The sequence below is a fragment of the Lissotriton vulgaris genome, unplaced genomic scaffold (genome assembly GCF_964263255.1).
Source record: "Lissotriton vulgaris unplaced genomic scaffold, aLisVul1.2 SCAFFOLD_3323, whole genome shotgun sequence".
NCBI classification, from domain to species: domain Eukaryota; kingdom Metazoa; phylum Chordata; class Amphibia; order Caudata; family Salamandridae; genus Lissotriton; species Lissotriton vulgaris.
The window spans coordinates 186,141-250,206 of record NW_028250568.1 but is presented as its reverse complement, the minus strand read 5'-3'; the positions used below and the strand labels follow the sequence as shown (position 1 = coordinate 250,206).

Genomic DNA, 64,066 nt, shown 5'->3' with positions numbered 1-64,066 from the left:
GAAGGTCACAAAAAACAAGGTAAACAGAGGGCAGAAGGGCACAAAAACAAGGGGAAAAGGAGTGAAACAGAGAATAGAAGGCCACAAAAAACAAGGAAAACAGAGGGCAGAAGGGCACGAAAAACGAGGGAAACAGAGGGCAGAAGGGCACGAAAAACAAGTGGAAGACAAGTGAAACAGGGCAGAAGGCCACATAAAAAGAGGGAAACAGAAGGCAGAAGGGCACGGAAAACAAGGGGAAAACGAGTGCAACAGAGGACAGAAGGCCACAAAAACGAGGGAAACAAGAGGGCAGAAGGGCACAAAAAACGGGGGAAACGGGGCAGAAGGGCACAAAAAACGAGGGAAACAGGGCAAAGGGCACAAAAAACAAGGGGAAAATGAGTGAAACAGAGGGCACAAGGCCACAAAAAACGAGGGAAACAGAGGCAGAAGGGCACGAAAAATGAGAGAAACAAGGCAGAAGGGCACAAAACAAGGGGAAAACGAGTGACACAGAGAGCAGAAGGCCACAGAAAACAAGGGAAACAGGGCAGAAGGGTACGAAAAACAAGGGGAAAACTAGTGAAACAGAGGGCAGAAGGGCAGAAGGGCACAAAAACAAGGGGAAAATGGGTGGAACAGAGGGCAGAAAGGCACAAAAAACGAGGGAACCAGAGGGCAGAAGGGCACAAAAAACAAGGGGACAACGAGTGAAACAGAGAGCAGAAGGCCAAAAAAACAAGTGAAACAGAGAGCAGAAGGCCACAAAAAACGAGGGAAACAGAGGGCAGAAGGTCACAAAAACAAGGGGAAAACAAGTGAAACAGAGGGCAGAAGGCCACAAAAAACGAGGCAAACAGAGGGCAGAAGGGCACAAAACAAGGGGGAAAACGAGTGAAACAGAGAGCAGGCCACAGAAAACAAGGGAAACAGGGCAGAAGGGCACAAAAAACAAGGGGAAAACGAGTGAAACAGAGGGCAGAAGGCCACAAAAAATGAGGGAAACAGAGGCAGAAGGGCAAGAAAAATTGGGGAAACAGGGCAGAAGGGCTCAAAACAAGGGGGAAAAGAGTGAAACAGAGAGCACAAGGTCACAAAATACAAGGGAAAAAGAGGGCAGAAAGGCACGAAAAACAAGGGGAAAACAAGTGAAACAGGGCAGATGGCCAAAAAAACAAGGAAAACAGGGCAGAAGGTCACATAAAAAGAGGGAAACAGAAGGCAGAAGGGCACAGAAAACAAGGGGAAAATGTGTGCAACAGAAGATAGAAGGCCACAAAAACGAGGGAAACAGAGGCAGAAGGGCACGAAAAACGAGGGAAACAGGGCAGAAGGGCACAAAAAACGAGGGAAACAGAGGGCAAAAGGGCACAAAAAACAAGGGGAAACCGAGTGAAACAGAGGGCAGAAGGCCACAAAAAATTAGGGAAACAGAGGCAGAAGGGCAAGAAAATTAGGGAAACAGGGCAGAAGGGCTCAAAACAAGGGGGAAAACAAGTGAAACAGAGGGCAGAAGGGCACAAAAACAAGGGGGAAACGGGTGGAACAGAGGGCAGAAAGGCACAAAAAATGAGGGAAACAGAGGGTAGAAGGGCACAAAAACAAGGGGAAAACGAGTGAAACAGAGGGCAGAAGGGCACAAAAAACAAGGGGAAAACGAGTGAAACAGAGAGCAGAAGCCAAAAAACCAAGTGAAACAGCGAGCAGAAGGCCACAAAAAACGAGGGAAACAGAGGGCAGAAGGACACGAAAAACAAGGGGAAAATGAGTGAAACAGAGGGCAGAAGGCCACAAAAAAAGAGGGAAACAGAGGGCAGAAGGGCACGAAAAACGAGGGAAACAGAAGGCAGAAGGGCACAAAACAAGGGGAAAACGAGTGAAACAGAGAGCAGAAGGCCACAGAAAACAAGGGAAACAGGACAGAAGGGCACACAAAACAAGGGGAAAACGAGTGAAACTGAGGGCAGAAGGCCACAAGAACAAGGGGAAAACGGGTGGAACATAGGGCAGAAAGGCACAAAAAACGAGGGAAACAGAGGCAGAAGGGCACAAAAAACAAGGGGAAAACAAGTGAAACAGAGGGCAGAAGGGCACAAAAAACAAGGGGAAAACGAGTGAAACAGAGGGCAGAAGGCCACAAAAACAAGGGGAAAACAGGTGGAACAGAGGGCAGAAAGGCACAAAAAACGACGGAAACAGGGCAGAAGGGCATGAAACACGAGGGAAACAGAGGGCAGAAGGGCACGAAAAATGATGGAAACAGAGTGCAGAAGGGCACAAACAAGGGGAAAACGAGTGAAACAGAGAGCACAAGGCCACAAAATACAAGGGAAACAGAGGGCAGAAAGGCACGAAAAACAAGGGGAAAACAAGTGAAACAGGGCAGATGGCCACAAAAAACGAGGGAAACAGAGGGCAGAAGGGCACCAAAAACAAGTGGAAAACGAGTGAAACCGAGTGCAGAAGGCCAAAAAAACAAGGAAAACAGGGCAGAAGGGCACAAAAAACAAGTGGAAAACGAGTAAAACAGGGCAGAAGGTCCATAAAAAGAGGGAAACAGAAGGCAGAAGGGCACAGAAAACAAGGGGGAAATGTGTGCAACAGAAGACAGAAGGCCACAAAAACGAGGGAAACAGAGGGCAGAAGGGCACGAAAAATGAGGGAAACGGGGCAGAAGGGCACAAAAAACGAGGGAAACAGAGGGCAGAAGGGCACAAAAAACAAGGGGAAAACGAGTGAAACAGAGGGCAGAGGGCCACAAAAAATGAGGGAAACAGGCAGGAGGGCAAGAAAAATGAGGGAAACAGAGCAGCAGGGCTCAAAACAAGGGGGAAAAGAGTGAAACAGAGAGCAGAAGGCCACAAAAAGCGAGGAAAACAGAGGGCAGAAGGGCACAAAAAACAAGGGGAAAACAAGTGAAACAGAGGGCAGAAGGGCACAAAAACAAGGGGAAAACAAGTGAAACAGAGGGCAGAAGGGCACAAAAACAAGGGGAAAACGGCTGGAACAGAGGGCAGAAAGGCACAAAAAACTAGGGAAACAGGGCAGAAGGGCACAAAAAACAAGGGGAAAACAAGTGAAACAGAGGGCAGAAGGGCACAAAAACAAAGGGAAAACGGGTGGAACAGAGGGCAGAAAGGCACAAAAAATGAGGGAAACAGAGGGTAGAAGGGCACAAAAAACAAGGGGAAAACGAGTGAAACAGAGGGCAGAAGGGCCAAAAAAACAAGGGAAAACGAGTTAAACAGAGCAGAAGCCAAAAACAACAAGTGAACAGCGAGCAGAAGGCCACAAAAACGTGGGAAACAGAGGGCAGGAGGACACGAAAAAGAAGGGGAAAATGAGTGAAACAGGGCAGAAGGCCACAAAAAACGAGGGGAACAGAGGGCAGAAGGGCACGAAAAACGAGGGAAACAGAGGGCAGAAGGGCACAAAACAAGGGGAAAACGAGTGAAACAGAGAGCGGAAGGCCACAGAAAACAAGGGAAACAGGGCAGAAGGGCATGAAAAACAAGGGGAAAATGAGTGAAACAGAGGGCAGAAGTGCACAAAAACAAGGGGAAAACGGGTGGAACAGAGTGCAGAAAGGCACAAAAAACGAGGGAAACAGAGGGCAGAAGGGCACAAAAACAAGGGGAAAACGAGTGAAATAGGGCAGAAGGGCGCAAAAACAAGGGGAAAACGGGTGGAACAGAAGGCAGAAAGGCACAAAAAAACAAGGGAAACAGAGGGCAGAAGGGCACAAAAAACAGGGGGAAAACGAGTGAAACAGAGGGCAGAAGGGCACAAAAAACAAGTGGGAAAACGAGTGAAACAGAGAGCAGAAGGCCAAAAAAACCAAGTGAAACAGAGAGCAGAAGGCCACAAAAAACAAGGGAAACAGAGGGCAGAAGGGCACCAAAAACAAGGGGAAAACGAGTGAAACCGAGAGCAGAAGGCCAAAAAAACAAGTGAAACAGAGAGCAGAAGGCCAAAAAAAACAAGGGCAACAGAGGGCAGAAGGGCACCAAAAACAAGGGGAAAACGAGTGAAACCGAGGGCAGAAGTTCACAAAAAACAAGGGGAAAACGAGTGAAACAGAAGGCAGAAGGGCACAAAAAACAAAGGGAAAACGAGTGACACAGAGAGCAGAAGGCCAAAAAAAACAAGTGAAACAGAGAGCAGAAGGCCTCAAAAAACAAGGGAAACAGAGGGCAGAAGGTCACAAAAAACAAGGGGAAAACAAGTGAAACAGAGAGCAGAAGGCCAAAAAAAACAAGTGAAACAGAGCAGAAGGCCACAAAAAACAAGGGAAACAGAGGGCAGAAGGACACCAAAAACAAGGGGAAAACAAGTGAAACAGAGGGCAGAAGGCCACAAAAAACGAGGGAAACAGAGGGCAGAAGGGCACGAAAAACGAGGGAAACAGAGGGCAGAAGGGCACAAAACAAGGGGAAAACGAGTGAAACAGAGAGAGCAGATGGCCACAGAAAACAAGGGAAACAGGGCAGAAGGGCACAATAAACAAGGGGGAAACGAGTGAAACAGAGGGAAGAAGGCCACAAAAAGAAGAGGAAAACGGATGGAAAAGAGGGCAGAAAGGCACAAAAAACGAGGGAAACAGAGGGCAGAAGGGCATGAAACACGAGGGAAATAGAGGGCAGAAGGGGACGAAAAACGAGGGAAACAGAGTGCAGAAGGGCACAAACAAAAAACGAGGGAAACAGAGGGCAGAAGGGCACAAAACAAGTGGAAAACGAGTGAAACAGAGAGCAGAAGGTCACAAAAAACAAGGGAAACAGAGGGCAGAAGGGCACAAAAACAAGGGGAAAAGGAGTGAAACAGAGAGTAGAAGGCCACAAAAAACAAGGAAAACAGAGGGCAGAAGGGCACGAAAAACGAGGGAAACAGAGGGCAGAAGGGCACGAAAAACAAGTGGAAGACAAGTGAAACAGGGCAGAAGGCCACATAAAAAGAGGGAAACAGAAGGCAGAAGGGCACGGAAAACAAGGGGAAAACGAGTGCAACAGAGGACAGAAGGCCACAAAAACGAGGGAAACAAGAGGGCAGAAGGGCACAAAAAACGGGGGAAACGGGGCAGAAGGGCACAAAAAACGAGGGAAACAGGGCAAAGGGCACAAAAAACAAGGGGAAAATGAGTGAAACAGAGGGCACAAGGCCACAAAAAACGAGGGAAACAGAGGCAGAAGGGCACGAAAAATGAGAGAAACAGGGCAGAAGGGCACAAAACAAGGGGAAAACGAGTGACACAGAGAGCAGAAGGCCACAGAAAACAAGGGAAACAGGGCAGAAGGGTACGAAAAACAAGGGGAAAACTAGTGAAACAGAGGGCAGAAGGGCAGAAGGGCACAAAAACAAGGGGAAAATGGGTGGAACAGAGGGCAGAAAGGCACAAAAAACGAGGGAACCAGAGGGCAGAAGGGCACAAAAAACAAGGGGACAACGAGTGAAACAGAGAGCAGAAGGCCAAAAAAACAAGTGAAACAGAGAGCAGAAGGCCACAAAAAACGAGGGAAACAGAGGGCAGAAGGTCACAAAAACAAGGGGAAAACAAGTGAAACAGAGGGCAGAAGGCCACAAAAAACGAGGCAAACAGAGGGCAGAAGGGCACAAAACAAGGGGAAAACGAGTGAAACAGAGAGCAGGCCACAGAAAACAAGGGAAACAGGGCAGAAGGGCACAAAAAACAAGGGGAAAACGAGTGAAACAGAGAGCACAAGGTCACAAAATACAAGGGAAACAGAGGGCAGAAGGCCACAAAAAATGAGGGAAACAGAGGCAGAAGGGCAAGAAAAATTGGGGAAACAGGGCAGAAGGGCTCAAAACAAGGGGGAAAAGAGTGAAACAGAGAGCACAAGGTCACAAAATACAAGGGAAACAGAGGGCAGAAAGGCACGAAAAACAAGGGGAAAACAAGTGAAACAGGGCAGATGGCCAAAAAAACAAGGAAAACAGGGCAGAAGGTCACATAAAAAGTGGGAAACAGGAGGCAGAAGGGCACAGAAAACAAGGGGAAAATGTGTGCAACAGAAGATAGAAGGCCACAAAAACGAGGGAAACAGAGGGCAGAAGGGCACGAAAAACGAGGGAAACAGGGCAGAAGGGCACAAAAAACAAGGGAAACAGAGGGCAAAAGGGCACAAAAAACAAGGGGAAACCGAGTGAAACAGAGGGCAGAAGGCCACAAAAAATGAGGGAAACAGAGGCAGAAGGGCAAGAAAAATTAGGGAAACAGGGCAGAAGGGCTCAAAACAAGGGGAAAACAAGTGAAACAGAGGGCAGAAGGGCACAAAAACAAGGGGGAAACGGGTGGAACAGAGGGCAGAAAGGCACAAAAAATGAGGGAAACAGAGGGTAGAAGGGCACAAAAAACAAGGGGAAAACGAGTGAAACAGAGGGCAGAAGGGCACAAAAAACAAGGGGAAAACGAGTGAAACAGAGAGCAGAAGCCAAAAAAACCAAGTGAAACAGCGAGCAGAAGGCCACAAAAAACGAGGGAAACAGAGGGCAGAAGGACACGAAAAACAAGGGGAAAATGAGTGAAACAGAGGGCAGAAGGCCACAAAAAACGAGGGAAACAGAGGGCAGAAGGGCACGAAAAACGAGGGAAACAGAGGGCAGAAGGGCACAAAACAAGGGGAAAACGAGTGAAACAGAGAGCAGAAGGCCACAGAAAACAAGGGAAACAGGACAGAAGGGCACAAAAAACAAGGGGAAAACGAGTGAAACTGAGGGCAGAAGGCCACAAGAACAAGGGGAAAACGGGTGGAACATAGGGCAGAAAGGCACAAAAAACGAGGGAAACAGAGGGCAGAAGGGCACAAAAAACAAGGGGAAAACAAGTGAAACAGAGGGCAGAAGGGCACAAAAAACAAGGGGAAAAAAGTGAAACAGAGAGCAGAAGGCCAAAAAAACCAAGTGAAACAGAGAGCAGAAAGCCACAAAAAACGAGGGAACAGAGGGCAGAAGGGCACAAAAAACGAGTGAAACAGGGCAGAAGGGTACAAAAAACGAGTGAAACAGAGGCCAGAAGGGCACAAAAAAACAAGGGGAAAACGAGTGAAACAGAGAGCAGAAACCACAAAAAATAAGGGGCAAACGAGTGAAACAGAGGGCAGAAAGGCACAAAAAACGAGTGAAACGGAGGGCAGAAATGCACAGTATGGGGTCTGATGAAATTAGGCTTAAAGTCAATGAAACTGGGCGTGGGGGGGTCTCTCGGAAAAATGCGCGAGTTGCTTTGGGTTCAGTAGCTCACGACGATTTTCACTGGCCAGAAGTAGCTCTGACTACACAAAAGGTTGGAGACCCCTGGTCTAGGCATAGTCCTTGCAGCACACAATAGATTTGCTTGAGGCAGAGGCCAAAACTCAAAAGTCAGGAAACCAGTTACAAGTAGGTGGTAACTCAGGGCAGGGGAAAACGCCTGTTGTCCGTGGAGGAGTCATTCCCTTCCCAGAAATCTGCATTACACATTAATTAATAGTATATAGTTTTTTAATATCTGTTTGGTGCCAGTCCATAAGACTTTCAAATCTGCCTTTGGGATTCGATGTTGCAACTCCATAGGGTACATGTATCCTTTGTGAGCTTAATAAAATGTTGAAAATTCTACAAAACCTCACTCCTACATCCAAATACTCTCATGCTACCATTCTGCACTCTGCTCTGTCTGAAAATCAGCTCAGCATATTTAAAACTCTGCATTGATTTGGCTTGTAAATTATATTTTTGGAAATGTACATGTATTAACTATTTAATTTTAATACTATAGGTGATTGAAATTACGGACGAAGAAAGCAAGATTTAGCACTAAGCAACTGAATGTCAGTGCCATAAGAAGGATTATTTTGAAAAACTGAAGGACATCCAGCATTCTACGTTTAAACAATTTCCAAAAATCTAAGTGTGGCGAGGAAAGTACTATACCTGTAAGTGAAGTCTTTAATTTTGCATTTCATTAACCCAGAGCAAAGCCATATCTGTGCACACAGCATCAGAAATAATGTAGAAAGACCGCTTCAGCATCCTCATCTGAAATATTATCAGAAAGACAAATTGCCTCAGCATGACAGAATAATGTTCATCTAAAGCATCATGTAATTATAGAGAGGAAGCACAAACTACATAAAAGAAAGGTACAACTAAAGGTTTCTTCTGGATACCATCAAAGAAAAGACGCTGAAAGAAGACTCCGAAGTTGACACGTTAACAACCAAAAGATTGGAAAATCACCTTTGTTCAACAACCGTTTTTAACCAGTTACGCAAGTTTGAGACTATCTGCCTCGGGATATAAAACACCTTCACCCACTCTGCTCTTTCTTGCGAAAACCTTACAAATTCACCACTTTATTGTGTTAATGACCATCTCAGATTGTTTCCTTTCTTATTGTGTACTGTTCTGTAATTCTATGTAAATCGCCTCAACATTCTCTGTTGTGCAGGAGTGATATGTAAAACTGTTAAATATAAAAATTGATTAAAGGAGCACTGTTGCGCTATATCTAATGTAAATAAATCCTCATCCCCAGAACTACAAACCTTAAACTTACCCCAAACATAGAAAGGGTAAAAGGAACTGATGTTATGCGACTAATGATCCACAATAGTACTCTGCACGTTCAAACGCCCTCAGTTACTGCCATTACATCAGAGCAAAAAGGTACTTATCAGTTTAATCATTAAATATCAGACTAACACCTTATTACTGCATTGCTAAGAACCTATAGAAATAGATTTGAGAAAAACTTCAGTCACAAATTAAGTTGCTGCCGGAGAGGCTATTACCTAAAGACTATTATCTGTTAGAAAAATTTCAACAGGTGTTACAGGACTGCTTCCTGACGTTTTTTGCTCAATCCAAGTGTTGAGAAGATTACACACAATTTCTTTTAGAGAGAAGTGCTGAACATTATCTAAACAAGCCCGACTCTAAAATCGAGGCAAAATAACTGAAGTTAGGGAAAAAAGTTACCTGTGCCCAAAAAGATACAGCCATAAATCTTATCTCACAGAATTTGACAGAATGCATACAGGGGAAAACCACTCTCAGTGCAAAGTATGCCAAAAAAGTTTCAGGCGTAAATCTTATCTCACTGAGCATATGAATATCCACACTGGGGAAAAACCTTTTCAGTGCTCTGAATGCCAGAAAAGCTTTAGAGTCAAAGCGAGTCTATATCAACATGCATTAACCCACTCTGTGGAAAAACATTATCAGTGCTCTGAATGCCCAAAACATTTCAAACTTAAATCACTTCTAACTGCACATGTGAGATTCCACACTGGGGAAAAACCTTATCAGTGCTCTGAATGCCAGAAATGTTTCAGTGACAAAAAAATACTCACTAAACATTCAAGGACCCACACTTTGGTAAAACGTTATCAGTGCACTGAATGCGACAAATGTTTCAGTGAAAAAAGCAGTCTTACTCAGCATATAAGAACCCACACTGGTGAAAAACCTTTTCAGTGCTCTGAATGCCCAAAAGATTTCCAACTTAAATCACTTCTAACTGCACATGTGAGATTCCACACTGGGGAAAAACCTTATCAGTGCTCTGAATGCCAAAAATGTTTCAGTGACAAAAAAAGACTCACTAAACATTCAAGGACCCACACTTGGGTAAAACGTTATCAGTGCACTGAATGTGACAAATGTTTCAGTGAAAAAAGCACTCTCACTCAGCATATAAGAACCCACACTGGGGAAAAACCTTATCAGTGCTCTGAATGCCACAAATGTTTCCGTCAAAAAAGCAATCTCACTGAGCATATAAAAATCCACACTGGGGAAAAACCTTATCAGTGCTCTGAATGCCAGATATGTGTCAGGCAAAAAAGGGATCTCACTCAGCATATAAGAATCCACACTGGGGAAAAACCTTATCAGTGCTCTGAATGCCACAAATGTTTCAGTCAAAAAAGTAATCTCACTACGCATATAAAAATCCACACTGGGGAAAAACCTTATCAGTGCTCCGAATGCCAGATATGTTTCAGTGTAAAAGACAGTCTCATTCAGCATATAAGAATCCACACTGGGGAAAAACCTTATCAGTGCTCCGAATGCAAAAAATGTTTCATAAAAAAATATAATCTCACTGATCATGTGAAAATCCACACTCGAGAAAAAAAATTATCAGTGCTTTAAATGTCAGAAAAGATTCAGAGGTAGAGATGGTTACAAGCGCCATAAGAAAACACACCATCAAAATAATCAGTTCTCCGAATGCCAGAAAAGCATACATTTTAAACTCAATCTCACTCTACATGAGCAGACGCACACAGGGGAAAAACATTACGAATTTCTGTGAATGCCAGAAATTCCTATTTGATAGGCACAGCCTCACTAACCATAAGCGACTCCATACTGATGAAAAACCTTATGAGTGCTCTGAATGCCAGAAAAGCTGCAGAGAAAAATGCTATTTCACCATGAGAAACTCCACACTAGAAAAATCCTTATGCCATAAAAGGTTGAATCTGAAAGACAGTGTTATGCTTCATGAGCGATCTCACTCTGGGGAAAAACCTTATGAGTGCTTGAAATGCAAGCAATGTTTAAAGTACAAATACTTCCCACTAGACATGAGCGAACTCAAATGGGGGAAAAAAGCCTTATGTGTGTTCCGAATGTCAGATGAGGTTTAGTCTTGAATACAATGTAATTTCACATGAGAGAATTCACACTGAACTAAAGCCATATACAGGAGAGGAAAGCCAGAAACGTTATACTCAGAAAGGAGATATCACTAAACATGAGAAATGCATCCACACCAGGTGAAAAGTAAGGCGTATCTTGAGTTGCAGAAAAGCTTCTAACAACCTGACTTTACATGAGAGGGCACATATTGTAGTTGCAATAGAATTCATCAAGAAACTCTTGCAGGATAACTTAGGCTGCCCGCCTGCAACCTCCAAAAAAATTTCAGGCCTGGAAATATTTTTCATTGCAACAGAATCCACAATTTGAGTATCTGAAAGTTGCAAAACACTCAAGGTCTTTACTTTACACAGAGAAGTGTTAGTGCTTGCAAAAATCAACTAATTGCCCAAAAAATCACAATAATAATGTCTTAAATTTTACTCCACCCAAAAGGTTTCTACTCACCCTTGTTTCTTAACATATGACTGATATCTATTTTTTCATGATAGGATTAAGCCTATGCGGAGTTCCTCAGTGAGGAACTCCACAAATTGACAAAAAAACTCTGGCGGTCTACGCGGAGTTCCGCAAGCAGCGGAGTGCGTAAGGGTCATGCAGTTTGTGGTGATTTCATGCCATGTCGGAGGATCATTTGGCCCTTCTCTTCCAGGAAGTTATGTATCTCTTTGTCAAGGGAGCTAGTAAACGCATCCCTGTGCCAGAAGTAGGTCGGGGTTGCTACTCCCACTACTTCTTGGTATGCAAGAAGGACAAAGGCCTGCATCCTAGCTTAGTTCTCAGGGACATCAACCGCTTTCTCCGAAAGGAGAAGTTCAAGTTGTTAATCTTGGCTCAGGTCTTATCTGCCTTCGACCTGGAGATTTGATGGTAGCGCTGGACTTGCAGGACACTTACTTTCATATCCCCGTCTTGCCTACCCACTGGTATTACCTATGGTTCACGGTAGGCCACCCGCATTTTCAGTTTACCAAGCTTCCCTTTGACCTTACCAGCGGCCCCCTCCCCCGGGTGTTCACGAAAGTGATGGCGGTGGTCGCAGCTCATCTGCGCAGATCAGGGGTTCCAGTCTTCCCCTATCTCGACGACTGGCTGTTGAAGGCTCCCACCTCCAGACTACGACGGACTTCCTGCATTTGCTGGGGTTCTCAGTTAACGTGCTGAAGTCGCACCTGATTCCATCCAATAAGCTCCTTTTCATCAGAGCGGTTCTGGACACAACACAGTTTTGGGTCTATCCTTCCTAGCAGCAAGTCCAGTATATTGGGACTATGATACCGATGTTTCAGCCTCCATCCCGGTGTTCGGTGAGAATGACCCTGAGGCTGCTGGGCCTCATGGCCTCCTGCATCCTGCTGGTGCATCATGCCAGATGGCATATACGTGCTCTGTAGTGGGACCTGAAGTTTCAGTGGGCGCAGCACCAGGGGAATCTTTCCGATGACATTCAGATTTCGGAGGGGACTGCAAGTCAGTTGCAGTGGTGGTTCACGAACCAGGATTGGGTCAACAGCAGATCCTTCTACCTTCTCCAACCTGAGTTCACAGTAGTGACTGATGCGTCACTCCTGAGTTGTGGCAGCCATATGGGAATGGTGGAGATCAAAGACCTCTGGTCTCTGGCGGAGTCCAGGCACCACATCAACCCTCTGGAGCTCCGGGCGATTTATCTTGCACTGAAGGCATTCCTTCGTTCTGTCAAAGGAAGAGTGGTGCTGGTGTTCACGAACAACACCACCGCCATGTGGTACTGCAACAAACAGGGCAGGGTGGGGTCGTGGACCGTATGTCAAGAGGCTCTTCGCCTTTGGACATGGCTGGAACATCAGGGCATATCTCTGGTAGTTCAACACTTAACAGGTTCACTGAACGCAAGGACGGACAAACTCAGCCGCCAGTGCATGATGGATCACAAATGGCATCTTCACTCGAAGGTCGTGCTAGGTCTCTTTCAGTAGTGGGGAGAACCTTGGTTAGATCTATTCGCCACCGAAGAGAACGCTCAATGTCAGCAGTTCTGCGTGTTAGAGTTTCCAAAGCGGCTCTCGCTCGGCGACCCTTTTCGTTGCGAGTGGAGTTGCGGCCTCCTGTACCACTTCTGCCAAGATTGCTGAAGAAGATCAAACGCGATCAGTCCCAAGTCTGGTACCCCGAGCTCTTGAGCATGGCCTTCGATCCTATTGTTAACAGATTTCTGAAGTGCATTACTCATCTTTTTCCTCCTTCTCCTTTCATAATACCCTAGTGGGAGTTGACCTCACTTATCTTATGTGTGCTCCCTTTGAGCGCCTACATAATTGTCCTCTTCACCTCCTTAGAAAACTAGTTTTTTGCTTGCCATCACCTCTGCTTGCAGGATGACTGAGCTTCAGGCTTATCCTCCAGACCTCCCTTTCTTGCTGTCCATCCAAACAAAGTAGTCCTCCGTGTAAGCCCTCTTTTCTGCCCAAAGTGATTGCCTCTTTCCACATAGGTCTGACCATCAGATTACCTACCTTCTTCCCACCTCTGCTGTGTTTTTCTCTGCCAGGGGCACAACATATAGACTGTTCACACACTTTCTGTAGTATGCTTTGTTCTGGGCAGATAAACTCTAATCCCCACTCTACTTCTATCCTCGTGTTAGTGCAGCCCGATGTAAACAGTAATTGTAATGTATTTAGATTTACATAACACTTACTACCCCATACGAACTTTGAAGCACTTTTTCGACGAGTAGCACACTACTCTAGGATCCAAAAATGATTAGTGGTGAATTAGTATAGGGAAATATAAAATGTATATGAGAGCTGGACATGTTGGTCTGTTAGTTGGGTTAAAAAAGATTGTGGGGGGATAGAAGAGGGAAGGTTTTGCATTTATTTAGCGCTTGCTACCCCTGATGAAGTGTTGAAGTGCTTTTCGGCGAGTAGCATGCTACTCCAGATCCCAACAAGATGAATAGACAGATCAATTATGGTGGGGAGGTTGTTTTATTGTATACACACAACTGTACACAAATTAATAAAATTCAGATGATGCCCCGTAATGTTGATGCAAAATCATCTGTGCTGGAGTATCTTAGACTCTTGTTGAATTGTACCATCCACCTTGTAGGTACTGCTATTTGTATCAGGTCCACGTTGTAGGCAGACACAAACGCCTAAATTGTGCACTATTTATATTAAGCATAATAAGCATAATGTAAGTGAGCAGATGACAGTAAGCACCGTACAATTAGGTGCTTAGAAGTAGAGTGACATAGAGGGCAATAAGCACACACTAAATCTTTTTTATTATTATTAACAGTCCTCATAAGACCATACAATTCAATACGATGTACAAATAGCCCATTGGGGAACAGTTCAGGCATCATCTGGGGATTACACATCCGAGAAACACAAGTGTCTTTCATGAATAGAAATTGACTACTCCTCCAAGGACTGCACTGTATTATTGACACGGGCGAAAAGGCAAACAAGCAGTCAGGAGGCGCACTGATTGTACACCCCCCACCTGACAGGATGGTGACAGACCCCAACCACCTGCAGGGGAAACGTGCCACCTTACTTAATAGCTGCCAGACGCTTTACTATGTAAGCAGACTAGTGGTTTACAACTGCGCCTACGTTGGGGCACCACATGTTTTTTCCAGCATAATCTGGTGTGCTCCCCCCTGTGTGGTATGAGAGCACCCACTGAAAACTGCACCGTTGTGTAGTCTGGGACAGTGCACCTTCCATGTAACTCTGAACTGGGCCTTTAAATACAGTACTATTTTGTGTGCCTATTTAATTCAGGTATACAAAGAATGTGGTACTACTTGTATACTAGGGTAGGACAAGGAAGATTGAATTTCTATGGTGGCAGAAATGTTTTTGTCAAAGTGCTTTATGCCCTAAATAATCTCCCGTACCCTGAACATAATGAGATTACGTAGATTACACCTCTGCGTGCCTAATGCTGCCATTTGCATTTCAAGACCAGTGATTAATGTGGCTTTATCAAGTTTAAAGCCATTAGGCGTTTCCGACCTGTCTGATACTTGCATATGGAAAAGATGGGTCATTTGAACCTAAAGATAGATAAACATATTCATAGGTCACGATTTATGTCTGCATCTAATATAAAACTGTAAATTAGGAGAGGTGATAAGTGAGAAGTTAAAGGCAGCCGCTAATCGAGCTGCATTTGTACATAGGCCTTCCTATATTATGATTTCTATTCCTGCTTCAGTCTTTAATTGTAATGAATACTTTAATACCCAGGCATGAAGTCATCGTCGAGCTGTTTAGATAATCCACCTGTCTTGCCACTTCTTCCCCACTGCATCCTTAACCAGTGGCCTAGCCAGTGTGCCCTGGGCCCCAAGGCAAGAAAGAAAATGTGACCTCTGCCGTTTATTTGGGCTGTGGAAAACAGCAATAATCATTGTTCTGTGGGCCCCTCCGGCCTTTGTTTGTACTGTGACAAACAGCAGTTATCAGGGTTCAGTGGGTCTTTAAGGCATCTGGGACCTGGTGCCACTGCACCTGCTGCACCAATGGGAAGCTAAGCTCCTGCCCTTAACAGCTTCTATTCTAGCCCCACTGGAGAACCGAAACAGCCAAGTACTGATCTGGCCATATATGCAGGCATGCAGCCGCCTCTTCCATTGAAGGGATTTAAGTCGCATGAAAGCAGCATGCGGGAAACAACCATTATCTGAGGCAAAGTCAACCAAAACCTCTTCTGTTCCAACCTGAATCCATTTAAAACCAGGGACGAAAAAACGGTTCATCGTCTTCTCTTGCTTATCAAAAGGGTAAAACAGATTCATCTAACATTACAGTGTACCACATAAAAAAAATGGTGATTCTGTTTACAAATTAAAACTAGCATGCATTAAGAAAGGGGAGCCTTTGACCAAAATAGCCATTTTCCCTACCCATACTTCTAACACATCCTTTACAAAAAAATGTTAACTACATTGTCATCTGGAAATAGTCATTAGCGCCTACTCATAAGCAAATTACATTTAGAATTCTCTTTCACTTCAAGCTTTCAAAAGTAAATTGCTATAAAAGCAGTATTGAATTTTTTGACATTGTGTACATTATATGACACGCCATAGAAAAAAGGAGTTCTTTATATATACTAAACCTCCAGAAACATTTCGTTAACCAGTTATAAAGTCACATCTAGCTTAGTTAGTTTATAGTCTTCTTTTTAAGAGAAATTATTTCACATTGTTACTGGATCTGCATGGCTAAACACTTATAAGGTCCCAAAGGCGAGACCTATTGGCTATGCCAATGCTTGTTATTGATTGAGTACAATGAGCAGCAGCACTTTTGATTAGGTCCCGAAGAAAGCCGCAAACACCTCTTTGGAGGGTTAATAGGCTGAAACATGTTGACCTCTTATTAACTTTCACTCTGCTGCCCCCACTACCCTGAGCTCATTTTTGTGGTATTTCGTATACCATTCTCTAAAACAAAACATGCCTGAACTCCTCCCTCTCAGTGAGGGGGCTGGACCCTGTACTGTAACTAGGTATAACGGTGGGAGGAGGTTCTGAATGAGGAAGCATGCCAACTATGGTGGGTGAGGGAAATCTTCCCTTTAAAGGGATATTTCATCTTAGCTAGGTGTTCATTTGCAACAGTAATCCTCATAGACCCAAGGGTTTCTTGATTGTGGTGGAAATACATTTTTACCCCTTCATTGTACGTTTAAGCACAGACCAGTGCTTGAAATGTTGTGATCAATGTAGGAAAAATACTCTATGCACTGAGAAAATGTGTTAAAATAACGGAAAGTTGATAATTGCATTTAATACCTTGTCATACCTGGATTTATCTAGAAGAAAAGTCTGTTAATTCAAGCAGATTTTTAATACCACACGGTATAAGAAATTAGGGGATCTTTATCTGATATCTTTATCAGTAAATTATCTGAAATTATTGCACATATACTTTTGCAAGTATTATTTCTAAAGATAAAGGAACCTCTATATTTGTCCTTTCTAAACTAACTCCAGTGTGTTTTAACTACAATAACCACCTCTCTCAAAGCAATATTGTGCTTGGTTTAGTGAGAAAGCTAAATGACCTAGGAGAAACCAGGACTGTGCGTCAGTATTTTTCTTAGGAAGCTTTAGGTTAGAGAGTGAAAACACTTTTTAGAATGCCCCAAAAATTGTGATAAAGATATTTCAATATGTTTGACAAAAAGAATAGGTACATTTCATGACAATATGGAAATGGGAAATAAAATAATAGAAACAAATATTTACACCACATGACAAAAACATTAGAGACTACATTTCAATAATATATAGGAAATACTGAGGTTCATGTATTAATAATCCATTTGGTAAAACTGGTTGCTTGTGGAGTCAGCACACTACTGTGTCTGTGATGGCTTTTAAATAAAGGCATTTTTAATGCACCCCATTTTACTTTCAGATTCACAAATTTCCCCTTGGGTTACTACCTCCTGTTACTGTTTTTCAGCCCATGTATGGTTTCAAAGCTTAATGCATACCTTAAGGATGTATTCCGTATTTAGAAGGGACACTATTAATATTCCCCTTCCAAATTCTTAATTGTTAAATGGGCTTAATACATTTCAAAAAGCGGTTTAGCATTTGCAAACTCTGTGAATTACCGAACCAGTGTATTTTTGAACAATAAAACCCTTGTTACATGAGTCAATTGTTCTCAATTCCCTCCAAATTAAGTTTGCTAATAATGTTAGTTGAATGATAACCGGTGCACGTACCTATTTAGTGTTAGTGTTGCTTCAGATCAAATAAAAACCATCACACATAACTCTTACACAATACTTAAAGACAGAATTTGTGACATCCAGCTTTAATGTTTTCTTAAATATATTTGCAAATGTTGTCACTTAAACAGGAAAGCATCTAAACCGGTCTCTGGACATAAAATAGGTTGTAATCATAATCTTTCGATACATTTTTTGAGTTCCAGGAACAATGTGTGTTATCTGTGTTTACTCTAAACCACTATAATAAACATTTTCAATGCTTTTATATTTGATCTGTTTGTACTGGTTTCTATTGCAGACAATAATCTAGATTTAGAACAAGGATCTATTCCACCCATGGCTTTTAAAACCTAGTTATCATTGATCTCTTTAAGTGTTATCGCAATTAAAACTGTAATAGAACTGATCTGAGAGATGGACCTTCAAAGTCAATTTATTGAACAAACTATGGAGTTAAAATCTGAATAGATTAGATCCACAAGCATTGCCTCACCACTGTATTTTACATCAATAGATTACTAATCAGCACATGTTGTCTAAGTACAATTCACTCATCTTCAATTTTTCACGGAGCTCATGCTGTGTCTGTGTGAATTCTTTTAAAATATGACATTTAAATGTCCAAAAGTTTAAGAATTCTAGTTTCAAGCCTGGTCAAACCTTAATGAATGCTATACCTAAAGATGCCCTTCTGTTCCTACATTTTATTGTGCACCATGATTCAGAAATAGCATGTTTTTTATTTCGGAGGTAAAATTCTAAACATATTTATTGTTGTTGCCATCTGAAACATGATCACTAATTGGGAAGATAACAACAAGTGGTCCGGTGATGCTTGCTGGAATGGGAAGTGTTTAATCAAAAGGTGGATTGAATTCAAGTTTAGGTGACAATTTTACAAAAGTGTATGGATTTTGTATATATTTAAAATTGTTGATCTCTAAAAAGGCTTAAATCAAAAAATCGAATTGAAATTCAAGTTTATCATTTTAATCCTATCGTTAGAAAAGATGTAATTTTGAACTCCATGAGGTGGTTCCTTTCAAGAAAGCATTCAGATTGTAATCATGAGTCAAATAATGCTGAGAAGGTTAAAATATTCAAATTGAATTCTAATTACACATGAAATGTTCATTGTTCAATATATTTCTCTTAGTATTTTAATGTGAGGACTTTATTGCTTAAGGAAAATAATTAGTATTTGTTTTTCTATATGTAGCAAGCATTACATTCATGAAACCACTGTATCCCACCTTCTTTCTTTCCTTTCCTGTTCTTTATGAACGTTTCTATTGTTGAACTTTAAAGACTGCCCGAAATTAAGAATTGTGCTGTTCCTAACTTTGCTTAGTTACAGTTTGTTCTGTTTTGCTTTAATAATCAGCTTATGTTTATTAGGTTTTATTATTCAATAAAATGTTTCAAACACAACAAATGGTAGTTGATATGTGTTTACAACTGCAGCATTTTTTATTGTATGGGCACTTTCAAAGGGGCCACAAAATATTGTCTGCAGGTTGACGGAGTACCACATTGACATCAGCAGGCAGAGTTTTGGGAAGGTGATTGGGGGTATATGTAAGGTTGGAGTAGGGGGAACAACGCATGTACATTGTGTGGACTGTGACTCCTTGAGTTATTGTGAGGGATACCATGCTACCCTGTAATTGAAACCCCTAGTGATTATTATCAACAAACTTTATTCGGTTTTATGAAAGAAAACCATAAAAGTCATACATAAAATGATAAAACATTTTCCAAGTTACAGATTGACAAATATAATATGTACAAGTTAATCAAAACACAAGATAAAAATTAATGAAGTTCAGTACAGAAGTCAATCGCAGTTTGACCTAAGTCTAACAGCGAACCGTAAAAAGTAAAGCGTATGCAAAACAGTGTCATTAGAGAGCAGTTGTAAAAAGATAAGAGCTGGTCTTACCCTCCTAAAACCAGTTTTTTTGAGAATGGGAATAATAAATAACTTTCTAGGGACAGCATAAAAATGACAAAACATTATAAAGTGCATCATGTCCTGACGAGACTCACTGTTGCAGCTACAGGGCATGAGGCACTGGCCTCTGTGGAGGACACGAGGGTGTGCCATGTGGTAATGGAAGAGGTTGAGCCAAAACCGGGTCATTGAAAATGATTATGGATGCTTTTAAGCCCTAGAAGATAAGGTTCGCTGGTTGGTACGGTTTTTAACACAATGTACATACGCACACTAGGCTTACACCGCTCATTTCCCTCTCTATCACAGTGGCTTATTCCTAAAAAACACTCTTTGACCAGAGAAAAGTCACTCTTACATCTGCGCTCAGGGTTAGCGAATAGTTCCTACCTACCCTGGAGAGGCCAACTCTTATATACTGGAGCCATCGGATGCGTGAGACACGGTCAAGTGAAAGGCATTCACGTAGGATGTCTTTGCTAAATGTATTTTCTTGCTTAGCCCAAATATTAAACCACAAAGCCAGGGGACGGAAAGCCAGTACATTTTAGAGGAAAGGCATTCTCAACTCTTTGTGCACGACATAAAACAAAGTGCTTTGTGGGACAGAAAGGGTCATTTGGAGGAAAGAGTTTCCAGTACTTTGCACTGCTCCTACCCCAATGTGGCCCAAAATCTCACTCCCATAACTAACCTTTGACATATATTTGTCTTCATATGTCTTCAAAAGAGCCCCTATTGGCTTCCCTCCCCCTCTGCTGGTAAAGTTAAAAACAGCTGCAAAAGCTTTCACTAGATCCCCTCTCTTCCAAGTAAGCAAAGGGCACCAACTCAAGGAATCGTCAAACACAACTCCCAAATAGGAGAAAACATTGGTCTTCGGTATTGATGAAAATCAGAGTTTAATAGTGAACTGCTTAGCTTTACGAGGTCCCACCTGCATAATGAACGACTTGGCATGATGAAACAACAGATCCAAGTCCTCCATAAAAAGGGCAAAAGAATTCAGAAGAAGTTGTAGGCCCCTAGCTGTCCTCGCCAAGAGGATTCCGTCGTCCGCGTATAGGAGGACTGGCAGGCTATGCTTGCCTACCTGGGGACAATCCGCATTTGTGGCCAAAAGGGCTTTCTCTAAGCAATTAATAGATAGGTTAAAAAGAAAGGGTGCTACAATACACCCCTGATGCACCCCTCTCTTGATGTCAAGCTGACTGGTCACTTTCAGGTCCTTTGAATAGCTGACAACCGCAGTTTAATTACGGTGAATAAAATGAAATAAAAGGCGGATATGGCGAGTGGACCTCTTACGGTGCGAAAATCATAAGCATCGTTCATTCGGACATAATTGTCGATCTGGGATGGCATTTACTGATGCTTCCTGCTCTTAACCTATTGTCAACAAGCAGTGACATACACAGATAAGGAGGCTTCCGTTTGATATTCTCTACTGACGAATACACTACATCTTATACCCAGCCACCATAAGGCTGGGACGGAATTATAACCAGTCAGAAGGCTTATTGACAATCTTCGATATTTGGAAGCCCTGAAGAAGTCATGGGTATTCCCAGTACGACGAAACAAGTGTTGGCGTGAAGTATTCCAAGATACCACACATTAAAGACCTTTGGAACCATCTATTTTGTTATTATTACGATATAACTGTACATGCAAACTGTATATCAATATTTTATATTGGTGTGATAGAGATTTGTAGAAATTGCTAATGATCCATGATCATATCTGGGGTAATTTGGATGATTAACCATACTCTAGGCACCCAATACCAATATATTACGGCAGAACTACCACCTGAATAACGTGAAGCGCCACAGCTATCCAGGACATAATCATCCTACTTTGTACATAGTGAATAAAATGATGTTACTGTCAATGCCAATGGAGGACATCAACTGCCACAGCTTGGACCTATTAACACAGTTGAATGCTGAGGACAGGTCCATGAAAGCTAGGTATATGGGGCTGGAACGAGCCACAGTGTACTTGTTCAGAACCATGTACAGGTTTAAACACTGTTCCACAGTGGAACGACCTGGGCGAATGCCGTTTTGGATATTGGATAAAATGTTGTTTTCCTCTACCCATGATACAAGTGTGTCAAGTACCATGCGGCCCACCACCTTCACCACAGAGTCCAGCAGAGAAATGGGCCTATAACAATAGGTACTGTCCCGTTATCCCTTTTTAAATGCCGAGACTATAATAGATAAAGCCAATCTGGACTGCAGTATTGATGACAGCTGTGAGGACAGGAACCCAGGTTTTTAAGTGGGCGATGTAGAGATCTGGTGGGATCCCACCTGGCGCGGGGCCTTGTTTTTAGATAGACCCAGAATACCGGCACTCACCTCTTGCGTGGTGAAAATAAGTTCCGACTTGCCTTCCACCCTTTCCTGCCCCTCAATTGGTGGGGTATCCGACTGGAAGATACCCTCAAAATTATGTACCCAATCGTCCTCTGTGATTTGGGCATCCAGTAAATTAGCATTATTTCCAGATAGAAATAGGCTGTTAATAATGCCCCAGAACTTTGAGCTATTACGCAAGTGTACTAGCCTCCACTAAATTGATCCAGGCCTCCTCCTTCAGGACAGACTCGCGAGTTGCTAGAGCAGCCTTATATGCTCTTCTTCGTCTTTTGACCGCCTCCCGGTCTTGGGGTTTAACACCCAAGGCCTGTCTCAGGTTCCTGGAAGCCTGGGAGCACGCCGAGTCAAACCATGGTGGACCTGGTTGCTAACAGGCCTGTAGAAAGTTCCTTATGACAGTAGACATGGATCCAAATGCACCCATGATGTCCGGAACACTTGCCTCATCGTCGAGACAGGTGGCAAACTCGCTGCGACACAGAGTTAAAAGGGACTCGTAGAGTAGCTCTGGGAAAATACACCCCCACTTTACGCTCCTTCCCTCTTCCACCTCTTTAAAGGGGACACTAGCCCCCAGCCCACCTTGGTGTGTCAGAGTGTTCGGGTCCAGCCAATTGAGACACAAATGGGGTTGTGGTCACTGCATTCACTCGCCTGCACAGAAAAATCGGTAACCAGAGAGTAAAAGGGGGTTTATACAAAGGTGAAATCAATAACGGCCTCACACCCTCTCCTAATAAAGGTGGGAGTAATATCTGTTTTCCCCAGAGGCAGCTTATTTATTACAGATGTTAGATCAAATTCGAGCAAGATGGAGTTAAGCTAAACACCCTTGGGAGTATGTTCCATGTGTAAGCCTGCTTGTCGTGCACAGCCCATAGCTTCCACTCCTTACATGTTGTCCCTACACATGTGTTAAAATCCCCTGTTAAAAAAATGTAGTGATAACTCTGACCTTTCAAGATGCTATGCTGAAGTACAGACCCCAGCAGAGTTATGTTTCCCTCATCCGGGTGTGTAACTCCAGCGTTGAAAAAGTTACCAGAGCAGCTTGCTCCTTCCACTGGGCAACAACATCACATGTAAATTGAGAGAGACATACAGTGAGGTATTGTAAGAAACTGGCTCTGTATACTGCACCAAAGTGAGGTACAGTGTGTTTAGAGTCCAAGGGTCTCCAGAGGTCGGCAGAGGTTAAAGTTAGATAGAAGCTTACTCTCTAAAGTGTTAGCTTGGTCGAGCAGTAAGGCAGTATCAGAGGACAGTGTTAAGCATTTGATGTACACACTCAGTCAGAAAACGAATTCACACACTCAAGAACTGAACTCTAGTCCAATTGTTTTTGTATAAAAAAATATATTGTTTTATTTCTAGAACCAAGCAAGCCTGGCACAGGTAAGCATAAAAATACTTTGCGGTAATCATTTACTTGTATGAACACAGTTCAAGTATGCAGTACAAATTGTACTTTGTTTGATTTACAGGGGAGAAGTAGTATGCAACACTTAGCAAATACAGTACATTGATATGAATAGGCATTTTCACTAAATTGCAGTTAATAACTTTTTGCTTTACTTTTCTAACTCAGTGCTGGATACCTAGATTCAGCACTGGTACATTTCCTAGAAACAGCTAAGTAATTACGCTTTGGTTATTCGCATGATTTTTAAAGAATATTTACAGTTTTCAAAACTCCACACTTGGAAACTTTTTGGAGCAGTACATTGAAATGAAGGTAAGTTACTTTTCGTGTTACTTTTCTAACTCCGTGCTGGATACCTAGATTCCGTCCATCATCCCCTTTTGTATCGCTTTGTTTGCCCTAAGTTGGCAGGGTATGCTCAGACGTGAGTCCCTTGCTCACTTTGCCACTTGATTCAAGATAGCCTCGTTATTGAGGGTTACGAACCCGAAACCGGTCCCAGGATGCTTGTTTCCGGTCCAGGAAAGACATGGCTTGGCAGTTCGGGCTGGACTGTTCCCATGAGGCACAGAGTCCAACTGATTTGCATATGGCCATGTCTGAACTGGGGTGGTGGAGTGAGCTAAATAATGGTGATGGATTAAACCCAGATCAGTTGACTGGGGATGAGTGTTTGATTTGCTCAAACGCTCCGTCCATCATCCCCTTTTGTATCGCTTTGGATACCTAGATTCAGCACTTGGACATTCCCTTGAAACAGGTAAGTAAACATGTTTTGGTTATTTGTGCAATTTAAAAAAATATTTTTAGATTTCAAAACTCCACACTTCGAAACATTTTGGAGAAAAAGTGTCCATGTTATCCAACGGTGGGAAAACAGGTTAACGGTTCTCAGGTAAGTAATTGACTGTCGGAGTTAAGTTTCTGGGGTTAGACTCAGGGGATCTCCCAGGGTCAGTGATGCACTGTTGTTGCACCCTCAGCGGCACTAGGACAGACGGGTGCAGAGTGTTGAGGCCCAATGTTATCCTATGGAGGATAGGGGGGCTTCGTTTGGTGGCGGCTGGCAAGCAGGCCACAGGATTGTGGGAGCAAAGCTTCTAGGGTTTAGCTCAGGGCAAGTTGGGGACCAAAGGTGCACCCTCAGCGGCACTAGGGCTGTTTTGAGGTTGGGTGCCCTGTTGATTTCAATGGAGATTCCAGGGGACAAAGAAACACTGCAGGCTTGTGGACGAGGATATTCCAGGAGCGACCACCACTTCGAGTGGTAAGTTGGGATCTTGTAGGTTGGTTAGGCACCGCTGGGTTAGGCACACAAGGCCGTGGGGCATTGGATGTAGGGGTGCCTTTGGACGTCGCATTTTCTTACCCGCTCCGGTCACGGTGGAGGGAGTCCTCTGGATTGAGGCGACAGACGTCTTCTGGAGGCTTGAGGCAAGTCATGGGTCACCGGATCTCGGGTCAGGATCGCCGGAGGGACCTCCTTGTGGTGTTTTTCCACTCGAGCTTGGGTCGGGTTCGGCGGGTGTGGAGTGGGCTGGATTCTCGGTTTTTGGCTGGCACCAGAAGCTGCAGTTTAAATACGTCAGGTGTTCACACGAGAAACAGTCTTGAAAGTGAAGGCAGGCAGGTCCTCTGGGGTCTGTGAGGGTGCTGGCTGCTGGAAAGGCCGGGGTTTCGCAGGAGCAGGTTCAAGGGGATACAGGGCTGGGGCCAAGTCAGTGGACTTCGCCCTCTTGTTAGCTCTGCACGGCTTCTCATCCTTCTTCTCTTCTTTTCTTGTTGTTGCTGGATCTCGGGAAGGAAGGTTCAGGCTGCCACTAAATACTAAATTTAGGGGTGTTACAGGTAGGTGAAGGGCAGGGACCAATGGGTCCCTTCCCTGGAGTGGGTACACCCCTTATTCTGTCACTCTCCAGTGGGAGGGGGGCAGGAGCCTGTCCCTGGTTGGCTGGGTCCCCCAATACTCATTATGGTAGGGACTGGAGGATGTGCTTCACCTCGCCTCCCCCACCTTAGGGGTGGAGTTGGCACAGGTGGGCACACCTCTCTTCCGCACTTGTTTTTTCCGCCGGTTCTCCCGCCCAAAGTGGGGGGTAGAACCACTGAGGACCCATTGCTGAAAGCGGCAAATGGTCTGGAGAGTCTCAGAAAGGTGAAGCTTCCCCTTCTTGAACCCTGCCTATCCTGGGGGAGGAAGCTTGGCACCTCTTCCCAGGATGTGCATTGTTTCAGGCCCCCGAGAGCAGCAAGCTCTCGACCCAGGCGTCCAGAAACATGTCTGGTGGTGGCAGCCTAAGCAGCCACTCAGTCAGGTCACTAGGAGTTGGTCGAGTTTCAGGGGGCATCTCTAAGATGCCCTCTGTTGTGCATTTTACATTGAATACCACTCTGGCATCAGTGTGGGTTTAATGTGCTGAGAAGTTTGATACCAAACTTCCCAGTCTTCAGTGTAGCCATTATGGTGCTGTGGAGTTCGTAATGACAAGCTCCCAGCACCATATATACTTAATGGCAGCACTGCACTTACAATGCCCAGGAATAGACTTGGGCACTGTAGGGATATAGGGCTCATGCACCTGTACACTCACCACTGGCATAGGGCACCCAGCTAGAGAGGTGACTGATGTATGCCAGGGCAGTGGTTTGTGGGCATGGCACACAAGGATGTGTGCCATGTCGACTCTTCACTTTGTTCTGCACCAAGTTACTGCAACAGAAACCCACTGTTCGAGGCATATGAGCTGCAGAATTCAGACTTTGTGCATAGATCGCCATCTGGTGTTTGATTTGGATGCTTGCACCTTGTTGACTTTGAAGGAGTCTTTTGTAGTCACGAGATAGGTGACTCCTCCCTTGGGCGATAGTGTGCATGGGCATCGACTCCATCCTCAGATGTTTTTTTTCCGCCATCAGGTTCGGATGTAACTTCTGCTCTCCGGTTCGGCACCATATCTCCAAACCTTTTCGACGCGCAAACCATCATGAAATTCGACGGTATTGTTTCTCGATCGTGTGACCTTCGACGCGCTCCTCAAATATCCATGCTTGGTTGCACATTTCTGGCTTCAAACAGGAGGTACAAACAACTATCCTCAACCAGGTGTTCAATCAGCAACACCTTTTTGGACCGGCTGTAGACACCAAAAAATTAAAAAGGACACGGAGACTGCTAAATCCATGGGAGCATTACAGTCTCCATCCACACGTGGTTCCTTTTGCCGCTCCTTCTACAGAGGATAATCCAAGAACATTGGTAGAGACACTACGTCCTCTTCATACAAAAACACCATACAAACATATACCAGTAGGGGATATTTTAGAGGTGGATACAGGGAAAGTAACAACAAAGGGAGAGGTTGAGGTAACAACAACACTCGCACCTCCCCCGCTAGTAAGCAGGGACTTCCCTCCAGCCCATTCCACTCCGGTATGAGGAAGACTATCACAGTTCCTACCTGTCTGGAATTCCATCACTATGGACAAGTGGGTAAGACATATTATTCAGTATGGCTACTGCCTAGAACTTTCTGCTACTCCCCTCAACTTACCACCCAAACAGCGTCCAATGTCCGGGGAACATCTAACACTCCTCAAACAAGAAGTTCTTTCACTGCTTCAAAAGCATGCAATAGAACCAGGTCCCATACAACATCAATGAACAGAGGTTTACTCCCTGTATTTCCTAATCCCCGAAAAAGACGGGACTCTAAGACCAATACTGGACCCTAGACCTCTTAATTTCTACGTCCAATCAGATCATTTTCACATGATCACTCTGCAGCAGATCCTTCCACTGCTTCAAAGAGGCGACTTCCTTGCCACACTAGATCTCAAGGACTCCTACTTCCAAATTCCCATTCACCCTGCTCACAGGAAATACCTAAGATTCACAGTGGACGGCCAGCATTATCAGTTCAAGGTCCTTCCATTTGGGGTGACCACAGCACTCAGGGTGTTCACAAAGTGCCTTGCAGTAGTAGCAGCGCACTTAAGAAGGCAGCAAATCCACGCATTTCCATACCTGGACGACTGGCTCTTAAAAGCCAAGTCATATGTCAGTGTGTTCATCACACTTATCAAATGATCCAGCTATTACACGACTTAGGGATCACACTGAACTACACCAAGTCACACCTTCAACCCTCCTACGTACATCAGTATCTACGAGCTACAACAGACACTTGCAAAGCTCTAGCATACCCCAATCCAGCCAGGATAGCCAGCATGCAAACCCTCATCACCAAGTTTCAGCCTCAACACTCTCTCTAAGCACAAGTGTTTATGCAGCTAATAGGGATGATGGCCTCTTGCATTTTCATCGTACGTCACGCAAGACTTCAGATGCGCCCTTTACAAGCATGTTTGGCATGTCAGTGGAATCAGGCTCTGGGACAATTTATAGATCTGGTGTTGGTAGACAGCCGCACACATCGCACTCTGCAGAGGTGGAACACACACAACCTTTCCAAAGGACGGCCGTTCCTAGAGCCAGTTTCACAAATAGTGCTAACAACAGATGCACCACTCACCGGCTGGAGAGCCCATCTCCTAAATCACACAATTCAGTGCAAGTGGACCACACAACAAAAAGCGCTCCACATCAATCACCTGGAACCACTGGCAATATTTCTATTTCCAAGTACATCTTCTCAACAAGGCTGCCTTAGTCCGGATGGACAATATGACAGCAATGGACTACATACAAAAGCAACACATTCTTTGCAGCTGTCTCACCTAGCGCAAAGTATATGGAGGTGGGCCATTACACAAAACATATATCTCCTGGTAGAACATCTTCCAGGAGTAAACAATCAGATAGCGGATCTGTTAAGTCATCAGACTTAACAAATACACGAATGGGAACTTCATCCACAAGTCCTTCAACCTTTCTTCCAAATGTGGGGTCAATCTGAGATAGATCTGTTCGCAACACACTCAAACGCAAAATGCCACACCTTCGCTGCCAGGTTCCCAAACCCGTTGTCCAAGGGCAATGCAATATGGATGAACTGGTCAGGGAGATTTGCGTACGCTTTTCCGCCACTCCCATTCATCCCACTAGTAGTACGCAAGCTCAAACAGCCGTCTCTCAAGATGATCCTGGTTGCTCCCATATGGGCACGGCAACCATGGTTCACAACACTCCTCGAACTCTCAATAGTTCCACACCAAAAACTACATCTGTCCCCAAAACTGCTGACGCAGAACCATGGAGAGATAAGGCACCCAGATCCAGCACAACTGAATCTAGCAATCTGGCTCCTGAAATCTTAGAGTTTGGTTACCTGAACCTCCCACGGACTGTATGAATATTATTAAAGAAGCCAAACGCCTGACTACTAGAGCTTGCTATGCAGCTAAATGGAAAAGATTTGTCATTTACTACAATAAAGAGAAAATTGACCCATTAGATGCTTCAATTCAGAACATTATTTGCTATTTACTACATCTACAAAGATGAAATTTTGCATACTCATCAATCAGATTACATCTACCTGCTCTTGCAGCCTACTTACAAAACGGGCAACATTTGTCATTGTTTACGGTACCTGCTATCAAAGCCTTCATGGAAGGCCTTAAAACAATAATTCCAACCAGACTGACACCATCTCCAGTGTGGAACCTAAACAGTGTTCTTACTAGGCTCATGGGTCCCCCGTTTGAGCCTTTACACAAATGTGAATTACAATTCCTTACATGGAAAGTAGCTTTCCTTGCCGCAATCACCTCTCTCAGGAGAGTAAGTGAGATTCCGGCTTTAACCGTACAAGAACCATTTTTACAAATACATCGCAACAAAGTGGTTCTTAGAACATTTCTTCCAAAGGTGATTTCTCCATTCCATCTTAATCAATCAGTAGAGTTACCAGTATTTTTCCAAAACCCTGATTCTGTAGCGGAAAGAGGTCTTCACACGCTTGATGTCAAAAGAGCTTTACTTTATTACATAGACAGGACTAAACCCTTTAGGAAAACAAAACAACTGTTTGCGGATTTCTCACCACCTCATAAAGGCAACTCAATTTTCAATGCTGGAATTTCCAGGTGGATAGTAAAATGCATTCAAATATGCTATCAGAAAGCAAAATGCATGATAACAATTCCCCCTGGAGCGCACTCAACACGCCAACTAGGGACTTCCATAGCATTCTTAGGCAACATTCCCCTAGAAGATATTTGTAAGGCAGCAACATGTTCTACTACATACACCTAAACCAAACACTATTGTGTAGATGTACAGGCAAACACTTTTTCAAACCATTGCAACAGATACAGGCAACCACCGCTAGGGGAGACACGGCTGTACAATCTATGCACAGAGTGTGAATTCTGCGACTCATATGCCTCGAACGGAAAATGCTACTTACCAGTATGCATCGGTTCTTGGCATGTATAGCTGCAGAGATTCACACGCCCCCCACCTCCTCGTAACCTGTATCTGTTCCAGTGTTATCTTAGATACTTTCTCATGGACATCTCTGTTTCTTACAAACTTCATCATTTCCCTTCATGGCGAAAAGCAATCTGAGGATGGAGTTGATGCCCATGCGCACTATCGTCCAAAGAAGTCACCTATCTTGTGACTACAAAAGACTTCTTCCAAGACAACAACAAGGTGCAAGCATCCGAGCCCCACACCAGATGGCCATCTATGCTCAGAGTGTGATTCTCTGCAGCTCTACATGCCAAGAACAGATCCACACTGGTAAGTAGCATTTTCCTTCCTACAGGGAGCGGAGATTTGTATTTGTATTTGTAGTTGAATTTATAGGGCGCGCAGCTCCCCACAAGGGGTCTCCCGACGCCAATAGAGAAATAATTACGCATCGTGATGCCAAGGACAGCTAGAGAAACAAAGGTGATAAGCCCCCTCTTGGCTCTCCCTGACCTGGATGGGGTAGCTGGAACAAAGAGGGTTTTATAGCCATCCAGGTGCTAATTATTGTCTCCAGCCCAAGTTTGCTGGAGGCATATCACATCAAAACTCTTAACAAGGGCCAACCATTCGGTGTTCCCAATCTTACTCTTCAGCCCCGCGATATTCCAAGAAAGAAATGTACACCCTCCATTCACACTCGATACCTGTTCCGGGGGCGATACATTTCCCTGGGATGCGGGTGCCACAGGGTCCGAGGGACCCTCACATCGTCAATCGCAATCTTCCTATGAGCTCATAGGAGTAAACCTATTTGCTGTGCTAACCACTATAATCCCCTCTGCTCGACCCCTATGGCCCACCTTTTGGAGCCGCTCGCGCTGGGACTGTAGGCGGTAATAATTGGGTCTGTAGAGATATCCCAGCGGGAGTGTCAAGATTGCTGAGTTCCAACACCTGTAGTTAGACTGGGCAACCGTGGTTAAGATTCGGTTTACCATGACTGGATTGTTAAAATTGATGATATTGTAGTCCCCAAGCCAGGATTTCTTGGCGCTACCAACCCACTGTGACTGGCGCACCATGAGAATTTGGTTTTCAACCCTAAGCCCAGGGGCAATGTTTTAATTGAGCCAGTGCACCACCTTATTGTTCAGCTGGTAAAAGTCTTCCTTAGTCCCGGGTTTGAGGCATGGTACTCTAGCTAACACCACAACAAGCGTCGTGGACTCTGGTAGGAGATGAATAGAGCCCAAACTAGGATAATAGTTATTCTAGTCCGGGGGCATGGCTTCCAGCCCTTCCCACCTATCATCGGAACTGTACAATCCGCCCACTTTGAAACCCTGAGACTGAAAAGATACTGGGTTCTGGGTGCCCCCGCCTCCCTCCGGTTGGCTGGACGGTGCTGAGGGTCAGTCCTGGGTAATAGGTGCAGTTGTATCTCCTACATGTGACTAGGCTGCTTCGTGATAGACACTGCTCTGTCTCCTGCTTCTGTGCCACTACCACTGGGACTGGAAATGGTGGTCGAGATCGTAGGCCTTGTAAGAGGGATACTTGTGGAGAGAAGGACACGGTCCCTTTGCAAGTAGCTATCAGTGCAGACAGGTTGCTTTCCAGTGCAGAAAGTCGGAGTAGGATGGGGTCCAATGTAGTTCCAAATGCTGACAGCTAGGCTGCTTTGAGCATGTCTAACAAAATTGCATCCAGGTTAGGAAACTGAACCTTGTCAAATTGAGTAACCTCTGGTATACGGCCACATGCAGAGGAAAGAGGAAGGCTTTAACTGAAGCCCTGCGCAAGAAAGACTTGACATTAGTAAGAGGAGGCAGAAAGGAGTACTGAAGAGCCACAGTTTTAGCGAAGCGTGACTGGGAGGAACAGCACTGGCAGGAGCTTAAATCTGCCGCCCAGATGAAAGACCCAACCTTATTTTGGGAGTTAATTAATAAAGCCAATAGAAGGGGTGCTGATCCTATCCCAAACCACATTACAGAGCAACAATGTACACCCATTTTCTCAACCTGTACTGTGGCGTAGGAGAATCTCAGTCCCCACAAAGCGCTCCTGTAAGATCTGGATCAGAGAACTCTGTACCAGCAGAACCCTTTTCAATCAAAGAGGTACATGTGGTCATTAAGGGATAGCCCCGGGAAAGGCTGCCGGCCCGATGGTCTTCCTGGAGATCTACTCTTATATGATCCTGTGCTTTGGGCCACATTTATTTCCCTCCTAATGAATCTTATTGCAAGGGGCCACGCCATCCCCGATTCGTGGAAGGGAGATGAGGTGGTAACCATATATATAAAAGGTGCTAGAGAGGACCCTGCCAACTACAGGCAGATTAGCTTAATCGATGTAATCCAGAAGGTAGTTGGCAGGTTCATTGTCTCCAGGATAGGGACTTGGATGGAAGAAGGGAACATTCTCTCACACTTCCAGGCAGGTTTCAGACAGAAGGTGGGCACGATGTACCAGGTATTCAGATTTTTTATGGTTTACTGGAAAATCGTGACCATCGGGAAAGGCAGTCTATACCTGGCCTTTATAGACCTAAAGACCGCCTTCGACTTGGTGCCCCGCGATAAATTTTGGCAGGTGCTGCAAGACCTGGGCCTCCCCATTTCTCTTCTTGATTTTATTAAGAAACTTCACGAGGGGAACTATGTCAAAATCAGATAGGGGATCAGGGGCAGTTGACAGAGAGGGTGGCAGTGAACAGGGGGGTACGCCAGGGCTGTGTGTTGGCCCAGACTTTGTTCTCTCTCTTCGTTAATGGGGTGGTAGACCGTTTGAGAGAGGACCCAGCCGATGCCCCAGTCCTGGCGGTGGAGAAAACATCTACCCTGCTCTTTGCCGATGACACCCTCCTGATGTCTTCAAAAACTGCTGGATAGGTTTAGCTAGTTTTGTGTGGAAAGGGGCCTAACCATCAACACCAAGACCAAGCTAATGACCCTGTCACCTTCAAAAAGATTTTGGAATAAAATCTCCCTTAATGGTATTCCACTAGAGGTGGTTGAGTCGTTTGACTATTTGGGAGTTCGGGTTAATAACAGGATGAATTGGAACTCCCACATGGCCAAAATGCTTCTCAACCACAAGCGAGTGTCAGTAGCAATTCTAAGAGAGCAGTGAGTGTCTACTAGTAAACCAATAGCTCCGGCCCTTAAGGGAAAGCATTGTCTTCGGCAGTATACAGGTCTGAATTATGGGGGTTTGAGAACACCATTGACCTGGTTAGATCTGAGAATAAGTTCCTTAGAGGTCTGGTTTCTCTTCCAGCCTCCACCCCTTTAAAGCCCCTCTGTCGGGACATGTATGTATGTATGTATGTATGTATGTATGTGTGTGTGTTCTTATATAGCGCTCGACTGGGTAAACGCTCGATTAAAGACATAGTACGTCTTCGCCCTCTATTATTTTGGGTACGCCTGAACTGGCAAATTATGCAGCAGCCTTCGACGAACTCATTAAATTGAACACCTGTAATAACATCAAGTGGATAAGCAAACTTAGGCAGCTTGTCTCAAATATAGGGTTGAGCGAAACGTGGGCCAGCCAGTGCCCGCCACCCAAACAAACAACTAGGAAAGTATATTTGGAATGGGTGCAGGCAGAGGAGTTACATAGTTCCAAATGGGGGCCCCTACTGAGCAGTTTCTGGAGCACAAACCTGTTAGGAAGCTCGAACCGTTTCTCGACTTGATTCAAAATCCCAGAGACAGGACACTCTATTTAAAGCTGAGGTTTGGAACCCTCCCGATTAATGAAATCACAGCAGGCTGGAACAAGTGTAATTCGCCATCTGTTCCCTGCCCAGGGTGTACAGCTCCCACGGAGTCACTAGCCCATTTTCTTTTTGTATGTAAAGCATATAGGGTGGCAAGAAGAATATGGCTGAAACCAATCTGCAAAGAGCTGGGTTTTAGGCACCACAGGATGGCTCAAAGTATCTTAGCATCTGATACTACGTCCTTGGTCATTGTCTGCGGGGTAGGAAAGTACCTGAGTAGTGCTTGGCATACCCGTAAAAAGTTGTTAAAGAAAAACATGAGTTAGGAGCTAGCGGGTCCACTCAGATTGCTGTTCCTCGAGTGTACTGTAGCGGCACTTTAGGTTTTTATTGTACATATTCTTTTTATTGCATTTTATTGTCCTGTATATTGGTTGTATGTATAAATGGATTGTTTTTATGATTGGAGGATGTACATACTTTTATGATAACATTTTTATCGAATAAAGTACATACAACAACAACAACACTTCTAGGTGGACTGCTGAAGATGACTGTGATCCAATGTTCTTTTTGCATTTACCAGGGCCCCCAACTGAGGGGCGCTTCCTTTTAGCGCCTCCTGGGCCCCACCCCTTGCCATTGGTCATGTCAGGGGCTGACCTAAAAATTGGAGACTGGGCACCGACCCGTGTGACAACAACTGGTGTAAGGGGGACGATACCCCCGGCCTGGTCTTGAGGCATATCTTGAGGAATGTCCACCAAGCCTACTTGAGGGGACTGAGTATGGGAACCAGCATATGGAGCAACAGAAGAAACCCCTAGGGAAGGGTGGGAAGGTGAGCGAGATAATTGTCTAATAGCCAGTTCAATCTCCTTGTCCAGAACCCCAGCAGCATGCTGCAAAAAAGCATCCTATCTGTGACTTTTATGGGTTTTTTCTATTTATAAAACTGAATAAAGTTTGTTGAATCCCCTAGTGTTTAGAAGAAACATAGATTAGACAGTACTGGACCTTAAAGTAAGCCTTTTCTGCCTGCTATTGCTGCATTTGGTGAGCCAAGTTTACACAGGAAGTAACTTGATTGGTATGAAATAAAATCTTAGGCATCGCTATCACTTTATTATACCTTTAGGGCCCGATGTAGGTAATCTCAATTTTCCGATTCTTAAATACCGAATTTTACCGATTCGGTATTTAAGAATCGGTAAATATGATGTAGGTAAAAAATAGGTAAAATTTACCAATTCGGTAATATTCCTTATTACCGAATTGGTAATACCGATTCGGTAATGAGGAATACCTTCCCATTCATTCCTATGGGCCTGGAATGAATAGGAAGCCATTCACTATTACCGATTCAGTAAATACTGGATCGGTAATAGCGGGAGCATATTCAAGGGTGACAGGGTGTCACATTGATACCCTGTTACACCCCTGAATCGTGCATGTGGCGCACATACATGCCCTAAGGGCATGTATGTCTGCCACATGACACTTTGAAAAAAGCAAATAATTGCTTTTTAAAGGTATTGGTTATTTACCACCTGAGGAAATATAAATTTTATGGTCAAGATGTGTTCCCTAGCGCGTACCCCACCGTCTTCATGTACGAGTTAAAGTGCATGTAACTTCCCTCCTGTACCAGCTATGAAGACGCAAATACATTTGCGTCCAACGTTAACATGTCCTCTTTCAGACCCACCATGAATGGGTTGAATGGTCCGTTCCTAAGTATGCTATGCCAACGTCTTTTTGTAGTGTACTTCTACGTTTTTCAGCTCTAGCTGAGTAGGCCCCTGAATTTCTGCCACCGAGCCTCTTTTCTGGCTTCTGACTCCAAGGGCCTCTGCCCAGGCTGCCTCTGTACCCGTGAACTCTGACTTACTTTCAGCGCGGCCCCTCGCGCTCAGCTCAGCCTGCTGCCTGCCAAGATTGACTATAACCTTCGAGTTATCTGTTCCGCTCCCCGAAAATACATTCCTGCCTGCTAGTTTCAGTAAACATTCCTCCCAGCTGCAGAGCCAAAGGGCCGGCCTGTCCATATGCAAGTAATTCGAGTAATTCATAGCCCTTGTTGCCATGCTCCCATGGAAGACCCATGCCCCCACGCTTCTCATACAGACACTCAGGCGCTTATACACGCACTCACAGCAAGTATAGAATAGCTTCTGCCCTAGAGACCTTTCCGCCCAGATAGCTTAGTTCCTAAACATCAGATATCAGATATGATAGAAGCACAAGTTGATCTGACATGCCAGACTTCTGTCTCTTTCCGTCAGTGTAAATGTCAAGTCCCCTGCACCCTCCAGCTTCACGTCAATCACACGTCATGCAGCTGCGCGCGCATCCAAGCTTCCGATTTCTGCTGACATTGCAACATTTCTGTTAGTGCCACCCACTCGTGACACCTATCTGTGACGTTTCTAGCACACACCTCTAGTTCACGCCTCTTGATTACGCACTTGTACCACGTGTATACTGTTATCTTGTCTTCTCTCAGCTGTTACGCCTCCTGCACTGTTGCTTATGGCATGAATTAAGTATATAAGCTATGTACTGTTAATAAAATGTAGCGCTCTATCCCTTCTGACACCCCTGTGGTGGTCAGAACATGATATCCTGGCCATGACCATTCCTTTTTAAGGAATAAAACCCCTAAGAACTCTAACACCACGGACTCTGTCTTTTTCTTCCGATCTGAGTTATTATTGATTAAGTACTTACCTGCATAGAAATTAAGAGAGTAAATTAATTATTTACGTCATTTGGCGCCCGAATAGGGACCCCTCCCCCACCTCACGCGCCGGTTGGCGCATTGCAAGCTCTGTCCCCTGCCATCAGTTAGATGGACCATACGCGTACCGGCAGGATTTCCTGCATCTCCCTCTGACCCACGGAGGTGACGAAGACTGCGATCAGTGCCCAGACGAGGCGGTGAGGAGTGCGGAGGATCCCGACCAGAGCCTAGCCGAAAGAAACAAGGTCCGAGGTGTCAAGAGGCCCACCAGGTTTCCGAAGTTTTCCGAAGTTTCCCGAAGTTTTCCGAAGTTTCGAGTCGAGTCCAGTCGAGTTTTCCGAGGCCTTCTGTTTCCGTGCTTCCCGGTGAGTACCATTGCTGGGACGTATCTAGACGGGTTTGGGTACACAAGTCCGGTCTGCACTGTTTTTAGGCAGTGTATCTGTACTGTTTAGCAGTATATCTAGTATTCTGAATTTCTGAATTTCTGCACTGTTACAGCAGTGTATCTGTACTGTTTAGCAGTACATCCGGTATAGGGGGTAGTCATCTATGTCTCAAATGTCTTTTCATGTGATTAATGTTGTGGTATGAATGTGACCGTTTTATGTGCATTATTGTGTGTTTTCTTGTATAACTAGTTATATTCAGAATTAAGTATCAAGGATCGAGCATTCAGTATTAAGTAAGCAAAATGCCGTTTTTCAACAAGTTAAAGCAGATAGGAACTAGGAAAGGGATGTTAGAGGAAGAAATTCCTATCCCCCCTAGGGACACTCCAGGTAACTTTATGTATAACAAGCATGGCATAGATGCCATATTGTATCTAGAATTATGGGCCGATTATACGAAACATCTTGACGAAAGACACAGATGGCCAGTTAATGGAACATGGGATGCCGAGTGCATCATGAAGGTAGAGGAGGCATTATGGAAAAAGAAAGCCAGACAATCTCAGAAAGACGCCATAGAATTCTGGCGTAAGGAATCACATAAACGTACTGAAAAAGCACTCCGAAGAGAAGACAGACTTAAAGAATCAGATAGAGCTCAAGAAAACGAATTAGTTACTGAAGGAATCCGAGTAAAAACAGAACAAATAGATCGCATCCGAAATAGCCAAGTAAACGGCATGTATCTTATGGCCGAGGGTACACCTGACGCCATTTCAGAAATACCGAAAAATCTGCCGCCACCACTGGTTCCAACTAAAGTAACTCATAGGACCACTAAAGATATATTCCTGAATTCCTATCTAGAAGATGTAGCTCCCGCTTACACCAATCTGCCTGTCCGCGCCCTGCCTACTGACAGGGACGAGGGTGGCACCCCGCCCCCAAATCATGCTCCGCCAGTACCACGACAGACCTCCCCCGTTCCGCCAGCCCCGCCACTTCCTGCACTCAAAACAGATCTACCGAAACCACGTTTACCTGATCTAACAAAAAGACAAATTCAAGTGCAAAAGCAGGCTCCACAAGGAGATAATACACAAGCCTCCGCTTCAGGGGGTGCGACCGCGGGTCCTCGGACCCCGCCATTAACTCACAGATTAAATCTCAGGGATATACAGAGTCCTCTCACGTTCAGATCACCCCGCTATGATGCATTTAAAGAAAACATTTCAGTTTGCAGATACGATCCAGTACCCGGAAAAGACGACCTAATGATATTGGCATCACTACGGTTAAGATCTGCTACTGATATGTTGCTATGTTATGTAGGTATGAAGGAACGTCTAGATAGAATATATGAGTTTGTTCAGACAGGAAAAGACCCTGACAGCATCAAGGATGCCATGGAGAAACAGAAAGTTGACATTCAAGCACAGATATTACGATTTTTCATAAACTGTCTAATAAGAGAACGAGACAGGCCTGAGACAGATCAGGATGAAATAGAGGCACTCCACAAGTGGGGTCAAAATATATCGGAAGGAAAACATGATAGACAGAATTGCATAGCTAGCATGTACAAGAAAATAAGAAAGACAGTAATAGAGATACACGAAAAAGAGAAAGACAAAGCTCCCTCCGAGGAGGAAGAAGAATCTGAAGAACCAGAAAAGACTGCAGATACTATAGCATATGTAGGTAAGGGAAATTACCTTAGGAAGGGCATTCGTCCAGAAAGCAAGAGAGTTTTCTTCTCTGCCTTAACAAATCCGAATTCTGCTGAGCATCAGTTCCAGGAAACTGATAAAAGGCTTCGAGATCGAGTTGGGTACCACGTACTCAATTCTATGGATGAACAAGAACTAGCCCGATCAGCTGTATCATGGGCCGAAAATGCAGACATATATAATGATGACACGGTAGCGCAGACATTTCTGAACCTCTCCCCCGACGAACAGAAATTAGCAGGTGTATACATGATTCAGCACCTTCTCATCAAATACAGAAAACATTATTCTGATCCAGGTCCCTTACACGAAACACTAGAAGCACTACTCATGGATAGATGGAGAGGTTTAAGCACCAAATTAATTCAAATAATTCTAGAACAACGACACAGATATAATACCTTTGTAAGCTCTGAATATGTTCCCGCCCCGCCCCCAGAAAGGAAGATGTATCACATGCAACGCCTGAGTGGCGTTGAAAGTCAGAACCCCTTACGAGAAGTGCACCCTGTTATGGGTGAGGATCGTGTCTTGAAGCGCGTATATGTACACACGCCATTGACCAAGCTAGAACTGTTAGAAATGAAGAAACTAGTCCCGTGCCATGATAAAGACCCTGCAGGTTTTCACAGAGAGCTCAAAGACATGTTACTGATGGGGGATTACACGTATGATGACATCATGAAAATGTTAAAAGTACTGTTGCCCACGGGTATCTTCGAGAAATTGAAGGAAAAGGAATGGGAGGTGGGGGACACAAAGATTGCATGGGCAGAAATAGAGGACGAAGAAAGAAAACGGGTCCCAGGGGTAGGCCTTGGGGACAAAACTAAAGCATTACCAGGTTTGATAGTACAGGTTCTGCCCAGATTATTGACGACTAGAAAGGAAGATTGGGACGCGATCTCGTCCTGTAAACAGAAACATGATGAAGATACTAGTGACTTCTATTCAAGATTCGAGAAATGTTTTATTATTAACAGTGGCCTCAAACCAAGCAGCGAGTCATATCCGCATCTTTTTGTATCAAAGTTAGTCGAGAATTCCCTACCGTTAGTTAAAAACCGTGTATACAAGGTCGAGAGTACATGGCAAGCAAATACGCCATCACAGATGTTACAGATGTTACAATATCATCAGAACAGAATTAGAGAAGAACAAGATCAGGAACAGAAACGTATGAAAGACACAAAGATGAAAATGTTAGTAGCTCAGACGGTCCCAGCTGATGGTCAGAGAAAAGGTGGGACCCAGACAAGTCACACTACAGCTCCCGTTAAAGGGACATGTAATTACTGCAAGCAGCCAGGTCATTACGTACATGAATGCCCAGTCCTGAAACATAATATAGCGACAGGTAAAACTAAAGAAAGACCGCATCCGCCTAGACAAGACCATAACCAGCATCAGTCTTCACAGAATACACAGAATACACAGCCTATGCATGCTTCTTCAACTCCAGCACAGACAGTAGCGGTACCGCAGCCACAGCCCATTGCCGCGTCTCAGCAAGTTTCCCAGCAGATGTACCAGTATGCCCAGTCCGCATATCCAGATTATCCCCGATATACATGAAACAGCCTAGAGAGGGAAGGTGGCTTGCCTCTTATTGAGATTCCTGTAGATAAAGAAGGTCCTTATGTACACAGTCAAGTATTAGGAAAAGACAGAAAATTCTTAATTGACACAGGGGCAAGTCGCACCACAATCAGCCATGACGAAGTTCCAGGGGCACCCCTCTCAGGCTCACAGAATGTTTCCCTTGGTTTTTCAGGACAGCCTATTGTAAATGAGGTATCGCAACCAGTTCCCCTGGCTGTGGGTCCGTTATCACGTGTTACAGACTTGTTACTTACAAAATCGTGTCCAGAAAATCTGTTAGGAATTAAAACATTGAAGGCTCTAGGAGCTATAATATGCTGTTCCCCGGAGGGAGTTAGACTCTTTCTACGGGATTTCAAAGGTCATTATGTTTTGCGAGAATTCGATGTCAGATTGAAAAATGTACCAGATTACTTGTGGGCAAAAGGCCCAACTGATGTAGGTTGTATGCACATTACACCATACCGTGTTACACTTAAGGCAGGAGTTGTGTTACCCCGAATCAGACAATACAAGTTACCACCCGATGCTGTAGTGGCTTTACTGAAAATCATTGAAGAGCTCATAGCCCAAGGAGTGGTCGTAGAGACCGACTCCAATGTCTGTAATTCACCCATCATTCCGATTCTTAAACGTACTGATCCCAATGCACCGCCAGTATATCGGCTGGTGATTGATCTTCGAGAATTAAATAAATGCATTATTCCACAGTTCCCTGTGGTCCCCGATATCTCATCCCTATTGACTGCTATTGATTCAGAAGCAACGTTCTTTACTGTAATTGACCTCAAGAACGCCTTCTTCAGCGTGCCTATTGATCCAGAGAGCCAACATCTCTTCGGATTCAGTTTAAATGGACGAAGTTTCAAATTTTCACGCGCACCTCAAGGATTCACAGAAAGCCCCAGCATCTACAGTCAAGCACTGAAACGACAACTAGATTGTATTCAAATGCCAGTTAACACCGCTTTACTGCAATACGTCGATGATCTGCTGATCACCGCATGAAGTGAGCCCGAATACGAACAAGCATCACTGACAGTTTTACACTTTCTGGCCAACAAGGGACACAAGGTGTCTCCTTCGAAGCTACAATTCTGTGTTCAGCAAGTTGTGTACTTGGGTCACTTGCTGTCCAAAGTGGGGAGACAGCTCACTCCCGATCGCATTCAGTTAATTGTAAATATGCCGCAACCCCAGACACAAAAGGAAGTGCGGGCCTTCATAGGCCTCACCTCATACTGCCGACAATGGATTCCACAATATGCATTTCTAGCTAAACCACTCATCCAGTTAACGACGCAGGAGGCAGCGACTTCGACTGCCCTCCCTTGGACTCAGGAACACACACAAGCTTTTGAAGAATTAAAGAAAGCTTTATGCCAAGCACCAGTTTTAGCGACACCATGTTACAGCAAACCGTTTACACTTTTTGTTACAGAACGTGATGGTACAGCGTTGTCTGTCCTCACCCAAGATCAAGCAGGTTCACATAAGCCTTGCGCTTATTTCTCAAGTACATTGGATTCAGTAGCCCAGGCACTCCCTGCGTGCTTAAAGTCAGTAGCAGCAACAGCGTTAGCAATAAGACAAAGTGATTCAATTGTTTTAGGTCATCAGTTAACAGTACAAGTTCCACACTCTGTAGAGGTTTTGTTAAACAGAACCCAGACTCAGCACTTGACTATAGCACGACTGACAGGTTATGAATTAACGTTATTCCAGCCACACATAGAAATCAGACGCTGCAGCATCCTGAACCCAGCAACACTGTTACCTACAGTTATGACAGACCCAGCCCCGCATGATTGCATAGAGATCATTAATGCAGTAACAAAGCCACGACGAGACTTAACAGATGTACCACTGACAAATCCAGACCTGACACTTTATGTGGACGGTTCATGCATGAGAACAAGTACAGGAGAATTAGTGGCCGCGTATGCAGTGACCACTGAAACCGAAGTTAAAGAAACACATCGTATTGACACACTGTCTGCTCAAGCAGCAGAGCTCATCGCTCTGACCCGAGCTTGTATTCTAGCCAAGAACAGAAATGTTAACATATACACAGATTCCCGTTATGCATTCGGAGTTGTACACGACTTCGGAGTCCTCTGGCAAGAACGAGGTTTCCTGACCTCTCATGGGGCCAAGATACAACATGGTCCCCTCATTCAAGCACTGTTAGAAGCAATACATTTGCCCTCGGGCATATCAGTCATGAAGTGTAAAGCACATACTAAGGTCACAGATTCTGTTTCCCAGGGTAACGACCTGGCAGACCAGACAGCAAAACATACAGCACTGACTCACACCCAGACAACTGATGTGACAAAGACAATAGTACCGACAAAGTGTATGGCAGTCAAGGATCCCGCTCTAGATGTAATTGACATTCAGGCACATGCTACCCCAGATGAAATAAAGAAATGGATTGAACTAGGAGGGATCCAGACAGATCAAGGTTGGATGACGAAGGGAAAATCTACATGGTTTCTCCCTGACTCTATGGTTCAAGTCATGATTAATACAGCACATAGCCCGGCACATCTAGGAGAGAAAGCGATGTTAGACAGTTTACAAAATCTCTGGAGCAATAAACACTTACGAGCAGCAGCAAAACAGAAAGTGCGTACTTGCATGATCTGTTGTCAGTTCAATCCAGGTAAAAGCGTCCCTGTAGAGCAAGGTGGATTTCATCCTCCCGATCACCCTTTTGAAGTCCTCCAGATGGATTATATCCAGATGGACCGATGTCGAGGATTCAAATATGTCCTCGTAGTTGTTTGTGCACTTTCCCGTTGGACAGAAGCTTACCCAGTATCAGATTACACTGCTCCGACCACTGCCAGGCAGTTGGTTCGTGAATTCTTCCCACGGTACGGTTTGCCCCGTGTCGTGTATTCAGATAACGGACAGCCATTCTCGTCCGAGTTAATGAAGCAGGTTTCTTTACTGTTAGGTTACCAGTGGAAATTCCATTGTGTCCGACATCCTGAAGCAGCAGGCCTTGTAGAAAGGCATAACCAGACACTAAAAATCCGCCTTGCAAAGATATGTCAGGAGAAAGGGGTCGACTGGATAGTCGCCCTGCCCGTGGCACTATTCTACATGAGGATGGTCGCCCACTCGAGATCAGGGCTATCCCCGTACGAAGTGGTTTTTGGCAGACCACCGAATATGTGGGGGACGCCCATTCCGAAAAAAATCACTGATGTTGATTGTAATATGTTGACAGATTACCTTGCCTCCTTGATGTCTGCACTCCAATCATGTCGTTCACAGGTTGCCGCAGCCTTCCCTGACAACACTGATGTAAAGCCGCACGAGGTCCGTCCTGGGGACCTAGTATTGGTCCGAAATTTCGACAGGAAGAGTCCGCTGGAGCCCCGCTGGAAATCTCCGAAGACCGTTCTTCTCACCACGAGGACCGCCGTGAAGATTGAGGGGAGAAAGGGGTGGGTCCACACGAGTCATGTGAAAAAATTTAGTGGACTGAAACCTGATCGAGACTCGTCCACCCCCACCAAAGACTGTATCAAAACTAGTGACTTTGAAGTATCCGAACAAGAAAAAACTCCCCAAGAAGAGTACCGTATGAAACTCCGATCTAGCAAGTCAGACAGTTTAATTGTTTAAGTCCTCCCCTAGGTGAATCGGTTAAATAGTTTCTGACATGTATCCCCTAGATCGAGATAGAGAGAGAGAGAGACAAGTTAAAAAAGGTGCATATTGTAAATCACTCCGTAGTCACTGTATAGTGACCCTATTAATAATGTTTATTCTAAGTATTTTAGTTATTGTTGCCAGCTTTCTGCTACCTATCTACTGGCCTATTTTCAAGCGTGAACAATCTGTTTACAATGTCTCTGCTGAACACACTTTCAGTGAATTACCTGCACACGAACTCTCTTACAGACTTGCGCTGCGCAACAATACATTCATTAGTATGTTACACCACTCCCATCAGACGAACAATGCTACAGACTGCTGGATATGTGGCCGACTCCCTCCCTACCAGAATTACAAGGGAGCTCTGCCCCTCTTTCCGTACCCGTTCACTCACAACGGCTCCTGTGGGGCATGGTTTAAAATAATCAATTCCTTAGATACTGATATTGCTGTTTTCGATGGGGGCTGGGTTTGGGGAAACTTGAACTTAGTCCTGCTCGATGTCTGTTACCCTGATAAGGAGGGACTCCCTACTCGAATAGGAACTGATCTAGAAAATGAAGTATATGGATTAGGTAACTACACAATTAGTCTCATGATCCTTACTGTTGAATCCGAAGCTGCTCCAGTTCTGCCCCATATGTTAGTATTACCAGTCACTGGTGAATTATGTGTCCGAAAGAAAGGTTCAGTACACTTAGGTCATAGTAAATGCACTACTGTGGTCGAATTCAGTGACCATGGTAAATCGTCCTTTAAAGCTATCAATCATTCCTATTTTGTTTGTGGTCATACCGCATACATACGTTTGCCTCCAGATTGGGATGGTACTTGTTATATTGCATTCCTTCTGCCACCTGTTTTTCTAGCTCCCCCTGATTATCATAGAAATACGAATCTAGTAAAGAATAGACCCAGAAGAAATGTCCCGCCTGTTGACTACACAGAAACGGCATGGGAACAGTACACTGATTTTAATAAGGGATTCTTTTTCTTTTTAGGACCTGTCCAAAACAGTAAATTAATACGTAGATTAACTAGAACACTTGAAGCTGTAGTACATGAAACTGCCTCCGCCTTAGGTAACTTAACAGAGGAGCAATCTGCTATACGGGTTGTTGTCCTTCAAAATCGTCTTGTTATTGACGTCATCTTGGCAGATAGAGGTGGAGCCTGTAAGGTCATCGGGTCAAGTTGCTGCGTTTTCATCCCACAAAATGCGCCATCTGTCTATCAAGCTATTACCCGTCTGCATAAAATTGCAAATCAGATACATCAGAATCCAGGCACCTGGACTTGGTCCGGTTGGTTCTGGACAACGTTAACTGCCTGGGGATGGAAGATCCTATCCTTCCTAGGTTTCGGCCTTGTCATAGTATTCAGCTGCTGCCTGTGCCTACAGTGTGGGCCGGCGATATGTGGACTGTGTGCCACATCATGCATCGAACATTCCAGTTTCCTCTCAAACCGTCAAAGAAAGAAAGATGAGCAAATGATGTTGCAAGAACAAACTGATCAATTTATGATGATTAATATATCATGAAGGGTCCGTAGGGAACAAGGAGGGAATGAGGAAATATAAATTTTATGGTCAAGATGTGTTCCCTAGCGCGTACCCCACCGTCTCCATGTACGAGTTAAAGTGCATGTAACTTCCCTCCTGTACCAGCTATGAAGACGCAAATACATTTGCGTCCAACGTTAACATGTCCTCTTTCAGACCCACCATGAATGGGTTGAATGGTCCGTTCCTAAGTATGCTATGCCAACGTCTTTTTGTAGTGTACTTCTACGTTTTTCAGCTCTAGCTGAGTAGGCCCCTGAATTTCTGCCACCGAGCCTCTTTTCTGGCTTCTGACTCCAAGGGCCTCTGCCCAGGCTGCCTCTGTACCCGTGAACTCTGACTTACTTTCAGCGCGGCCCCTCGCGCTCAGCTCAGCCTGCTGCCTGCCAAGATTGACTATAACCTTCGAGTTATCTGTTCCGCTCCCCGAAAATACATTCCTGTCTGCTAGTTTCAGTAAACATTCCTCCCAGCTGCAGAGCCAAAGGGCCGGCCTGTCCATATGCAAGTAATTCGAGTAATTCATAGCCCTTGTTGCCATGCTCCCATGGAAGGCCCATGCCCCCACGCTTCTCATACAGACACTCAGGCGCTTATACACGCACTCACAGCAAGTATAGAATAGCTTCTGCCCTAGAGACCTTTCCGCCCAGATAGCTTAGTTCCTAAACATCAGATATCAGATATGATAGAAGCACAAGTTGATCTGACATGCCAGACTTCTGTCTCTTTCCGTCAGTGTAAATGTCAAGTCCCCTGCACCCTCCAGCTTCACGTCAATCACACGTCATGCAGCTGCGCGCGCATCCAAGCTTCCGATTTCTGCTGACATTGCAACATTTCTGTTAGTGCCACCCACTCGTGACACCTATCTGTGACGTTTCTAGCACACACCTCTAGTTCACGCCTCTTGATTACGCACTTGTACCACGTGTATACTGTTATCTTGTCTTCTCTCAGCTGTTACGCCTCCTGCACTGTTGCTTATGGCATGAATTAAGTATATAAGCTATGTACTGTTAATAAAATGTAGCGCTCTATCCCTTCTGACACCCCTGTGGTGGTCAGAACATGATATCCTGGCCATGACCATTCCTTTTTAAGGAATAAAACCCCTAAGAACTCTAACACCACGGACTCTGTCTTTTTCTTCCGATCTGAGTTATTATTGATTAAGTACTTACCTGCATAGAAATTAAGAGAGTAAATTAATTATTTACGTCATTTGGCGCCCGAATAGGGACCCCTCCCCCACCTCACGCGCCGGTTGGCGCATTGCAAGCTCTGTCCCCTGCCATCAGTTAGATGGACCATACGCGTACCGGCAGGATTTCCTGCATCTCCCTCTGACCCACGGAGGTGACGAAGACTGCGATCAGTGCCCAGACGAGGCGGTGAGGAGTGCGGAGGATCCCGACCAGAGCCTAGCCGAAAGAAACAAGGTCCGAGGTGTCAAGAGGCCCACCAGGTTTCCGAAGTTTTCCGAAGTTTCCCGAAGTTTTCCGAAGTTTCGAGTCGAGTCCAGTCGAGTTTTCCGAGGCCTTCTGTTTCCGTGCTTCCCGGTGAGTACCATTGCTGGGACGTATCTAGACGGGTTTGGGTACACAAGTCCGGTCTGCACTGTTTTTAGGCAGTGTATCTGTACTGTTTAGCAGTATATCTAGTATTCTGAATTTCTGAATTTCTGCACTGTTACAGCAGTGTATCTGTACTGTTTAGCAGTACATCCGGTATAGGGGGTAGTCATCTATGTCTCAAATGTCTTTTCATGTGATTAATGTTGTGGTATGAATGTGACCGTTTTATGTGCATTATTGTGTGTTTTCTTGTATAACTAGTTATATTCAGAATTAAGTATCAAGGATCGAGCATTCAGTATTAAGTAAGCAAAATGCCGTTTTTCAACAAGTTAAAGCAGATAGGAACTAGGAAAGGGATGTTAGAGGAAGAAATTCCTATCCCCCCTAGGGACACTCCAGGTAACTTTATGTATAACAAGCATGGCATAGATGCCATATTGTATCTAGAATTATGGGCCGATTATACGAAACATCTTGACGAAAGACACAGATGGCCAGTTAATGGAACATGGGATGCCGAGTGCATCATGAAGGTAGAGGAGGCATTATGGAAAAAGAAAGCCAGACAATCTCAGAAAGACGCCATAGAATTCTGGCGTAAGGAATCACATAAACGTACTGAAAAAGCACTCCGAAGAGAAGACAGACTTAAAGAATCAGATAGAGCTCAAGAAAACGAATTAGTTACTGAAGGAATCCGAGTAAAAACAGAACAAATAGATCGCATCCGAAATAGCCAAGTAAACGGCATGTATCTTATGGCCGAGGGTACACCTGACGCCATTTCAGAAATACCGAAAAATCTGCCGCCACCACTGGTTCCAACTAAAGTAACTCATAGGACCACTAAAGATATATTCCTGAATTCCTATCTAGAAGATGTAGCTCCCGCTTACACCAATCTGCCTGTCCGCGCCCTGCCTACTGACAGGGACGAGGGTGGCACCCCGCCCCCAAATCATGCTCCGCCAGTACCACGACAGACCTCCCCCGTTCCGCCAGCCCCGCCACTTCCTGCACTCAAAACAGATCTACCGAAACCACGTTTACCTGATCTAACAAAAAGACAAATTCAAGTGCAAAAGCAGACTCCACAAGGAGATAATACACAAGCCTCCGCTTCAGGGGGTGCGACCGCGGGTCCTCGGACCCCGCCATTAACTCACAGATTAAATCTCAGGGATATACAGAGTCCTCTCACGTTCAGATCACCCCGCTATGATGCATTTAAAGAAAACATTTCAGTTTGCAGATACGATCCAGTACCCGGAAAAGACGACCTAATGATATTGGCATCACTACGGTTAAGATCTGCTACTGATATGTTGCTATGTTATGTAGGTATGAAGGAACGTCTAGATAGAATATATGAGTTTGTTCAGACAGGAAAAGACCCTGACAGCATCAAGGATGCCATGGAGAAACAGAAAGTTGACATTCAAGCACAGATATTACGATTTTTCATAAACTGTCTAATAAGAGAACGAGACAGGCCTGAGACAGATCAGGATGAAATAGAGGCACTCCACAAGTGGGGTCAAAATATATCGGAAGGAAAACATGATAGACAGAATTGCATAGCTAGCATGTACAAGAAAATAAGAAAGACAGTAATAGAGATACACGAAAAAGAGAAAGACAAAGCTCCCTCCGAGGAGGAAGAAGAATCTGAAGAACCAGAAAAGACTGCAGATACTATAGCATATGTAGGTAAGGGAAATTACCTTAGGAAGGGCATTCGTCCGGAAAGCAAGAGAGTTTTCTTCTCTGCCTTAACAAATCCGAATTCTGCTGAGCATCAGTTCCAGGAAACTGATAAAAGGCTTCGAGATCGAGTTGGGTACCACGTACTCAATTCTATGGATGAACAAGAACTAGCCCGATCAGCTGTATCATGGGCCGAAAATGCAGACATATATAATGATGACACGGTAGCGCAGACATTTCTGAACCTCTCCCCCGACGAACAGAAATTAGCAGGTGTATACATGATTCAGCACCTTCTCATCAAATACAGAAAACATTATTCTGATCCAGGTCCCTTACACGAAACACTAGAAGCACTACTCATGGATAGATGGAGAGGTTTAAGCACCAAATTAATTCAAATAATTCTAGAACAACGACACAGATATAATACCTTTGTAAGCTCTGAATATGTTCCCGCCCCGCCCCCAGAAAGGAAGATGTATCACATGCAACGCCTGAGTGGCGTTGAAAGTCAGAACCCCTTACGAGAAGTGCACCCTGTTATGGGTGAGGATCGTGTCTTGAAGCGCGTATATGTACACACGCCATTGACCAAGCTAGAACTGTTAGAAATGAAGAAACTAGTCCCGTGCCATGATAAAGACCCTGCAGGTTTTCACAGAGAGCTCAAAGACATGTTACTGATGGGGGATTACACGTATGATGACATCATGAAAATGTTAAAAGTACTGTTGCCCACGGGTATCTTCGAGAAATTGAAGGAAAAGGAATGGGAGGTGGGGGACACAAAGATTGCATGGGCAGAAATAGAGGACGAAGAAAGAAAACGGGTCCCAGGGGTAGGCCTTGGGGACAAAACTAAAGCATTACCAGGTTTGATAGTACAGGTTCTGCCCAGATTATTGACGACTAGAAAGGAAGATTGGGACGCGATCTCGTCCTGTAAACAGAAACATGATGAAGATACTAGTGACTTCTATTCAAGATTCGAGAAATGTTTTATTATTAACAGTGGCCTCAAACCAAGCAGCGAGTCATATCCGCATCTTTTTGTATCAAAGTTAGTCGAGAATTCCCTACCGTTAGTTAAAAACCGTGTATACAAGGTCGAGAGTACATGGCAAGCAAATACGCCATCACAGATGTTACAGATGTTACAATATCATCAGAACAGAATTAGAGAAGAACAAGATCAGGAACAGAAACGTATGAAAGACACAAAGATGAAAATGTTAGTAGCTCAGACGGTCCCAGCTGATGGTCAGAGAAAAGGTGGGACCCAGACAAGTCACACTACAGCTCCCGTTAAAGGGACATGTAATTACTGCAAGCAGCCAGGTCATTACGTACATGAATGCCCGGTCCTGAAACATAATATAGCGACAGGTAAAACTAAAGAAAGACCGCATCCGCCTAGACAAGACCATAACCAGCATCAGTCTTCACAGAATACACAGAATACACAGCCTATGCATGCTTCTTCAACTCCAGCACAGACAGTAGCGGTACCGCAGCCACAGCCCATTGCCGCGTCTCAGCAAGTTTCCCAGCAGATGTACCAGTATGCCCAGTCCGCATATCCAGATTATCCCCGATATACATGAAACAGCCTAGAGAGGGAAGGTGGCTTGCCTCTTATTGAGATTCCTGTAGATCAAGAAGGTCCTTATGTACACAGTCAAGTATTAGGAAAAGACAGAAAATTCTTAATTGACACAGGGGCAAGTCGCACCACAATCAGCCATGACGAAGTTCCAGGGGCACCCCTCTCAGGCTCACAGAATGTTTCCCTTGGTTTTTCAGGACAGCCTATTGTAAATGAGGTATCGCAACCAGTTCCCCTGGCTGTGGGTCCGTTATCACGTGTTACAGACTTGTTACTTACAAAATCGTGTCCAGAAAATCTGTTAGGAATTAAAACATTGAAGGCTCTAGGAGCTATAATATGCTGTTCCCCGGAGGGAGTTAGACTCTTTCTACGGGATTTCAAAGGTCATTATGTTTTGCGAGAATTCGATGTCAGATTGAAAAATGTACCAGATTACTTGTGGGCAAAAGGCCCAACTGATGTAGGTTGTATGCACATTACACCATACTTACACTTAAGGCAGGAGTTGTGTTACCCCGAATCAGACAATACAAGTTACCACCCGATGCTGTAGTGGCTTTACTGAAAATCATTGAAGAGCTCATAGCCCAAGGAGTGGTCGTAGAGACCGACTCCAATGTCTGTAATTCACCCAACCTGTAGTTGGTGGTAAATAGAGAATCCTTAAAGCAAAAATGCACTCACTTTGTTGTAAATGAATCTCGCACCCATATAAATTTCCTAATTCATGCCCTTTTATAGGTATACTTTATCATTCCCTTATATAGGCATAGAAATCATTACCATATTTGGCCCAAACCATACAGCCCAAATACAGCATGGATACTTCGACTAAGCTCCAAGAATTAACAAAGTTTTCTTGGAAAAACCCGCCTTCAGCAGCCTGGGACTTCCCCCTGCTTGAATATTAAGTTCTCCTAGAACTCCCGGCGTTTTCCAAGAAATGAGCCTTTGAGTGACGTTATTAAGTCCAAACATGCGTCAAACTCGGCACATTCAAAGTATAAATATGCCTTGATTTGCCTAAACAAACACAAAGTGGTTTGGAGCAGATCGACTATCTACTTGCACGACGCCCTGCAGCAGCAAGTGCCGAAGGAAGCCGACCCTCCAGCAGACGCACTGCGAGACTCTGTCATTTCTCTTGCCGAGAAATTCAGCTCCAGTGTTTCCGGGATACCCTTGCGGGTATCTGGGAAATCAAGTCCCGAGAACGAGATACAAGACCTCTTTCATTCTAAAACCAAGGTACGGAGCTGATTAGACCCGTAGAGAATTCTTGGAATCAGATTCCTGGCAGAGAACTCCCAGACTTAAACTCCTCCTCTAATACTCCCTCCCTCTTACCAGACTTAGGTTAGGTACACCGGGGTAGGCGTATTCTAGGAGCACCAGTGAGTATTGAATGAACCCCGCTTGGTCCTTATGCACCAGAGAGCCCATGTGTCCCAGTAGTCTAGACGCTAGGATGCTGCTTAATATTTTGTAATCTACTGTGAGCATTGATAACGGCCTATAGGATGCCGGATCGCCACTCTCCCTGTCGGGTTTAAGTAGGGGGACTACTAAGGCCTCACGCATCGAGCCCGGGAGGCGCCCCAGGCGTTTCGCCTACTTCTATACTACCTACAGCCGTGGGGCCAGCAGGTCGACATAGGCGGCATAGAACTCTACTGAAAGCCCGTCTAATCCTGGAGTTTTGTTACGTGCCATACGTTTTATGGCACTGCGGATCTCCCCTATTTCTACATCTTTCCCCAAGTCCTTCGCCTGTTCGGGTTCTAGTGTAGGGATGGGAAAATCCCGTAAGAAATTATCAATTGGAGCAGTATCCGCTATCATCCTACTTTGATTCAGGTTCTCGTAGTAGTTCATGAAACAACTGAGGATTTCGGGCTGGGTATAGACCTCCACTCCCTCAGCGTCACGCATAGAAACCGTGGGAGAGGTTCACCTCGTGGGATTAGCTAGCCAAGCCAGGAGCTCCCCCGATTTGTCACCCTCTACTAGCGATCTGGTCAAGTAAGTCTTATAATCAAAACTACGCAGTCTTTCCACTTTAACAGCCACAGCTTCTTTCGCCGCTGCGGTCTGCTGTTGCAGCTCTGGGCGGCCGGGTCGCAAGAGCTCCAATTCACGGAGTTTTCGATCCGCCTTTCCAAGGTCCTCCAAAAGGACCCGTCGCACCCCCACTTTCTTAGTTATGCAATAGCCTCTCACCACTACCTTAAAGGCGTCCCATTCTGTGGCCCCCTCCCCAGTCGTGTTCTCATTCTCCGCGAAGTAGTCAGTGATCCTGTCTTCCAGTTCGCTCCGAAACAGTAAATCCTCTAGCATTTCAGGGCGCAATCTCCAGGTTGGAACACAGGGGGTGCCCGGAAACCCCCTGAAGTCGGCCAGAAGAGGGTTGTGGTCGGAAATTGTCCTCGCCAAGTACTCGGATCTCGCAGCCGAGTATACCAATTCCGCTGATCCCAAGAACCCATCCAGCCTCACATGTAGTTCATGCATGCCCGAGAAATGAGAGTAGTCCCGGGTATACGGGTGTTGGGCTCGCCAGATGTCCGTCAGTCCCCATTTTGTCTGCCACTCCTGTCTTCCCTTGGCCACCCGGCATGTTGGTGAGTCCACCAGGGGGGGGTGTGATCTATCGAGGTCTATGTCCACCACCGAGTTGAAGTCCCCTCCGATCAGGAGTGGCCCTGCCAGATAGTGGGCCAAGGAACCCGTTGGGCGCATAAATGCTGCAGATATTTATGTCTTTACCCCCCAATTTGCCCGCTATGGTCACAAACCTCCCTTCTGTGTCTACTGTGTATTTCGTCACCTGTAGAGGGACCCCAGCTCTGATCCAAATTAACGTGCCTCTAGCATAAGCTGAGTATGTGGTGTTGTATAGCTGTCCCCTCCACCTGCGCTGTAATGCTAGTCCCTCTGCTTTCGTGAGGTGCGTTTCCTGCAATAACACAATCTGCACTCCCCTACGCACTAAATAAGCATGTATCTTGTGGCGTCTTGACATGGTATGCAGCCCGCGCACGTTCCAGGTAATACATTTCAAAGTGGATAGTTCAGCCATTGAAGTACAGTTCCAGCCAGCTGCACGCCTCATCAGGGGTATCAAAAAATGTAGTCGTGCCATCTAGTATGATTCGGAGACTCGCTGGAAATAGCAATGAGTACTGTATACCCTCACTCCTCAGTTCTTGCTTAATTGCCAGGAAAGAGGCTCTCTTGCGCTGGGTCTCGTAGGTATAATCTGGGAAGATATTTACTTTACTGTTCTCCACCTGGAAGGGTCCACTTATCCTAGCATTATTAAGAAGCAGGTCCCTGTCTCTGAAGTGCAGCAGCCGCGCCACCACCGGACGCGGCAGTCGGCCTTGTTGGGGTGGTCTGGATGGGACCCTATGTGCTTGTTCCAGGGTGTAAAAAGAGGAGAGCCCCTCGGTCGCCACCACCGCTCTGAGCCATTCCTCCAGATAGGCCACCATATCCCCACCTTCAATTTTTTCGGGTAGGCCCACTATGCGGATGTTGTTCCTTCTATTGCGTCCTTCCGCGTCCTCTGCTCTCCTCTCCAATGCGTCGATCCGAATCAGGGCGTCTTTCATGGTGGCAGCCAGTGTTTTTTGCGCCGGCTCCAGGGTGCTAACCGATCTCTCCACCTCCTTAACTCTGTCCGAGAGCTTGCCATGGTCAGCCCTGAGCAATCCCAGGCTCGTCGCGACCTGGGCAATGTCCTGCTGGAGTGCCGATCTCGTGTCGGTTATCGCCGCCAGGATCTTGTCCAGTTGGTGTTGGAGGTGCGGGTCCCGCGACATCTACGTGCCCAGTTGGTCTCATTTGTCCGGTGCCTCCGCATCCGAGGTAGCCTGCGCACTGCCCTTGGGTCCTTTCGGCTTCCCCATGGTGGCCGTGGTCTCCGGCGGTGGACCGGGCGAATGCCCAGCCGAGGGACACCAACCAAGCCGCAGCCAGCCCCCGCCTCAGCTCGTGGATCGGCGCGGCCCAACGGGTCTCTATTCAGCCAGCTCCTGGTGTGGCGACGGGAAGGGTCCCGACCGCTAGGTTTCTCCGCTCGTGGTCTGGGAGCGCCGAGCCAGGAACTCACCCACTCGAGTCGCTCCGCTCGTAATTGTGTCTATAGTCCACTAACACTTGTTGTCAGGCCTGTAGTGGAGCCGCCGGGGTTGCTCAGATCAAATAGCAATGGCACTCGCTGCAATCGCCTCGTGGCGTGGGCCCACTCGAATCACTCAAGTCGTCACTTTGTTGGGTTGCGGTATCAGGGGGCCAAGCGTGGGATGGCAGCAGTCTCCCTCGGAGAAGAGGGCGGGGAGGGGGGAGAAGGGCCACTACCAATATGCAGTAGTCGGCCAGAGGCCGCACCTCTCTTGAACCATCTCCACCACCGACTCAAACTGCAGGCTTCCTCCATCACCTTCGTTGGGCCCAAGGCTAGGCCGGCCACCCCCTCCCCCGCATTCGTCTTCCAACCCTCTACACTGGGCTCGGTATTTTCACAGCGTGGTCAGGACGGGCTCGCGAGTCGGCATGCCCGAGGTCCGGAGCGGCGAAGGCCAATGGCGCACAGAGTCCGATGGGGTTCTAGTCCACTTCCCCCGCTCTCCCCAACTCCGCGCCACACAGCGTTCCAGGGGTCCAACCGAGCAGCGTCCTCGTCGGGCACCGCTCGAAGATTTTACGAGCGCCGTCGACCGCTCAGGCAGCTGGTACTTGCGTCGCTCCACCACAGTGGGGAAAGGGAAGGAAGGCCCCGCCGGTTTCCTCAGCCTCCCAGGACCGCAGGCCGTCTCAGGAGCATTAAGACGGGACAGGCGCCATTTTGAGCTCGGCGCCGTCCGGTCCGCAGGCACTCGATCGGTCTTCGTTCTCCTCGGCCGTGCCTCGCCGCGCCTCTCCGTTGTCGCCCCCCGGCTCAGCGTCCCTCCTCACCTAACAATCGGTGGGTTGGGGAGCCCTTAGTGCCCGGGAAACAGGATTAATGGCGGCTCGATCGCGGAGCCGAGCGCTCAGGCGACCTCCACCATCAGCGCTCTAGCCACGCCCCCCTTCGACTCTGCTGAATTGATAAAAATTTCAATACCTGTTATATGCTCTTTGTGTATGAAAAGTCAATAAAAAAATTACATATTTAAAAAAGACACAGGAAGTGGTGTCACTTAACATTTGACTTTGACAGTTCCAAAGGAAGAGACATTACTGAATTTATAGACATGATCAGAACAAATGTAAAGTGATAAAATTAACAACCAAGTCTCACTAAAATTGACATTCAATTTAACATTCCACTGAACTGTGGAGCGTGGAGATGTGTGGCTCACGGTGTAGAGCAGGCAGACCCGGAAGCTGAGGTCAGACCCGGGACCAGGGTTCAATTCCCGATGCGGCAGGGTCTTGAGCTCAAATGTCCACGGACTCGATAATTCTCGCTTCGGTGCCTGCTCTAATCATGGGTTCTCACTCTGCAACTCTGGGCATTAAGCTTGCTTAATCTCCACAACGGCCCCCCTGCGGCGGGATGCCTGGCTTTCACCTTGGGGATGCCCTGTAGGGGCTATCTCACAGGGAAAAGCCAGGACAGGTTCCCAAGGCAAGCGCCGGGAAACCTCCGGGTAGCTGTGCGCTCAATAAATGCAATAATAATAATAATAATACTTATGGTGAAATATGAGAAAAGTTTTGCCACTAAAATGTAAGACGGAGGGTCTGCTCTGTGCCAAATAGTCACGTGTGAAGTTATAGTTAATCCCCATATTTTGGAAGAATGAGCCAGGTTTGAGTGACACTTCAGACCGACCTCCAAATATGTGAGTGTCACTCGTGATGAGTGAGGTTTGAGGGCTCTGATGTATGCAAGTCTGAACTAATGTTGCTGTCGAGGCATTCAAGACTGCTTGCATGACAATGCTACAAAGAGTTGACACACTCACTAATCAATGGTGTATTGATGACAAGCGTACTATGATATAGGGGCCTATGTGAAGGAGCAGAATATAGTATTGAAATGCCCCTCCCCTGTTCCTCAGACCAGTAACACCCACTCATTTTTATGATACAATGCAAACTGTGTGAGAAATTTCTGGTTCATACTTGATATCTCTGTCTTAGGAATTAGCTGTTTCAAAGATAAATTGCTTTAAAAGCCTGGAAGAGACCGCTATCTTAATATTTTAGGAGACAGTTGTGCTCTTAAACCAGAAACTCAAAACTTAATTAGAACCTACAATTCAGTCTTGTTCGAGGATATTAAACCGTATCAAATATAAGGAATAAGCCACAGACACAGCAAAAGTAAAAATAAGCTGTTCCTTCAATTGTCGCTTTGACACATGACCTATGCCTCATTGTCACTGATATGGTTTATAAAACTCCATGGTATTTACCTCTGTTTACTTTGCTATCTAGCACGTTGTGGATTTGAAAAACCAAATAAATTATTTTAAAGAATAAATAAGCGGCCCATTTTAATTTCAAAACTGACCCAAATACTCATATATTCATTAAAATACCGATATATTCATTGATATTCAGATATGTTCATTTAAATACAGACTGCTGAAGAGAAGTAGGGTCCACACACAACGTTGGTAGTAGGGGTTTATTACACGTCCAGCTACAGCAACTCCCCGGCAGCAACTGCCGAGAAGAGAATGAGAACTGTATTCCACGCAGGGAACATTCCAAGAACCAACAAGGAATGCAAGGCAGAGAGGTAAGACCCAACACACCTCCCTTTCTTCACAAGAAAGGAAAGAAGAGGAAAAAGGAAGACAAAACAGGATTAACCCCAAAAGGACAGCAAAGCATGAAGTAAACACATAGAACAGAAAAGAGTGAAGTAAACACGTTGAACAGAAGAAGATAACAAGTGAAACAGGAAAAAATGAGAAGAGGAACAACCATGGAGAAAACAAGGAGAAAACAGAACAAGATCATAGTCACCCCAAAATAAAATCTTGGAACTTCACCGGAACAGACCTGACCCTGGTAGAAGTAGCTCTGTCGGGAACAGGGGTAGGAATAGGTGAACCATGAGGAGGAATGGGTGAACCATGAGGAGGAATGGGTGAACCAACAACACCACCCACCCTGGGGGAAACGGGGAAAGCACCATCACCCAAACGCTCACAAACACGTTCAACCATAGAATCAGGTACAATAGAAACAAAAGACTTGTTCCAGATCCTTCCATCCTCCAACACGACCACATAATCCTTTACCGCAGACACTCTCTTGGGAGAAGAAAAACGTGACTCACCTTTGCGAATAAACCCGGGCTTCTTTACCCTTACCCAGTCACCAACCATCACCTTGGAAGACGAAACACCAGATCGCGTAGCATACTTTTCCTGGACAGAGGCCCTGACATCAGCAACACCAGCTAAACAACCAGCATCAACAGCCTTCCTAGACATCCATTCTTTGTTCAACTTAGTTCCTGCAACCCTACCGCGTAACAACGTAAAAGGAGCAACACCAGTAGACACATGCGGAGTAGTCCTCACTGCCCATAACATGTCCCCAACAGCCTGACGCCAATGCAAACCATTCACCAAAGCCAGTTGAAGATGCTCCTTGACTACTCGGTTAAAACGCTCAACTAAGCCATTGCTACGGGGATGATAGAGCGAGGTGCAAATGTGTTTAATACCAGCCTCCTTGAGGAAGGTTGACATCTCAGCAGAAACCAATTGTGTGCCATTGTCAGAAACAATCTCCTCTGGAAACCCTTCCCTTGAAAAAACATCACGCAAAAAGGCAATCACCACAGAAGAACTGACGGAATCAACAAACCTAACTTCAGGCCATTTGGTCATGTAATCAATCAACACCAAAACGAACTTAGGAGATGAGCCCACAAGACCATAGGGACCAGCAATGTCCAAGGCCAGCTTGGACCAAGGAGGACTCTTCACAATGACAGGTTCAACAGGTAGAGGATGCGTGACTTGAGATTTATCGCTCACCACACATTCACAACACTCACGAACAAAATGCTCCACATCCTTGTCTACACACGGCCACCAAAAATCCTGTCTAACTCTACGCTTCATTGAACGAATGCCGGGATGGCCTTCGTGAGCGAGACGAAGAATTTTGCCTCGGATGGAAAAAGGAACAACGAGCAAACCACCTCTTCTCAAAATGGCATCCACAAGAGATAGTTCATCCCTAACTCTTAAGTAAGGAACAATTTCAGAGGGACAGTTCTTTTCGCACGGCCAAGATTTGGAGAGAAGATCAATAACGACTTGCATATCTCCATCAGAAGCAATCCCCTCCATCCACTCACACTCAGAAAGAGCACAACCGACTGAGTCACTCAGAGAACCAATCGCACAAACCACCTCCAAATCGTCATTTGCAAAACAGTCGCCACAATCAGAAAGAGGTAGCCTGGACAAACAATCAGCAATCAAATTCTTCGCCCCAGCCACATACTCGAGCTGATACTGAAATTCCTGCAACCTGAACTGCCACTTAGAAATTCGTGGAGTTGCCCTTCCACCCCCTTTAGTAGTGAACAAATCAACCAGGGGTTTGTGATCAGTCCTTAAGATGAATCTATTGCCCTAAAGAAAATTTTTGAAATGCATCACACCCCACCACATTGCCAAAGCCTCTTTTTCAATGGTTGAATACGTTCCCTCGGCACCCCTTAGAGTCCTGGAGGCAAAAGCAATGGTTTCCTCGCGACCATTGCTCCTCTTCTGCATAAGAACAGCTCCCAAACCCACATTGCTGGCATCGGTGGAAAGGATACATAAGTCATTGATGTTAAACAATTTCAAAGGACGGGCACTAATAATCTCTTGCTTGATATCATTAAAATTCAGGTTACAAGCATCATCCCAAACAAACTTAACATTCTTTTTCAAGAGATTACGCATGGCAGCGGTTTTGGAAGAAAAGTTTTTCACGAATTTGGAGTAATACTCCACCAGACCAAGGTATGAGCGTAATTGATCCTTGTTTTCGGGAACAGGAGCATTTTGGATAGCATCAATAATTTTAACCTTTGGTTCAACCCCATTCTGGGAAATGTGGTGACCAAGGTAGTCTACACCATCTTGAAGAAATTTGCATTTATCTTCTCTCAAGGTAAGGCCTCTAGAATTAAGGATGCTCAGGACAAGTTTAACACGCTCATCATGCTCAAGTTCAGACTTGCCAATATATCGTCCTGGAAAAACACAACCCCAGGAATGTCTTTGAATAAATTGTTCATTAGTCTCTGAAACACGGCCGAAGCCGAAGCCAAGCCAAAAGGCATGCGGATGTAGCGATAAGCCCCCTCTGGGGTTACAAATGAGGTAAGATGCCTAGAATTGGGACACAATTCAATCTGATGATAAGCGGATGAGATATCGAGGGATGTGAAAAATTTGGCACCCTCGAGGGTAGCTAACATCTCATTTATGTTGGGTAGGGGTTGTCGGTCAATCCAAATGTTGCCATTGAGATCGCGTAGATCGACACACATCCTCAAACATTTGTCGGATTTCCTGGCCAAAACTATGGGGGCGAGCCACTCGGAACCCTCAATTGGCTCGATCACACCAGCAACACACAACCGCTCCAATTCCTTTTTCAACTCCTCTCACAAGCTTAAAGGCACTTCCGCACTTTATGCGCTACAGGCATGGCACTCTCCTTTAAAATTATACGATGCTGAAAACCCTTGAGTTTCCCAAGCTTCCCACTGAATACCTCTGGAAACGTAAGTGCCCACTTGGAGTTGTTTACTAGAGACACAGTAATCGTTTTAGTAGGTGTAGAAGTTGAAGCATAAAACTCACATAGTTCTTTTCGAGATATCACCATATCAGGATGGTTAGGATCCAGAACCATGTTCAAGTCACCCTGTTCATCCCATCCCAAAAGGTTGGTGCCTTCCTTGACTATATATACTACTCCAATAGTGTGATTTGAGTGAAATTCTAGTTTGGCAGAACATTTACCTAAAACTTCGACTCTTTTGCTGTTATAAGCAAAAATTGTTATACTAGAAGGTTCCATTGGTAAGTCAGATAGTTTGCAAAAATCTGCAGAATTCAATAGGGTGAAAGGAGAGCCAGAATCGGCAAGAAACTTGCAGACAACACCATTCACAGTTATAAGACATGAAGGAGACTTCCTCTTGCGAAGCCCAGATAAAGCAGACAGTTCAACCACTCCAGCTTCTTGAGAAGCAGAAGATAGCATTAATAGTTCATAACTTTCTTCATCAGATTCCCCAGAGATGTTTTTTACAGAGCGATTGGCTTTGTTAGTAACTACAACTTTGCACATACGTGAATAATGACCTTTGTTTCCACATTTGTAGCAGGTTTGATTGAGAGCAAAACAAAACTTGGCGGAACCTAAATGAGACCTGCTACCACATCGAAAACATAACAAATCATTTTGTGCAGACTTGCTTGGCAAAGAAACATTGGTAGGAGAAGGACGAATGACATTAGGCAAAGCACTAGCTCTGGGCTTAGGTACGGGTTTGGAATTTAAGAGTTTCACTTCTGTTGAAGACATGGATGATGAAGAAAGGCTCATTTCTCTTACACAAAATTGGGAATGTTCAATACTTTTTGCAAGAGTGAGGGCGGTTTCCAAGGCAGGATCACCTGAAGCTAATAGCTTTTCTTGAATTTTCTTGTTGCAAGTTCTTTCAATAAGTTGATCTCGTATGATCTCATCCCTAAATTCTCTATAGTTACAGTTAATGGCTAGAACAACTGCCACTTCCAGTTGTCACCTTTCTGTAAACACTCTCAAGTCCTTTACGTCAGTGTTTTGAAGATGCTCATCTGAAGTGATGCTATAAATACTTTTTTACAGCAGCAACCAAGTGTGAGGCCCTGTACTTGAACTGTATGACCCTTAAAACCATTCACGTCTGAAATCCCAGGTCTTTGCAGGTATAATTGCTTGTTTGTGTGAAATGTATTTACTGCTGGAGCCTGGAGGCGGTGGTTCCGTCCGCAGCCACCAGAGGGTGCTCCACGCCGGCTGATGAAATCCACTGAGCACACATTGGATGAAAGGGAGAAGGGTTTCCTCTTCCGGGTCAGCGGCGGCAGAGACAGCACCAGTAGCTGTGACATCACTTCCGGCCTCTCCTGATGTGTCCAGCCTGCTGCAGAGGAGGAAGGAGCCCTGTCTGGTGGGCAGATACCTCCATCTACAGACCCTTACGACCCCCCCTCACACCACAGATCTGCCTCTGCTCCCAGGCCCCCAGGAGGAGGAGAGAGCCCGGACAGGTTTCTGCTCAGGTAGGAGCTCTCTTCCTGCTGCTGAGACTGATTAAGGAGCGGAAGAGGAGAGGCCTGTCCAGGGTTGCAGAGGAGGAGAGGCCTGTCCAGGGTTGCAGAGGAGGAGAGGCCTGTCTAGGGGTGCTGAGGAGGTGAGGCCCGTCCACGGGTGCAGAGGAGGTGAGGCCTGTCCAGGGGGTGCAGAGGAGGAGAGGCCTGTCCAGGGGTGCAGAGGAGGAGAGGCCTGTCCAGGGGTGCAGAGGAGGTGAGTCCTGTCCAGGGGTGCAGAGGATTAGAGGCCTGTCCAGGGGTACAGAGGAGGTGAGGCCTGTCCAGCGGTAGAGGGAAGGCGAGACCTGTCCAGGGAGGGCAGAAGAGAAGAGGCCTGTCCAGGGGTGCAGAGGAGGTGAGGCCTGTCCAGGGGTGCAGAGGGGGTGATACATGTCCAGAGGGGTGCAGAGGGGGTGAGTCCTGTCCAGGGGTACAGAGGAGGTGAGGCCTGTCTAGGGGGTAGAGGAGGTGAGGCCTGTCCAGGAAGAGCAGAGGAGCAGAGGCCTGTCCAATGGTGCAGAGGAGATGAGGCCTGTCCAGTGGTGCAGAGGAGGTGAGGCCTGTCCAGGGGTGCTGACGAGGTGAGGCCTGTCCAGGAAGAGCAGAGGAGCACAGGCCTGTCCAAGGGTGCAGAGGAGATGAGGCCGGTCCAGTGGTGCAGAGGAGGTGAGGCCTGTCCAGGGGTGCAGAGGGGGTGAGGCCCGTTCAGGGGTGCAGCGGAGGTGTGGCCTGTCCTGTGCTGGGGGTGCAGAGGAGGTGAGGCCTGTGTAGGAGGGCTGAGGAGGTGAGGCTTGTCCAGATGGGGAGCTGAGGAGGTGAGGCCTGTCCAGAGCAGGTGAGGCCTATCCAGGGGAGCAGTGTCTCTCTTCGGGCCTGTGTATAGCGCCTGAGACTCAGGGCGAAGTCAGAGGCGCTGTATGGGGTGGAATGAACTCTGGGCTCCTCTGTCCTTAATGAAAATCCTTCACCAGAGCTCCTGTGAGAAGCACCTGAGAGGCCTGTCCAGAGGAGGAGAGGCCTGTCCAGGGGTACAGAGAAGGGGAGGGGTGTCCTGGGGGTGCAAAGGAGATGAGGCCTGTCCAGGGCGTGCAGAGGAGGTGAGGCCTGTCCTGGGGGGTTGGGTGCAGAGGAGGTTAGGCCTGTCCAAGGGTGCAGAGGAGGTGAGGCCTGTCCAGGGGTGTAGAGGAGGTGAGGCCCGTCCAGAGGAGTGCAGAGGAGGTTAGGCCTGTCTAGGGGTGCAGAGGAGGTGAGGCCTGTCCACGGGTGTAGAGTTGGTGAGGCCTGTCCAGGGGGTGCAAAGGAGGTGAGGCCTGTCCAGGGGTGCAGAGGAGGAGAGGCCTGTTCAGGGTGCAGAGGAGGTGAAGTCTGTTCAGGGGGTGCAGAGGAGGTGAGGCCTGTCCAGAGGGTGCAGGGGAGGTGAGGCCTGCCCTGTGCTTGGGTTGCAGCCTGGGTTAAGCCTGTCCAGCTAGGAATGAAGAGAAGGTGAGGCATGTCTGAATAGATGTATATATATATTCATGTCTGAATAGAAACATAATAATAAGATGTGCAGAGGATAGATAGATTACTTTATTATTTGATTAATAAAAATCATTACAATATTGAAGGACAGATACTAAAGCATATATCAATTGGCTGTTAAGATGTTTACTCACAATGAAAAGAATAGAAAGGAGGTTCACTCATTTCTGAATTCATGCTACATAGTTTCCTCACAATCTATAAAATCCAAATGCGGCCCTTGGGCCAATAAAGGTGTCATGTGTGAGAGCAGTGGGTAGAAACTTATGATATTTAACAATAATAATTGCATAAAACCTAGTCAGCACCTGTTCAAATCTTTTGGGCTCTTAGGGTCATTCTACTTCAAGTGGGACTGCGTCACCAGGTGAGTTCTGAACCAAAGACCACTTCAATTACGTTACAGTCAAAAGTCACTAATAATTTGTTACATTTTAACTTCGTATTAAAAGAAGGGAGCTAGGCTCTCGTCTTTACTAAAAACCTACTAACAATCCCACTTATTTAGTACAGATCAACTTTAAAGGGATTCTGAAAATGTGCAAATTAGCATTTTTATGGTGTTGGAGCAGCCCAGTGCTAATTGATTATTGTTGGCTCATCGGCTCTCACATTGAGTAAGCCTTTTTGCCGCTCTTGATCATGGATGTAAGGCTGGCTTGACGGCAAGAGCGAACACCAAGCTTGTTCCATTCGCCCCTTAACAACATTCTTCGGTCATTAAGAAATACAGGGCAAAGACATACCACGTGCTCAATGGGTTCCTTACTACTCCCGCTCCCCTACACATGGTGTTATCATTTGTATGGTGCCAAACATATTTTTTCCAGTACTCTGAATAGGTATATGACAGATATGGGGCCTCAACCCCTGCCTTAAACCCTGATAAAACCGTCCAAGTATGTTTACGATATGCCAGTTTCGCTCTGTCTGAGTGAAAAGACCTGGAACGAATGGTCATTTTAATCAACATTTTGAGGCTTGCTGAGAAGGATTAGTGTCCCAGATTTCTTTTGCCTCCAGAAGTTGTAAAGAATCATCTAAGTAGTATTGATATGATGGTCTCTGTTGACCAAGTGATATTTCCTGCCACATCATAGCCTCCAGGCTCGATTCTCTGGGCGAGCGTAGCTTGTTGCACAGCTTGATAAATGCTCCAGCTCCAACTGCTCGAGGATTTGGAGGGCAAACTCGAGTCGAATTAATGCCGGGGATCAGGATTTTGGTCGGCTCAACACTTGATTAAAGATCCTTGTTGTTATTTTATTCACCACGACTGTTGTCCTTCCCTAACATAATCTCCTGACTGTAAGTAAGATAAT

General features: G+C 45.5%; 1 protein-coding gene across 1 annotated transcript; it reads left to right on the top strand.

The window, feature by feature from the left end:
* Nucleotides 1-9,009: 9,009 nt before the first annotated feature.
* Nucleotides 9,010-10,137, top strand: LOC147663240 (uncharacterized). Its single transcript, XM_086950603.1, has one exon. It carries the CDS (start codon nucleotides 9,010-9,012, stop codon nucleotides 10,135-10,137), a length of 1,128 nt encoding a protein of 375 aa, XP_086806729.1.
* Nucleotides 10,138-64,066: the final 53,929 nt, after the last annotated feature.

Bases quoted from the DNA above. Each gene is read 5' to 3' on its own strand.
- LOC147663240 (XM_086950603.1), top strand. From the start codon at position 9,010: ATGCATACAGGGGAAAACCACTCTCAGTGCAAAGTATGCCAAAAAAGT.